Source organism: Engystomops pustulosus, chromosome 2, assembly GCF_040894005.1.
Source record: "Engystomops pustulosus chromosome 2, aEngPut4.maternal, whole genome shotgun sequence".
Lineage (NCBI taxonomy): Eukaryota > Metazoa > Chordata > Amphibia > Anura > Leptodactylidae > Engystomops > Engystomops pustulosus.
The window spans coordinates 70531076-70603164 of record NC_092412.1 but is presented as its reverse complement, the minus strand read 5'-3'; the positions used below and the strand labels follow the sequence as shown (position 1 = coordinate 70603164).

The following is a 72089-nucleotide window of genomic DNA, read 5'->3' as shown; positions in this document are numbered from 1 at the left end:
CAAGCAGAGCAAGAGGAAATGAGTCAGACAGGCAGCACCATGACTTTCCTATTTGGATCAGGAAAGTAATTTATTAATTACATTGTGGGGAGAAAGGACTAGTGATTACTGGACAGCACAAGGATAGTGGCTTGTCATGATTTGGAGACAGTTGTATCTGACTGCCTCCTGGTCCAATTCCTTTAAATTTGGACTGAATACTGATCTTAGCCACATGTAAACTCTCTTGCAAATTTTAGAATTCACATTGCTGCTTGTTTAAAAGAAATCTACCACCATGATCAATCCTTGTAAACCAAGCACACTGACATACTTGTGTATGCCCTGGTTTTTACTAAAAAAGGCTTCAATAATTATGCAAATGAGTCTGAGGGGCTCCAGGCTCCATAGGTGTTATTAGAGCTTGGAGCCCCCAAGGCTTATTTGCTTAATTTAAAAAGCCTTTTTTAAAAAAAAAAAAATAATGCATGAAAGGAGACCAGATCCTGCAGGAGGGGTCACACACCAGTATGTTATTGTGCTTGGTTTACAATTCATGATTCTGTTAGTAGATGTCCTTTAATCACTAAGTGCTCAGTACTAGTACAGCAAGGGATTCTGTGGTTAACGCTCATCAACGCACTAGTACAGCGCTAAGACAAAGCCGGTTCAGCTCTGTACCAGGAATTGCAGGGTGTCAGTCATAATATACCAATGACATCCCCGAGTTATGCCCACACCTGTGCTGACCATGGTATTTAAATAGATGCAGGGATATTCCCCCTTGATCCGCACCCCACCCCCCCCCCACAGCATTTTCGGCAGGGCTGTCTATAGTGCCTGTAAGGTCCTGTTACATACAGGACCATTCAGGCAGTGTATCAGACTATGCAACAGCATAGGCTGACAGTGCTAATAATATCCTGAATTACAACAGTTCGAAAATATGCTAATACGTTTCCAAGATGGTAAAAGAAAACCCAAACCTCTTTTGCTGGTAAAGTATCCTTGAAACCAAGCATGACTTTCAGGAAGCCTAATAATGCAGGATTAAAACCAAACCAGTATATCTATTCCAGAAGGAATAGATTCCCAAATGTAGGCAGTGCTGTTTCAATATACTGGTTTGGTTTTAATTATGTCATTTGGCTTCCTGAAAGTCATGCTTGGTGTTAAGGGGGCTTCTTTACAAGGTAGCAAAAGAGGTGTGGTTTTCTTTTTCCCTTCCTGGAAAATGTATGTGCGTATTTTCCCAGATTACCTAGTGGAGCGTCAATGGCTATAATTCTAAAAATTGCCTACACGGCGGCCTTAATTGGCAAAGTCACCATAAGGAGAACTCTTTCCAAACCAATTCACTAAACTGTACTGAAGAGATGCAACCACATCGAAATAGTGCAGTTACCAGGGCATAGCATGGCACAGTAGTTGAAGCTGCAGTATTGAGTCTATGATGTTAGTTGCCCAGACATTGTGACTAGGCAGTGCAGTGGTTGGAGGGGATTTTCTAACACTGGAGCATGTAGGACATGTAGCATGGCTGGAGCTGCAGTTAAGACTTGGATATAGCTGGTGGAAAAGTTCAGCAGCAGTAACATACTAGAGTGTGAGTTAGGGGCTTTCTGACTTGTACCAAATACAAAGTTAACGTTCTAAAAACATAACTATCATAAAACACATATACTACTGTAGACTTTTTGCTGCTTATACCTTATTACAGATTGTTCAGTTCTACCATGGGCGTCTAAGTGACATACTGTATATTTGCATCTAGGGGAATCTGTCACCCTTGGCAATGGGTTGCCAACTCTGAACTACCTTAACCAACCTTAACCTTAACCAATCTTCCAGGACAGGGTTCAGGCTTATCTTCTTTCACACGAACAAAAGACCTGCAGGCCAAATGGTATTATTTTTCTATGGGATCCACATTCTGTCACTGCCAAGCCATCATGCCTCTTTTTTGCTCTCATCTAACTGCTGATCTGGCAGTGGGTTGAAGTCCTGACTCATTTCAACATGTTGCTTTTCTGGAGACATGTTAACCCACAACCTCTTCAAAGCTTGGGATGGCAATGTGATGACAGCAGAGAAGCAGAACAGCAACTGGGCAGTTGTCGCGCCATTTCCCATTACAGCTGCCATCAGATTCGCCTAAAAAAATCAGAGAAGCACTTTAACTAATGTTTGGTATTCTACAATATGGCTTTTTGAATTCTATCCCCTGGCTACTTGTAACTAGACAGCAATAGTAATATGAACTGGATATGGTATCCAACATGTAATCATTGCTCATTGTTGAGCAGAATGACACGGTGATGAGTCTTTCACATGTGTTCAGTATTTAATATTTGACTTTTTTTTTGCTGGAATATAAATTCACATTCCATGTTAATCCACTCTTGACTTCTGAAGATATACTAAGATCTTGGGTTGGCTTTGGCCCAGCTAAACCAGTCAGTGTTATGCCTCTGAGATAAAATAGGATATACTGTTGCTACATAGTTTTACAATTACTTTCAGGCATGCTTATCAAATTACAAGCACAGTTGGCATGGTTACTCATTGCTAGATCCAAAGCAGATGCTAGTACATAATACTATATTTATTATACAAAGTACTTGGATTGTCTTCATACTGTTCACATTCTCTTCTTCCTGTGCTTGTTCTATCACAGCTTCCATTTTCTTAAGTGAAGTTTAATAACTGTATGTATAAAAAGATCTGCTTGAAATTTCAGGAAAGGAGACGGAAGAAGGCATCCACTCTTAAGAAGAAGAAAGTATAACATCTAATAATTCTATTAAAGGAAATATACCAGCAATATTAAGCATGATAAACCAGGGATCACTTACACATAGATCTGTGACTGTGGTAATTTTTATATTTGCTATCCATGGCCTCTTTCCTTTTAAAATCAACTTTTAAAAGTATGTTAATAAGCTTGAAGGGCTGCCATCCATGTTGTAGCTTACCAGGCTGATACAGTGTGCAGGAGCATTTCCCCCCTTCCATTATGAGCTGAAACTTCCTCATCTGTAGTGAGATTACATCCAGCAGAGGGAGGGGGACGTGCTGGTGGAGCAGAGGGGGAGGCAGTGTAACAGCAGGTGAATCTGCAGCATTAAGGGGCTCAAGTAACACCCCTAGGAGCCCATCATGCTCATTAGCATAATCCAAAATTGATTTTAGAAGGAAGGAGGCAATGGATAACAAAAATAAGATTACCACAGTCACACTGCCTGGATCTATGATTAAGTGTCCCTTGTTTATCATTATTTTCTTTAAGAGAACATAGTAAAAAAAAAAATGATGTAGTCAGACGATGAAGCAGCACTCCGTATAAGCAAAAATAGTGACTTTATTCCACCATGTAAAAAAAATATGCATATTAGAAAGTTATGTGTGAAAAAACTAATTGTTGGGCTCAATGATTTGGATAGAAATTACCACTTTGGTTATAACTGTCCAAAGATATTCCAAAACCCTTTTGGCTTGTTCAGATCCAACTTTGTAAACATAATCCATGCCTACGTGTTCTTTTTAAAATAGTCTTTCTCTGGGTAAATCCTTCTAAACAACCCAGCCTGTTTATCTTTTTCTAATTATATTGTCGTGAACCTGAACATTTACCATGCTATTTGTGAGCTATAAATATACAGCTACTCGTCAATATTCAGATTGTGAAAGAAAGTCTACCAGCAGTTTTGACCATAGCATGCTGCAGACAGTATTGGGGAGCAGCCATAGATAGCTGTCCAGTCATATCATTACATATGTTTTAGTAGCAACAGGACTAAGAGAAATGTATTTATGTTCCAGGATTGTAGCTTGACTTGGAGCACTGATTTGGTGTCCTTAAAATGCTGTGATATTTGCATTGAGCTGCGCCACAGCCCCTATCATCTGCTATTAGTGACTTATGTAGTATTAACCCACAAGTTCACTGCAGCAGTAACTCAAAGTAGAATAAAGGGCTGTGGGGCAGTTTGAAACACATAGCTGTTTGAGGACATTTGCCCAATGCTCCACGTCCAGCTTCAATCCTGGAATATAAATCCATCTCTAAAATTCCTGCTGATATTAACAAAATACATAAAGGTATAAATCACAAAACCCCAATAGCTGGTACATATTTAGGTTCATGAAAATATAATTAGAAAACAACCAAATAGGCATGGGTTTTCTATACCTGAGTGAAGTTGGCCCCCCCACCTTGTTCAAATCAAACAAAATTGGTGTCAAACGCTCGTGCTACTTTTGTGCTGGTTTGTGCAGCAGAAATTTTCATTTGTGCCGCTATCGTTTTTAAAATTTTAATGAAAGTTTCCAGAGGTCATCAGAGCCCCTCCCCCCCCCCCACACACATTGCCCAAATCAAACAAAACTGGGACCTAACAATTGTGCTACATTTGTGCTGGTTTGTGCTGCTCAAATTTTTGCTTGTGCTGCTTTTGTTTTGAATATATGAACTAAAAATTAAATGTCAAAAGTTCAAACAGCCCCCCCACACATTAACATTAACCGAATCAAACAAAACTGGTGTCAAACGTTAGTGCTACATTTGTGCTGGTTTGTGCAGCAAAAATTTTAGTTTGTGCCGCTATCATTTTTAATATACTCATACTTTTTTGCAGAGGTCATCAGAGTTTATTTCTCAAGCCAGGGAAGTGTCACTAGGTTTGTTTTTTACCAGTTCATCCTAAACACCTTAAACACTTGAACATACAGGCGGTCCCCTACTTAAGAACACTCGACTTACATACGACCCCTAGTTACAAACGGACCTCTGGATGTTGGTAATTTATTATACTTTAGTCCTAGGCTACAATAATCACCGATAACAGTTATCACAGGTGTCTGTAATGAAGCTTTATTATTAATCCTGGGTCTTATGACAATCCAACATTTTTAAAATCCAATTGTCACAGAGACCAAAAAAGTTCGGGCTGTGATTACAATGATAAAATATACAGTTCCGACTTACATACAAATTCAGCTTAAGAACAAACCTACAGACCCTATCTTGTATGTAACCCGGGGACTGCCTGTACCTTAAAAATGATAGCGGCACAAACTAAAATGTTTGCTGCACAAACCAGCACAAACGTAGCACTAACGTTTGACACCAGTTTTGTTTGATTCTGTTAATGTGGGGGGGCTGGTTGAACTTTTGAACTTTAATTTTTTGTTCATACATTCAAAACAAAAGCAGCACAAACAAAAATTTGAGCAGCACAAACCAGCACAAACGTAGCAGAATTGTTTGGTCCCAGTTTTGTTCGATTTGGGCAATGTGGGGGGGCTGGTTGACCTCTGATGACCTCTGGAAACTTTCATTAAAATCTTAAAAACGATAGCAGCACAAATGAAAATTTCCGCTGCACAAACCAGCACAAACGTAGCACAAATGTTTGACACCAATTTTGTTTGATTTGAACAAGGTGGGGGGGGGCAATTTCACTTAGGTGTTGTCCATAAGGGTCTCCAGGAGAAAGACTGTGAAAAATAGCATGTATGGATTACAAGATAAAAGAGTTCTGGAATACTCTTGGATGGACACAACCAAAGTGGAAATGTCATTCCAAAATAAACAGCTCTCCAGGGACAATACCTACTGTATAACCGCTGACTAAGTGGTTAGAAACTCTTAGGCTTTTTTCATACAACAGTGTGTTGTCCTTTGCTAATACTTTTAAATGGAACCATACACTGATCATTTGAATTTTTCTGGATCCTGTGTAGGGCTTGTCCTAGTCTGAACTGTTTTCATGGATCATTTATACACTATACATGCCCTCTAACTTGTGTTGCATGGAAGCCAGCACAGCTGCGCCAATAAACAATTGCGTGCGCCACAATCCCAGCGCACACACTAATTAAATACCTGTGCAAGCCGTTTTAGCCCCTAAAATGGTGCAAAAGTGTATGCCCCACTGTATAACCTCGTGTCCCAGGGCATTTCATTATTAGTGGGGGCTGCAGGGGGCATCTCATTACTTGGGGAGGCTGTGACCAATGTGTTTTCCACCCTAGTCTTATACTCGAGTCATTAAGTATAATGACTCGACAGTTATTTGTGGTAAAATTACGGGTCTTGGCTTATACTCAGGTTGACTTATACTCGAGTATATACAGTAATATATATTTCATGCTTGATTTTACTGTATATTCACTGACTAAATAACCTGTGATAATTAAAGGTGTGGCTTAATTTAAATTAATTTACAATGATTTAGGACATAATAATTACATTTCTATTGGCTGTAGAGTCTGTAAATTCAATCATTGGGGCAGATTTATCAAGCAGTCCGAATGTCAGAATATTTCCAGTTGCCCATGGCAACCAATCACAGCTCAGATTTCATTTGACCAGTGCTCATGAATATTTTAAAGGGGAGCTGTGATTGGTTGCCATGGGCAATTATATAAATATTCTGACATTCAGACTGCTTGATAAATCTGCCCCATTATGTAGCATAAGAGACTAATTATACAAAGAATATCTTCATAATTCAACTTCCCCATGTGACACAACTAAATATAACACACCAGTGTGATGCCTTGTGTCACATTATTCTAGGCTATTGATATCTGGGTGCATTTTAGCTTCTTATTTAAAGGGAACCTGTCACCAGGGACCTCATTTTCACTAAAGACAGGTTGCAGAAGCCCTTCACACCTGCAGTGCAAATCTGCCTTTCTGCATTTTCTAAGCATTTGCATTATAATATAATTGTGTGTTATAACTTACCTTGCACCCTGAAAAAATCCTTGGGTAGTCACAGGGGCTCGAATTTGGTTTGGATGCATTTCAAAAAACAGCATGTGGCTTGTCTGTGTTACTCACTCCTCAGAGCTTGGCCCCCACCTTTGTGCTCCTGTCTAGCTCCACCTCCTGCTTCTTCTCATAGGTCACAGCCTGGTGATTTGAAATCAGTGGGGGAGGGACAAGCTATAAAGGAGCACAAACATGGAGACAGCATCCAGCTCAAACAGGTCACATGTTGTTTTTTGAAATGCATCCAAACCAAAGTCCAGCCCATGTGACTACCCCAGGATTTTGTCAGGATGCAAGAGTAAGTTATAACACACAATTATATTGTAATGCAAATGCTTAGAACAGGCAGAACAGTATATTTGCACTGCAGGTGTCATGGGCTTTTACAATCTGTTTTAAGTGAAAAATTAGGTCCCTGGTGACAGGTTCCTTTAAGGGAACATGTCAGCAGGCTTTCACAAATAAGGTTAATAGCATGCTGCTGCAGGTCACATTATACAAAACACAACTTGTATTTGGCTAAGACATCTGCTGGCTCTTTTTTGAGAAATCACATTAAGAAAAGCCACCTATTTATATTCAAATGCTGCAGCTTGAAATGCCCACACAGCTCAACCTCCAGAATTTAAAAAGAGATAGATACAGATAGATACAGTTTTTAAATGTGATTTCTCAAAAATTGAACAGCAGATATCTAAGACAAATACATGTTTGTATTGTGTTGTGTTGTTGTGTAGGGACTACAACAGTATGACATTAACCTAATATGTGAAGTCCTACTAACACTGAAATTTGAGCAGATGGCTACAGACTGATTGCCTTCAAGGTGATAGTCAGCACATATTTCTGCTTAATAACTGCATCAAACAACTCAAGCTATTGCCGCAGGCCCTAATGCACAGATTACATGTAATTTTTTTTCTCTTTTTTTTTGCCATGTGAATATATCATAACCCTATATCAGTTATACAAATTCCATGTATTGACAAAGTAAGTTCCAAAGTGTTACATAGTTTATTAGCAGTATATTGGATGGGTTTATGGGACTCCATAATTGATTGGAAATGGAAGGCTTTGATTAATTAGAGTAACTCTAAAGTTTCAGGGAACTATCTTCCTAATGTCTTTTCCTTATATGACATACTTTAATGGATGGGACATGCTCTCTAATATGCTGATGAAAAATAGAAGACCCCTCTTAGGCCCTGATTCAATAAATACATCAACATGATCTGATACATTGTTGGAAGAAGAAGCCAAATTGCTTTTTTCATTTTATGGCTGCACTGGCAGTATCTGTCTTAGTCACACTGAGGTGAGTCACTGAAAAGCCATTATGAGTATGAACTGGAATTTTAATCTTCTCCCTGGTAATGGAAAACACATTTCAATAATGAATTTGACATCATTATGGTCAGTAAAAAAAATGTATATTTATTTGAGACCTTTGCGGAGACCTGTGACATTGAGATTATTGCTTTTTATATTACTAATAGTGGAGAATGAAATAAAAGTGTTATTATTGTACTGACGAACAAAGAATAACTATAAAGTACCTTATAAACATCTCAAGGGACATACATTATAAAACGCACTGTGCAAGAGCTGTAATTCATTACCATTGTTACATGTGGACACTATGTAAATCAAGCTGCATGGTGCATGTCATCATATAAATGTTACATATTACACTATGATCTCTTAAATGGGGAGGATGTTGTATAAGAGGGGTTGTGGGCAATGTTGCTTAGAAAACATATACTTACATAAAATACATACATATGCACACATACACACATTGGGGGAGATTTATAATATGCCAGCACTCCTACAACGCCCAGCACACGCCCCAGCTGCATACATCAAGAGGTTTAGGCTGTGATAAATGTCCCCCATTCACTGTAAGACATATACGCTCTTGCACCAGCAGATGGCAGACAGCATAATATTCAATCTGTACAAAAGCCTCATACACACAACTGTATAAAAATAGGCGTATTGTCCACCGTACTGTAAGAGAGCCGTATAAAAATATAGAGCATGTCCTATGAAGCCCATAGAAGTCAATGGGAACGTAAAAATAAGGGCTAAATAGGTAGTGCATATGGCTGTGCACCGTATGCTGCTGTATATACATGGAGTATCCAGAAGCAGTGGGAGGTGCAATCTGTCATCCAGCCAATACTCAGCCATCCATCATCTGCCAGCCCACTTTATTTTATAAGGATCTGGTACCGATATGGTGCAATACGTTGCCATACTATTGCAATACGCCCTGTATTTACGGCCAGCATACAGCCATATATACAGAAGATACAGAGCGTATGGTCATGTGCATGAGGCCTGAGACATAGAGAAGTGAGGACCTGAGGAAGATCTTTTAACTTTACAGACCGACAGTAAGTTGCTGTGCCCCCAGGTCGTTCCACGGGTGCGACAAGGCGCGCAGTGGCAGCCAAGGTAGGAAAGCAGGAGGCCAGACCTTGGGATGGCAGAACCTCGGGATGGCAGGACCACCATAGGAATACAGGACCGCCACAGGAATACAGGACTGACACAAGAACACAGGAAACACGGAGGCGCCTGGAAACACACAGGAGACACGGAGGTGTCTGGAAATGCACAGGAGGCTTTCACTTCAGTGGAATGACTTGAAGATCCGGCAGAGAGAGAAGGGAGGTGCCAGATTATAAGGGCGCGCCGGATTAGCTGGCGCCAATTAAAGTGACGCTGGTCCTTTAAATCACAGAGCTCTCTAGGGCGCGCGTGCGTGCCTAGTCCTGGATGGGAGTTGGAGCCAGGACGTGGAATACCGGGACCAGAGCCGCACTAGGGGCGAGGAGAGGTGAGTGCAGGTCCGGGGCGATGGAGCTGCGTGGCAGCAAAACCGTGGCAGCGGGTCACCCGTGGTCCTTAAAATATAAGCTAATATGTATATTTAGTTGTTATTTAAAATGCAGAATGCAGAAAAATGCTGATGACATACACTCACTGGCCACTTTATTAGGTACACCTGTCCAACTGCTCGTTAACACTTAATTTCTAATCGGCCAATCACATGGTGGCAACTCAGTGCATTTAGGCATGTAGACATGGTCAAGACAATCTCCTGCAGTTCAAACCGAGCATCAGTATGGGGAAGAAAGGTGATTTGAGTGCCTTTGAACGTGGCATGGTTGTTGGTGCCAGAAGGGCTGGTCTGAGTATTTCAGAAACTGCTGATCTACTGGGATTTTCACGCACAACCATCTCTAGGGTTTACAGAGAATGGTCCGAAAAAGAAAAAACATCCAGTGAGCGGCAGTTCTGTGGTTGGAAATGCCTTGTTGATGCCAGAGGTCAGAGGAGAATGGGCAGACTGGTTCGAGCTGATAGAAAGGCAGCAGTGACTCAAATCGCCACCCGTTACAACCAAGGTAGGCAGAAGAGCATCTCTGAACGCACAGTACGTCGAACTTTGAGGCAGATGGGCTACAGCAGCAGAAGACCACACCGGGTGCCACTCCTTTCAGCTAAGAACAGGAAACTGAGGCTACAATTTGCACAAGCTCATCGAAATTGGACAGTAGAAGATTGGAAAAACGTTGCCTGGTCTGATGAGTCTCGATTTCTGCTGCGACATTCGGATGGTAGGGTCAGAATTTGGTGTCAACAACATGAAAGCATGGATCCATCCTGCCTTGTATCAACGGTTCAGGCTGGTGGTAGTGGTGTCATGGTGTGGGGAATATTTTCTTGGCACTCTTTGGGCCCCTTGGTACCAATTGAGCATCGTTGCAACGCCACAGCCTACCTGAGTATTGTTGCTGACCATGTCCATCCCTTTATGACCACAATGTACCCAACATCTGATGGCTACTTTCAGCAGGATAATGCGCCATGTCATAAAGCTGGAATCATCTCAGACTGGTTTCTTGAACATGACAATGAGTTCACTGTACTCAAATGGCCTCCACAGTCACCAGATCTCAATCCAATAGAGCATCTTTGGGATGTGGTGGAACGGGAGATTCGCATCATGGATGTGCAGCCGACAAATCTGCGGCAACTGTGTGATGCCATCATGTCAATATGGACCAAAATCTCTGAGGAATGCTTCCAGCACCTTGTTGAATCTATGCCACGAAGAATTGAGGCAGTTCTGAAGGCAAAAGGGGGTCCAACCCGTTACTAGCATGGTGTACCTAATAAAGTGGCCGGTGAGTGTAGACTGTAATGAAGAATTAAAATGCTGCTGGCCCTTTAATCAGTCTGTTAATTTCCTCTGCGCAGTTTGTTGCGGAGCAGACACAGGACAAAAGATGGCCGCTGGTCACATGTCCACATCACATGTCCTGCACCTGCCTGGGCAGGTCATATGATCATCGCTATGTTTGGCTGCAGTCGGTTGGTTGCAGTGCATCCAGTATAACCAGTGTTTTGGTGATGGCAGTTACACATCATTACTATGGTAACAGAGTAAGAAAACCTGTTAGATCATCACTGGGAGCAGAGCAGAAGAGAGGGGAGGGGTTACTGAGGACTAAATTATCATGGGACTTGTAGTTTCCAGTGGCAGCCATCTTGGTGATAACTCCGCATACTTTAGAGAGGCCATAAAATTTTGTGTATCACAAAATCAAACTATTTAAGTTCCATTTTGTGACTAATGACATTGAGATTTGTTACATTCATTTATTTATAGCATTATGGGTTTTTTTTATCAGATGCTCATATTCCCGGGAATACCCCTTTGATGGTTGATTTCCTTTAAGTATCCAATTTCACAAAGTTATAAAAATTAATAATTTATTTATTTAATTTAAAATTAATTTCATTTTTTTCTTTCCTCTTATTCATACAGTATAGCATTTGCTCTCACTAAACAGTTTGAGTGATTTCCAAGCACAGCTCAAGAATCTATTCTTACTGCAAGAGGTAATGAGGTTCTTGAAACTTCACTTCATGTGTTGTGTGAGGAGTTCATGCAATGTACTTAATATACACTTATTACCGGAGGTCATATACCAATCTCAAATGCTATATGCATGTTGACCTGCTAAGCAAAAAAATGTCCTTTCAGAATGTGGTGGAGAATGATGGCTTAAATATTCTTCAGCACAAATCCTTAAAATTTGAACAGAGAAAAATGTTCCAAGCTACAGATAGTTTGCCAGATTAAGTTACCAAAAATATTTTTGTACGCCTCGGCATAGAAATGGTATTAAAATCAGTAACAGGTCAAAGTCTGTGGAGGTCATAGGGCAAACTGTTTAGGGCCAGTAGAAGCAAGTGTCATATTGTACCAATATAAAAGTGTAATAGTATAAAGCTCTAGATAGTACCATCCCATGACGTCCCATTTAATGACCAGTATAATGATTAAAGTTATTTAGCCCCAAGAGGCATATTTCTTAACAGTAGCCTAATGGGCTAGGAAGTCTGTGTTACTATTATGTATGGTTTATTAGTATAATATAATATTTACATTATAACAGTATCAAGGCAAAATAATTATGATGTATTTTGAAATATTCTGATCATTACATGTGACAGAGTGGTTTATATCTTTTCCTGAATGAAATATTAGATATATCCAGGATGTATATAAATATAGCTCTCCCTGCAGATTATGAATAGGGAACAGTTAAGAACATACATGCTTACAAGTATGATAGCTGTGACTTTTATTTTGTTATACATTTTTTTTATAACAATGTGAAATATAAAGATACTAGCAGCTTGTTATGAAAAAATTCCATTCGATTCAAGAACCATATTGACCTTAAAGTACATGCACCACAGGTTTACAGTCTAAAATATGGACTGTTTGTGGGTTAGAAAGAAGATTTTGGAAATACTGCCTGTGCTGAGTACCAATAGAAATGTGTCGCTCCTCTGCACAGCGATTTACTTTGTTTTAGCAAGGAATAAAAAATTTTTTGTTTTAAGTTAAACAAAGGAATGTAATGGCCAGTAGATGGCGTAAGTGAGCCATGACTAAGAAGCGTAATAAAATTATGCTTTGTAGATACTCATAGCCACAAACCATCACCTTTATATCACTACTAGCTGTAGCTCCTGGCGTAAGTAAATAACTGCTCTTAGCTATAGCAAAATAGCAGAATGGGTTAACAAAAAATAATTTAAATGTATCTCTCTCTCTCTCTCTCTGACAGTCTCTGTGTCTATGGGGAGATTTATCAGAAGTGTCTGAGAGCAGAACTGTATTAGTTGTCCATGGCAACCTATCAGAGGTCATGTTTCATTTTCCCACAGCCGTTTATAAAATTACAGCTGATCTCTGATTGGTTTCCATGGGCAAATGGGACAGTTTTACCTCAGACTGGGGTTCTACATTCAAAATAATGTTTTGCATAACAACAGTAACTGACTTGTGGACTTTATTTTGACTAAATACTGTATATACTCAAGTATATGATGAGTTTTTCAGCACAAAAAATTAGTCTATTAAAAAAAAAAAAATTATCTCTGTACTCCTCCAGCTCCACCTTCGGGTGCCTGCGCGCTGCTGGCATGAATATTATACAGTAGGCGACTGCGGAGCACACAGAATGATCTTGGCAAGTGGCTGACGTCATAGTTTGTGTCCTGGCAGTGCCCGGAGCCGGAGCAGTAGAAGAAAGAAGAGGACCTGCGGGGGCCGTCAGAAAGGTGAGTATAGAGTAAATTTTTTTTTTATATAGCCTGGGCATACTCAGGGCAGGGGCTGGCTGTATACTAGGGAGCATGTGCTGCAGGCTATATACTGGAGCCAGCTAAATACTGCTGGCCATATAGTGTGGGGGGGGGGGGGGTCTGGCTAGCTATATAAATGCATTTCTCACCCTCAGTTTATGCTCAAGTCAATAGGTTTCGCAGTTAAAATGAATACCCTGGCTTATACTCGGGTTGGTATTAGTGTAGAATGTAGGATGTAATAGAACTGACCCATATACATGTAGTAGAAGCAATATGCATAAAAACAAACATCTTCCTCTGTCTACAGCATCTATACATCACTAGTTCTCTGACCGTACAAATTGCGCTGACTGTTGAGTCATATGTTAACATGAGTCAGAAGAATAATCCATGTACAGAAGGAATGAAGAAGCTGGTGGAATAGTTTATTGGAATTAAACATGTTGATGTAGGTGACTGCGTAGCACTTGATGCTATGGAAACATGTATAATCAGGCTGCTTTTTAAAGGTATTTCACTATAAAGAAATATTTAAAGCGAACCCTGTAACCAAGAATGTCATTTTTGGGTGGTAACAGGTTCCCCTAGCCTATGCCAGTGATGGTGAACCTTTTAGAGACCGAGTGCCCAAACTACAACCAAACCCACTTATTTAAATGCAAAGTGCCGACATGGCAATTAAAGCAGTAACACATTGCTACCTGTTTTGTCACAGCTTCTAATTGTATCAGTGTCCTGAGTACACCAATACAGTTAAAAGCAAGAGAAGAAATTCAGATTATCATTGTAGCTTTCTTCCAGGGTCCCCTGCAGCCAAGGCCCAGAGCAGGAGCTCCAATAACAGCCTTGGCTGCACCTCCTTCCTCCTCCTGTAGTCCCATGCAGCTAACGATGTGCAGCTTTAAAACAGCACTAATCACAGCAAATCCTGGGTGGCCAGGACCCGCAGGAGGAGGTTTTGAGTCCTGTGTGGAAACTCTGTACTGGAGTGATGGCCTGGGTGCCCACACAGAGTGCTCTGAGTGCCACCTCTGACACCAGTGCCATAGGATTGCCACCACTGGCCTATTCTATGCCGATTTTAAATATGCCTTTGTCAGCATTCTGAAAAATTTCATTAAGTTATAAAAGTTTATTTTACATTACCTGGCTACCTGCCTGCAGCATGAGGTGAAATTTCGGGATAGGAGGAGGGGGGCTGGGAGATGCAGCTGCATCCTCCACACTATCCCCCTCCCTACCTGCTCAATGCACATGACATGAAGTGAGAAGGGGTGATAAAGCTTGCTGAGTTTGGAGGAGAGAAGTTTGATACAGGCTGCTACCGCCTGCCCCCCTTCTCTTGGGACACACCACTGGCAGGGAGCCAGGTAATGCAAGTTAAAGTTTTCCACTTTCAACAAATAAATGATATGGTTTATTTAAGGAAAGTTTACACAAAAAGCTTTCTATAGAAGGACAGCAAGCAGATATCTAGAAAACCATAATGAATTGATACAGAAAGTATATTGGAAAATTGTGTAACCTTTCCTTATCAATTTTTTTCTAAAAATGGACAACCCCTTTAAACTTATATAAACCACTGAAAAGATTCAGAATGCTAACATAGGCATTTTTAAAAACAGCACAGCATAGGCCAGTGATGGCAAACCTTTTCGAGACCAAGTGCTCAAATTACAACTAAATCCCATTTATTTATTGCAAAGTGCCAACACTGAAATTTAGGCAGTAACTTATTGCTCTCTGTTCTACCACAAATTCAATAGAAGAAGGACCTCTATCATTAAACCACCCCTGTCCGTACCTTCTTACTCTTTCTACAGTCCGAAGAAGCCAAGGATGTGTTGCTTTAAAATAATGCTGAGAGCACCATCTACATTGTCTGTGCCTGCAGGTGAATTCTTTGAGTCATGTCTGCTGAACTGACACTGGGTACCCACAGAGAGGGCTCCGAGTGCCACCTCTGGCACCCGTGCAATAGGTTCACCACCACTGGCATAGGGTATTCTCACCAGCGAATAATAACATTCCTGGTGACAGGTTCCCTTTAAGCATCATAACATCTGCATTTTTTCCCTATAAATATTCCATCTTCATCTATGGGTTGTGTTTGGCTCTGCTTCATTTAAGTGTTAAAAGTTCACAATTGGCAGGCCTTCGGAACCTGCTGACAACAAACAATGTGGGTAGGGGCCAGTACATGCCACAGACACAAAATTACAAACTTATAGATCTTATTTAGTCCTGTTGATAGTATTTTATTATTTACTGCAATTGTTATGAATGCTAACATTTTTGCAGCGATCCTAAACGACATTGTCACATCTGTCTTGTGCTGTTAAGGACTACAGGTAGAGTTTTGGAAGGGGTTTTTTGTGCCAAAACCTAGATGATCTTTTTCACCTTGTGCTAGTTAGTGCTAAGAGCTGAGAGGCAGGAGGGGAAATGGGAGTGTTAATAGGGATGCTAAATTGTGCCATGATGATGCTTGGAATCTCATACGATTGAAAGTGAGCGCTAAGTGGCAAAGTAGTCAAGAAACTGAAAGGGTGAGCTGGGAGGACAGAATACTACAACCACATGAAGAGAGAATGGGTGCCTCAAAAGACGGGAAAGTGAGAGAGTAGTATGCCTGCCACTCATGCCTGCTCTCAGGTCTGGAGCAGTGAGAAAAGTGAAAGCCGCCATAAGACAGAGCCAAGGGAGGGATGTCCCCTGGAGCCAGCAGAAGGAGAAATAAAAGAGACAAAAGATGCTTCAGATATTTATTTCTTCTTTAACAACAGAACACTGTGATAAGTTAGTATGGTTACATAAAGTAAAGAGTATGTGATAGGTGTACAAAGGGGAGTGAAGAAGATTTAGATAGTTGGTACTGGTGGAATAGACGAATAGTAGCAAGCATAGCAAATAGAGAAAACAGAAAAGATTTTGAGGCAAAAATAATTGTTAGTTTTTCTCTGCCATCTTACCTGTCTCCTATCTGGTCTAACTGCAATGTGTACCTGCAGCAGTATACTTGTCAGAAAATTAGACTGCAATGTATAATTGCAGCATAGTTGTCAGAATACCATACTGCAAACAAACAATCAACAAATGCAAGCATCCAAAAATACAAGCATCCTCTACTACCACTGAATTTATACCCAGAGAAAACAAGAGACCAGGCCCTCTTTAATTTGTAATTCAATTAATCTAGGAGACTTAACCCATGTGGATCAATTCTACACAGAGGAAAAAAACTCATTTGAAGCACATAGATGATCATTAAATCAGTTAGATCAGGAATGGGTCAAGTGTTAGAGAAACAGACGACACATGCACTATAATAGGTAACCAACAGTTCACTTGATGTTTCCATATGCTCACACTGTGCCACAGGATGGGGTTGTCTGACAGCACTATCCTGTACTGTGACAGAGGTGGCTGATATAATGAATGGTAAATAGGAATCATGCTGCTTGGGGAGGAGCTGCTGGACTTGGTTGAATAGGGCTTTCCCCCTCCAACTACTAGTTCTATCTACATGCCAGGTAAGATAATAAAGCTTATTTTATGGGGGATGTGAGCAAAACAAACATTAGCCAAAGGCTGGCATTTAGTTAATGGGGCTCTATGTGAATAGCTGTATTTGAGAAAAATGTGGTTACAGGTTTCGCACACCAGAGTGCACCGGCTGTAAATACAGGTCACACACATCAGCTCTTTCCAGAAATTTCTATCTAAGCAACTTAAACCACAATCCAGATACACTGAAAATAAATTAAAAGGAGACAATTGATAAGTGTTTAATAACCAAGGTTAACAGACAGTTATTATATTTTGCCTGTGAGCATTGGGATGCGAAAAATTATACAGCGTACAAAAAATGCTGCTACGATATTAGCTCCATTCTGGAGAAATGGTTTATATATGTAAACTGTACAAAACATTATTATACATCTCTTTGTAACCAGGAAACCATTGCAGTGTTCTACATCCACATGAGGGTCAATAGTTACCGTGATATATATGTGCCGCTGCGGTGAAGACTTATCTCGTCTGTTGATAACCCACAATCTTACCATTTACAGGCAACTACGGAATCAGCAGCATTAACAATTCTGATGAAATTAGTATAAAAATAGACATTTGTACAACATAAGTTTCAAAAAAGATAAGTCTCTTTATCTATTTGTTATTCCTCTTGGAAACTAATACATATAGTTAGCAAAATGTGCCCCTTCAGAGCACAAAACAGTCAGAAGAGACTGTCAGCAGCATACTGTAAAGAAATCATTTTGACAAGGGAAACTAACTTATACTGTTTGTCTCCATACAGAATGGTGCTGCCAGTCACTTCTGACATAATGTCAAGAAAACCAAGAAGACCATCAGACAAGAATAATTCCCTTTTCACAGGTAGGGATTTTGCCTTTAGGATGACCAGACATTGACAGGGAGCAAGAGTGTGCGTGCATTACCAATGCTTCAACAAACGGAAACAGTCACGTAATATCAGCCCCCCAAACTAAAATTACCTTCTTGTAGGTCATCTATTCTAAGCCAGGAATGCCTATTTCATCCATGTCCCTGCTCATTATGCTGCCAAAATATAGATTTAAAAAAAATTGCAATCTGAAGTGCTTTGAAAGGTGCAAACAGAGCCCCTCCATCATTCTAGATGGACCACACAGGTGCAGGATTTGAAAAGAAGAGCGACGTTGGCAGATTTTGGCCCGGAGGTGCCCTGGGCTCTGTTAATCCCTGTTTGCAAAACAGATTTGCAAACATTTAAGAAAAATTTTTTTGGGGGGAGCTATCGTGAACCCTGTCTCCTTAGATCGGTGATTCTTACCAAGGGTTCTATCAAACCCTAAGGGTTCGGTGAGTCGGTATCAGATATTTGATTTATCCCTAAAGAAGGGTTCGGTAAATGTGCATATGAAACTAGTGGGTTCATTACCTCAAACAAGGTTAAGAACCACTGCCCTAGATGTATATAAAGTCTTGTTCACAGTACAGTATGCTTACAAAACAATAAAAAAACAACACAATCAACTAAAAATTAAATAGTCTTTTCTTCACCCTTGAAAGATTTTAAATACCAAATGTTTCGACACAAGCAGCATTCGTCTCCCAAATCTCATCATCCACAGGTTCTAACTTCCTATGGAAGGAATGATCCATGGGCATCTTTTCCTCATCCGTATTACTTTTCATTTCAGATTGTGCTTCTCCATCTTCGGATTTTGCTGGTGAAGTCTCACTGGTGATGGGCTGATCGTGGCTCTGGGTGCTTTCAAAAAAGTTATTTTGAACGATGTATCTGACACACTGTAAAATGACATTCCTTTCATGTCTTATGTCACGGGCCAGCAACTAGGAAGAAAAGAAAGGTGGACTTGTGATATTCAAGTACTTTTCTTATAACTAGGTTACTGCTTCAGCATTAAACCCAGCTGCCCACAACCACATCTCACAGCAAAGAGGCATGTCCAGGCAGATACTAATCAAGACCAGGGAAGATTGGATGTCACAGAAGCAGCCAGAGCTCGCTGCCATTTAAAACCCGCTAAATATCCTACAATCTGCTCTCCCGAGGACGTAGAAATAATTATCCGATTACCATGTGGCACATAGGGAATTCCAGGCCAGACATCTAATTAACACACAACAGATTGTACAACATCTGAACATATGTGCGCGAGGGCCACAAACCTGAGTGCCCAGGCAACTGGTGGGGTTGGAGAACAGTGGCCTCACCACACCGTGGCCGTGCAACTAGTTCACAGCCACATATACAGCTGTGCAGCAAAAAAACCCCATGTACATGCATACAAGTTATTTTCATTGGTACTATTTTGGACAACCACCAATAACATTTGTAAAAGCCATGTACACCATTTTCTTTTTCATCTATAGCATTTATAAAGGACTTAAATCACGTTTCCTCTATTACCAATATCTGAAAAGGTTTCAGAAAGTCAACTCCCTCCATCTCCTCAAGAACACTGTCTCTGCTACTGTAGTAACAAGTTCTTCTGCTCATTGATGGAAGTCAGAAATTATATGTATAAACTCTAATAATTAAATTTGACTTCAACATAGCAGTGTGAAAAAAAAGAAAAGTTCTCCCAGTGGTCATACAAAGATTTCATTTTCTTACCATTTCTAGTAATGTAGTCCTATTCCTTGTGTTAACTTGTTTCCTTGTGTTGTTGCGGTCTTTATTATTGTTGACTTTATTATGGGTCACTTTTGGCTTGCTAGCTCTTGGAGTGCGGCTTTCCACTCTCAAAGTATTCTCAGTGTTAACATTTGGAGGCTGGGAGTCTGTGCTTTGCCCGAGTGTTTCCAAAATGTCTTTATTTTCTTCAATGGCCTCAGTTATCTTCTTAAATGGGAGCTCTGAAATAACAAGGGTGACCATTCCAATAACACAAATTATTAAATAGGAAGCAAATATACAAACATTACCAGGACTACAGATTAACTTTGCTTCTTCACATTGCATATGACTTGCATATTTGCAACTGCCCACTAGAGGGTGCAAATAGATTTACAAAAAACATTTCTAAACATGAGAGTCTGTAATGCACTATAATACATATAGGGCAGTGGTGGTGAACCTATGGCACTGGTGCCAGAGGCGGAACTCAGAGGCCTTTCTGTGGGCACCTGGGCCTTCGTCCCAGCGCACCAGACAGGACTCAAAGAATCTTCCTGCAGTTCCAAGAAACTTAAAAGATGCTGCTTTCATTCATACTTTGATACTTACTTCGCTACTTGGGACTGTAGCAAGAGGGAGAATGAATAAATAGGGCCAAATTATCTTTGGAGGACCTCTTTCTGGCCCCACGACTCTGTGTACAGAGGGACACTGGAAAGAAGCTAAAATTATGCAAATTTTAAATTTTTCTATTGTGTTGCTGTCCTCAGGAGGCCAATATGATTGAAAGTTGTTGAAGAACAAGGAGCAATAAGTTACTGCTTTAATTTTTAGTTGGCAACTCGCGATAAATAAGGGGGGTTTTGGGCACTCGGCCGCTAAAAGGTTCGCCATCACTGATATAGGGTGAAAATTACTGACTATTTTTTGGGATAAAACTTAATGCGTAACTGTAGCGAAAAATGCCTACTTTGTGCTGCTACCACTGTGTGAAGTGGGCGGAGACTAATATCTGTCAGTCTATCCCCACAAGCTGAGGCCAGTTAGCTTGCCCACAGATCCCATGATGCCTTGTCTTCTCTCTCAAAGTAATTTTAAAATTACATTTATTTAGTTTCCACACAAGTACCGTATATACTCGAGTATAAGCCGAGACCCCTAATTTTACCACCAAAAACTGGGAAAACCTATTGACTCGAGCATAAGCCGAGGGTGTAGTATACAGCTAGCCAGCCCCCACGCTGTATACAGCAAGTCCCCTGCCAAGCACATAAAACATTTTAAAAAAACCTTAATACTCACCCTCCGTTGTCCCGATTGTTGACGCAGGTCCCTATCTTCAGCGGGAGGCTCCCAATCTTCGGCGCGGGTCCCGGCGGCTCCTCTTCTCTCCTCTTTCTTCTGTAGCCGTCAGATCGCGGCCATGCGGCCTGCCGGCAGGCGCGCACTGTGATGATTCTGTGTCTCTGCCGATGAGGTCATCAGCGGCGACACTGCCACATCATAGTGCGCACCCGCCGGCACATCGCATGGATGCGATCTGACGGCTACAGAAGAAAGAAGAAAAAAAGAGAGAAGAGGAGCCGCCGAGACCCGTGCCGAAGATCAGGACCCACGCCAACGATCCGGACACTGGAGGGCGAGTATTAAGTTTTTTTTTTTTTACTTGACTCGTGTATAAGCCAAGGCGAGTTTTTTCATAAGTTTTTTTGTGCTGAAAAACTCGGCTTATACAGCAGTATAGACGGTAAATCGAATGAATACTGCACAGTGCACATACAGGATGTATATCGTGACCAGCCTGGTAGCTTCCATCACATATAGTAAACCAGTTACATGCAGTCTATAGCCTGTGCTGTGTGAACACTAAGGGTTAATAGCTTATCTAGACAGAGCTGATACTGCAGATGACAAGGTGGGGGAAGTGAGCAGCATGAACAGCAGAGAGAGCGAGAGACTTCTGTGGAATCAGACTGGGATGGAGGGACTGATAGGGAACGGGGAAGATCTTGTACCGCACTATTGTGTGCAGGAGACATCTGCATACACTTCCAGCTCTGCTACATTCACTGTTACATAGAGAGGAGGCAGCCATTGCAGCACTAAGGTAATCTAAGGGCTATAGCAGGGAAACTACTGCATATAGGTAATAACGATAATAGGCTAAGTTGTTTTACATCCCAAGAGCTACTGATTTGTGGAAAACCAAAAACCTTTACAGTTACTCTTTAAATCAGCCGAGAAAAGAGGGAACCAAAATTAACATTTCTACTCAGTCCACCAAATCTGGTTTAGTGTCCAACATTGGTCAAAATCTTTCTCAATGGGTCAGATAGGGCATCTATAGCTGTCTTCTGAGTATCTACTTACCCTCAGGTTCACTATCACTATCAGATGCACTCCCATAGCTGGAAATAAGTCTGCTAAGGCCAGATGTTACCTGCTTCGGAATGACTGTTAAGCAAGAAGATACTGGTTCTTCACCACTGTCAGAGTCTACAGAAACAAAAAGAGAATAATAGAAATATGCTCCATGTAAAACAATCCAGCATTGTTACAACATAGAAAAAAACACGTAAAAATAAAACATTATTTTGCATGTACTCTAAAATTAACAACCAAGCCAAGTAGAGCATCATACGTCTTCTGCGGAAGGGTGTCCTTAAATGCACCTAGCAAGTAAACCTACTCGTACATGCATCTCTTGCAATTGATCTAACATCAATAGTCTTCTCTGCACAGAGAATGTATGGAGTATCAAGCTTTAGCTAAAAACAATTGATCAGCTCAAACAGACTTCTTAATATATGATATATAACAATTAAATTAGGAGATAGAAGAAAGTGCTGCAAAATCAGACTACAAAAGAATTTTAGTCTGCAGTCTGTTACCAAATAAGATGTAAGCAAATAGAACATTTTTAATCAAGATAATTTGCACATTTGATTTATATAGCATTTAAATGTATAAAATGCTTTTGAAGGTAGACCTTTAATTTAAGTGCAGAATGTTGGGGGTTTTTTTACCATGATTTAGCTCAATAGTACAAATCATAAAAATAAAACAAAAAGCTGATACCTGGATCACCTCCAGCGAGCATGTCTAGTGGGTTAACAGTGTGATTGTTACCCTGACCGGTAAGCGTTTCCTTGGAAGGCTCTGTAGATTTTATTTCTGCTTTTACTGCGCCTTCTTGGTTTGTAGCCTCATCGGCGTTGAATTTTTTTCTCCTTCTCCTTGAATTTTGAGGATTTTTCCAGTTTGAATTATTCCTGCCACCACCTGCAGGATTCCTCATCCCCTTCATCTTACTGTAGGAGCAGACACAAGTATAAAATTTAAATATGAATCTGTCAAACAAGACAACCATTTTTGTGATTTTAGTGAGGCATGTGTGTCCCACAACAACAGAGATGAGAGATGCTGCTGGAGATCATAACACCTGAGATATGCTCACATTCTAACAAGAAGTGCTCCATTTTTGTATTACATGAGTCAGTCTCTAACCGGTTATTTTCCTTACTACAGTATATCTATCGCTATTACATAATAGTGGTTGTTGCTTAGCAGCTCTGTGAAAGTAAATCTGCTCAATGAAGATCCATGTCCAATCCAACACACGGATCACATGTCCCTGTAACTTAGACTGTACCACACAAGGAGAGCAGACAGCTCCTTGCAACACAGTTACATAGGAGATGACTGACAGTTCAGTGTCAATTAGATATTTAGATAATTAGATATGTAAACTTGGAGAGCATCACTGGCTGCTAATATCATATGTTCTGAAGCATCATGGGATTCCTGACAGAGCAAGAAAAATCAAGGGAAATCTAACAATCAAGATGGTCATTTTTAACCAGAGGAGTGGCTGCTCTCCAAAAAGTACAGTATGTACAGTATTTTTCGGACTATAAGGCGCACCTGATTATAAGGCGCACCTGATTATAAGGATGAATGACCAGCAGGTGGCAGACCTGTGCACAGCTCAAGGCAGCTGTTGTCTGTAAGTACGGATCATATATAAGGCACACTGGGCTATAAGGCGCACCCTTGATTTCTGAGAAAATCAAAGGATTTTTTGTGCACCTTATAGTCCGAAAAATACGGTATATAAAAGTGTAGATTATGACCGACGTCCAGGTGGGGAAAGCAGAGATGGAGAGCAAGCTTCACAATAGAAGACTTCGCTGATACGTACCCAAACTGTGCAGTTTTCAGCACTTCTCCTCGCTCTTCCTTTTCTTTTTGGATCTTCCCCTTTTTTGCAATGTTTTGTGCCGTTGGATAGTTTCTACAAACAAAAGGAGTCAGGCAATTAACTGTAAACCTAAAGATTGTCTACACAAGTCTTGATGAAATTGGTGTACACAGGTACATTGTGAAGACCAAACAGCAGGGGCAACATGGAAAGCTAGGACTGAGTCAGTTGTGTGTTTTTTCTAAGATCCAAAAGATTTTAAAATGGCTTTCTTGCAGTCCACTGTTGGACCATGGGACATGCACTATGACTGTTTATTCCATTCAATATAGAATGGAAATCGCTTTCTTAAAAATTAATGTAAGTGAAACACTTCCCCAAACAATTTTCCCCAAAGCATTTCTTGTGCCACAAGTGATCAGACCTCCTAGGGTTCCTAGGGGCATTGAAATAATAGTAATACATTTTTAAACCAAATTACAATATTAAAATAATTTGCCAATGTCGTGAACACCATAATAGAAAAACATCCAAATTTAAACTTTGCAGTTTTACAGGTTGCAGTTTTCAAAATAGTGTCAATAAAAACGTCATCTAGCCCCACCAAACAAAAAAAAAACCAAATGCCTTCATCTCACACTGTAATCACAGAAAAATAATGCATCCCAAGTAAAGTTCTATTTTCGAGTGCCTGCCTAAGGAGGCAGTATCGCGTCTCCTATAACAGTAGGCATCTTTAAATAGAAACCGGAATGACAGAGTGAGGTTTGCTGTATTCATTCTGTAGCTCCATGCAATCTGCCAAATAACAGGAGACATGGAATTAATGCGACCTTTGTAGACAGAAGAAGCAGCATTAACCAAAAAACACAAATGCGTGTTCATTGCTTGGAGTAGGCACTCATCCCAGAGAGTGGGTCATTGTAAGGTCGGACGTTTAGCTTGCACTAGAGATTTCTATGACAACCATCGTTTTTTGGAACACAGAAAGAAAATGATCAATTTTGCAACAGCAGCGAGCAAAGTAATGACAATGAAGAGCCAGCGATGCTGACAATTGTATTTATGTTAATTACTAGAATTTGTTATCACCATTATTACCTCTAATTAGACGTGAATCATTTATAAGGAGTTTTATCCAAACTGACTTGCTTAAAATTTCACTTGGATTACTTTGCCCTAATTATTGGAGTTTACAATTTGGTGGTCTACATGTTCTAGACTCCGATCATCTATCAGTGTATATGTAACAGTTAGTCACTACGATTTTGCAGGTAAGAAGGGGCTCCTTGTATTTTATATATCACTAATATGTGTAGAGCCCTATCCTCTGTGGCCAGTCCATGTAATCTAAGAGGTGCACATGTGTCACGGTTTGTCTGCTGCCAGGTTATAAGGTACATACATATACAGGTATTTTCACATAAAAACATTTTTTTTTTTTTACTTCTCAATATCACTGCAACTTGCAGGTTGAACGTGCTGACAGCTCAGCAGTACAGTCCGATGCACACAGCTGTAATCTGGCCCATGTATACAGTCCCTGCTGCTTACATCTGCTCAGGTTTTGTACAACTTGCGCATTTCATTGTGTTACTATCGGACGCTGACAGCCAGTCATTATGTTTTGATATCTCATGTAACTCTTATGTCTTGAAGGAGAAATCTGTATGACAACATCTACAATACCTTTGAAAAGGCCAAATAAAGTTATAATCATTATGTTCTCACTTGTCAATTATAAAGTTATTGTGAAGAAATTGCTATCTAAGAAATCCCAAGAGAGCCCATGTTCTCAGGATGGTGCGTGGGCAATTCCTTAGCCAACTACACAAGAACAGCTTATTGCCTATGACCACAGCTGGATACCATCTATAATATCAGGATAATCATAGACCACAAAGTTTTATTTCCAGGTTTAAAAATAAGACATTTTGGAGGCTGTTGGACAAATATTTAAAAGAGACAACTTTCTGAATGAAAGCCACAACTAGCGCTTTGTGCAAAGCTGCTGCTTTTCGGAGTCAGATGTACGAGAATGAAAAATAAAAAAAAAATTTTGTACCGTGTTAGCCTGTTGTAGAAATTCCTGTCACTTTTGATAGGTCAAAAAAAAAAAATTACCTTCTTGAGACTGTCATACCTTTTAATGATTATCTAAAATAGAGGTTACAAGCAAGCTTTCAGTACTGCCAAGGTCCCTTCCTCAGGCATGGGGGGATATTTATCAGGACCTCTGCGCACCGCTAGTGGCGCAGAGGCCCTGAAATAATCGCAAATGCTAGCTCATTGCTAGCTTTTGCGATTATTTGCCTCGATCCGCCACCTTCACGCCAGTGGGGCGTAAAGGGGCATGAAGGGAAGGGGGCGTGGCTGGCCGCGCGCCTGCGCACTCGCTGCTGCTGGCGACTTTTCATACGTGAAAAGTCGCCGGCTGCGTTTTTTTCTACGCCAGGCCCTGCGTAGGATAAACAATCAGCCCCGATACATCAAGAGGCAGAAGCCTCCTGATGTATCGGGCTGCGAATTTGCAGCGGCGGGGCTATCGTGCGACAGCGTATGATAAATATCCCCCATGGTGTCTGATGAAGGCTGTCCTGAAAGCTTGCTTGTAACCTCTTCTATTTCAATTAACCACTAAAAGCTAATCACAATCTCAAGAAGGTTATTTTATTTGTCCTATCAAAAGGAACAGAAATGTGGGCAAATGAGACATGGAGATTCAGTTAACGACTAATAGAAAAGATGTCTATTGAGAAACAAACGTTCTAACAATATATTTATATTAGGTTCAGACTCAGTTACAGACATTAAATCTTAATATTGGTTCCTTATGGATGTTGGAGTATATAATTCCAGCCGGCTGTTTGTAGAGTCTCACATCACTAGTATGTGTCAGTATGTTGCTTAGAGGATCTTTCACCATCCCAAATATCCTAAAGTGAATATACCATCATGTACACGCACTTGTATCTTGATTCAGGGGTACTTTTAGTTTTCCTCCTAGCCCCCTCTGTTCCTGAGATATGAGCCCTGGCATCTGACTATTCACTCTGCTGCATCGTCAGAGAGGAGGAGCTGCGATTATGCCAATATCCTCAGACACCATCCAATCGGCGGCAGAAAGTGTCAGAGAAGAGATTCCTTTCTTGCTGTGTACGAGCATAGCTGCACCAGCTGCGCGCTCCCGGCATCATGTCTCTCGCGAGATCACGCTGTGTTCCATGTGCTGCACAGAGCCATGCAGCCGCATGCACCTGGCAGTGCACACGATGCTGGGAGCGTGCAGCAGACGCAGCTATGCTCGTACATGGCAAGAAAGGAATCTCTTCTCTGACACCTTCTGCTCCCGATTGGATGGTGTTAGAGGATATTAGCATAATCACAATGCTGCAACTCCTCCTCTTTGACAGAGACTGCTGGAAAGACTGTTATTCATGTTATGCTGGAAATGTAAAAAAAAAAAAAAAATCCTTCCAAAATTGTGTACTTTTATTCAAGTGAGGTCTGGAGTCTCTCAAAATGTGAAGTATATATACATAGTCAAGTGAGGCATTACCGCCATGCCACTGGTCCAAACTGGTGGCTTACACAAGTATTTACTAAGAGGAGAGAGCCTCTTAATCGATATGGGCACCGAGGCGCCAGCAGGAGAATTTTAAGACTGGCATTTAATACAGCAGTCTTAATGGTCTCCCCCACTATGTTTAAGGTCTTTGGATTATTACTGTGTGCTGCATCTTTGGTTTGAATGCACTTGGACAAGTGCCCCCTACTCAGAACTTGGTACTTAAGCAGTAGTACGCAGAAGTAATAAAAACACATACTTTCGTCTGTCTTCTCTCCATTTCTTTACGTCTTCAGGTGTGTCCAGTTTTATTCTCTTTGCACCTGGTCCATGCATCTGGAATAGATGCGTACAGTGTTTAATATGCAAAATGTAGTCAAAACAGATTCCATCCCATATGGTTGGATGTGTGTGGTATGGGTTAACAAAATAAATCAAAGGTAAGTCTGAGACATGGTGCTCAGGAAGGATTATGAAAATCTGTGATCAGAGAAAAACATCAATCTTTGGTCACATTCAATAAAGCAAAAAATATAAATAAAAGAACACCCCCCCACCCCGCCCGTATTGTACATTTTGTTGCTTTTTATAGACAAGGACTGTTCCCATGCAGATAAGACTACTTTGTGACAACTTACATTCCTCCAGTGAAATTGTACCAGCTTCTCATGAGCTCTGAAATTGCAGTCTGCTTCTTGGCACTGTGAATTAAAAAGAAATACAGGTTACGCACAGAATAGGTTCTGTAGATTTGCTCTCAAGTCAAAACTGGTACATTTTGTAAAGTGTAACTTCAGACAAAGTATTTTTCTGGATCTTCATAATTTTGATAAGCATTGATAAGAAAAGCTTTCATGTTGACAGTTGTGGCCAGGGGCCAAAGTTCAGTAAATTACTGGCAACCAGAGAGCTTTAGAGTGGGGTTATAGTGGGCAGAGGGTTTCATTTGCAACTAGAGGTTGAAGGCAAGTCGGACGTTTTTAAGTCTGGGACTGTCTGTAAATAAAAACTAGACTTTCTACACACTATGGAATGGTATGCAGGATTTACACTAAAGAAAATCTGCAGAAACTAAAACAAGTGGAAATCGGCAATTTTTTTTGTTGAGCTTTTAAGCAGCAATTTCACTGTGACAGGGGGACAATTATTAATTCTAAACAACCACAGTAAAGTAGAAGGCAAAAGTAAAAGTCTACAAAGCTTTACTATATGTGTATATAGTCTAGAAACACTTCACTCAGTCAAAGATTAAATTAAATAAGTAGAGGACACTTATTTTATTTAAATTAATTTAACTCTGCTTTTGGAGTCATTTTTTCACTTGTGAAAGTTTCTGATAGATTTGGCACAGATCCAAGCCAGTACCAAATGTTGTACGCCTTGTTATGCAATAACAGAATATCACTATATACCAGTGATGGCGAACCTTTTAGGGACTGAGTGCCGAAACTACAAGCAAAAGCCACAAGGGGCCAAATGCCAATTTAAAGTAACAGGTTTCAAACGTATTGGCGCCCTGAGATACAATACAGGAGAAAGAAGGAGAAGTTCATATTATTATTGTAGTTTCCCTGTAAAGGATGAATCACAGGGAATCACATGTCTGGAGAAGGGGCTACAATGAATCACAGGTCTGGAGAAGGGGCTACAATGAATCACAGGTCTGGAGAAGGGGCTACAATGATAATCAAGCTCTGTCCACACCTCCTTGAATCAGGTCTTGAGTCCTGAATGGAGACCTTTGTGCTGGGTGATAGCCTGGGTGCCCAAAGAGAGGGCTCCGAGTGCCACCCGTGCCATAGGTTCGCCAACACTGCTATATACTGTCATATGAGCATGGCGCTACTACCATCCATAAAGCATCACAATTTCGACAGAAAGTTGTGTAGACACAAAACTCACAGACCAGGGAAATCTCTGGTGTACATTTATCATTCATAAAAAAAATAGATAAAGTAACAGTGGGTGAACTGTCAGCACCTTTGAGTAGGTTCCCAATTCCTATTCTGAGGGTGTTATTATTCTATGTGCTATTATATTTGTAAATGATCTGTAAAGCATTTATTTTTCATAGGTGGAAAGATGAAATTTCTCAAATGACTTAAGAAATTCTATTCACCAGTTTATGTGGAGTAATGTTATAGCATATTCAGTCTTCTTATGTACGTTTTGGCCATGAGATCAGTTTCTGCATAGCAATGCTTTACATAGTTTCCCTTTACTGTGACTAGACGGTATGTAACGTCAGACATCAGCCGCACGAAGGATATATGAATGCTTACAACTTTCTCCAGCAATAACTTAAAGTCAGATTCACAGTGAACATACCTTGACGTGTTGTAAAACATGTTCATCGTACTTTTCCTGGTTCTTAAACCCACGATCACAGGTGTCACAGTAATGTGAGTAAACAGGTTCTTTTCTCTTTTTCTAATGCCATAGAAAATATACATAAATACATGTCAGCCAGAGAAACAAAGCATTTACTGGAGCAGCACAGCATCCACCCTTGGGTGAATACATCTTCACAATTCTTCAGTAGTGCCGCTTTCCTGCATTTTTTTTGCAGATTTCATAAATTCATCTTAATGCAACTTTTCTCAGGAGCCACTGTGTAAGACAAAAAACTAAATTTATAGAATATTTTGATTAAAAATGATCTCATCGTTCAGATCATAACGTTGTGGTAAACCGTATAGAACTAGATCTCTATCGGCAGCTAGCATTTCCAACTATTTCTTTAATTGATGATATACCCAGTTCTGTAGCTCACAGAACCAAAGGCCTGGTATAATCTGAAAGATGAGATTCTTCTCTTTAACACCAGTGCTTTTTGGTAGCACTGAGCCAAGAATATGGGGTGTTCAGCCTCTGAGTGACTCATCTCCAGCAAATATAAATCTTCTCATGAGGATATTTATCTTTTGTATAGGTAAACGGATAAGAGTTCACATGAGAGGGAATTCTAGAACTGACATTTCATACCCTACCTGAGAGAGCTAGTCATTTAACTGGGTAACATCTGCTGACAGGTTACCTTTAAACAAATGCGAGAGTGCTGCTGTTACATTCTAAGCCACTACATAGTGCGAGGTACTGTTCTGTGACAATGGCTCCTGTAACCTCAGCAATTAACTAATGTGGATAGTGCGAGGAGTGAACATTTGGCGTTACTAAACAAAGGACATCGTAGCAAGAACAAGAAGAAGTGTCATAACGACCATGAATTGTTAACAATCTTTATTAGAATACACACACAGAACAAGAGACCAAAAAAATAGATAAAAACACTTAAAAAGTGTACTGGTATACACTGCAAAGACTCAGTGAGGTGAAAACAATACAATAACAAGCCCCTCGGGCTGTAACAAATTCAAGCGGTGTTTATGTAAACAATTTTTGTAAACAATGTAAACAGATGAGATACATCACAAGTCAATAGGATAGATAGGTATATACTAAAAACCCTCTCTATACAACCGGTCAACCTGTCACCTCGTGTGACGTAACGCGTGGGGCGAATTCTCACACCTGCTGGCTGAGTTAGGTGTTCATTACCCCTCGCGCATTGCTTGGTCTATTTATTGAGTGACACCTTGCGAACCTTTTCATCTGACAGGTTGTATAGAGAGGATTTTTAGTATATACCTATCTATCCTATTGACTTGTGATGTATCTTATCTGTTTACAAAAATTGTTTACATAAACACTGCTTGAATTTGTTACAGCCAGAGGGGTTTGTGATGGTGATTGTATTGTTTTCACCTCACTGAGTCTTTGCAGTGTATACCAGTACATTTTTAAGTGTTATCTATTTTTTTTGGTCTTTTGTTCTGTGTATGTACAGGCAGTCCCCGGGTTACATACAAGATAGGGTCCGGAGGTTTGTTCTTAAGTTGAATTTGTATGTAAGTCGAAACTGTATATTTTATAATTGTGGATCCCGACCAAAAAAATTTTGGCCCCAGTGACAATTGGAGTTTAAACATTTTTAGCTGTAATGGGACCAAGGATTATCAATAAAGCTTCATTACAGACACTTTACAGCTCATCATTGCAGTCTGGGACTATAGTAAAGCATCCAAAGAGCTCCACCAGAGGTCAGAGGGGGTCTGTCTGTAACTATGGGTTGTCTGTAAGTCGGGTGTCCTTAAGTAGGGGACCGCCTGTATTCTAATAAAGATTGTTAACAATTCATGGTCGTTATGACACTTCTTCTTGTTCTTGCTACATTATTTATTCATGTGTCGATGGACCAATAGATGTATTTATTGTTGTGCAGGACTCTGTTGTTTGTTTAAACAAAGGACATCAATATACAACTCCTGAAAAACGCCTAAATACAGCAGGTAAAAAACACCCATCTGTAAAGTCTGGGACCTTGTAACATAACTGTACATTGATATTTTCACATTTTAATAAAAAGCCCCATCAATTCAAAGTAATCTCCTATTATTGTGCAGAATTTAATATTCCAACAGAATAATACTGTATAGATGTAATTCAATGATACATAAACCTGCTAATATCCAGGATTATTAGAACATACCTTGCGTTCTTTGTTCCCATGACAACCATTGTCTTCCTGCGCATGTTGACCATAATGTCTAGGCCCCCCTGTAAGCGCACAAAACAGAAATGGTGTTACAAAATATTAGACGTCTGATGGCAACAATACATTCTTCAGAGGCTCCTGATACTTCAATTCTTGGTTCCCATAGTAACCAAAATCTTTTCTCATTACAGAAGGAATGGAAGTGTTAGGAGACATCACATTCCTTATTAGACTTGTGGATAATTCAATCCACTAACGTCTCAGATATTACAGTTATGTCATCAGAAGATTAGCAAACTAATAAATGCCATGAATCAAATTTAGGAATATAACATCCCAATTGGGTTGCCACTTTTGAGCTCAGTACTCAAAAACCAAGATCACAAATGGGCATGATAGACCAGGCAGTGCGACTGTGGTCATCTTCTTATATTTGTTATTTATGGCCTCATTCCTTCTAAAATAAAAACTTTTATGCAAATGAGTCTGAGGGACTACACTAGTACCTCTGTGATCTGGCTTTACAGGTGGTTACACTGTCTCACCTTCCCTCTGCTTCTTCAGCACATCCTGCTGTTGATTTTAGAAGGAAGGAGGCCATGGATAAGAAATAAGAAGATTACCACAGTCACAGTGTCTGGATCTATAAGCGAGTGTCCCTGGTTTATCGTGATGGATTTTCATGGCAGATTTCCTTTAACCCATTCCCGCTTATGTCCTTTTTCTTTAGGTTTATCCACTTTCTGCTCCCCTTCATAAGAAAACCTAACTTTTATTTTTCCCGAGTATGGAGTTTATAAGAACTTGATTTTTTGTGTAACAAATTGTTCTTTCTAGTGGCTGTATTTAATTTTCCATGTCATGTACTGGAAAGCGGTGAAAAATTGTCAAAATGCAGTGAACCTGATGTCACTTTTGTGACATGTTCTCGCAGGCTCTGTTTTTACGCTTTTCCCTGTGCGCTACAAATGAAACTTCCTTTTTTCGGTCGGTGCGATTATGTGGATACCAAATTTATACAGGGTTTATTGTTTTAATGTGTTTTAATAAATTAAAACTTTTTGTACAAAAATAATTTCTTCTTTTTTGCAAAATTCTGGCGCCAATAACTTTTTCATACTAGTGTACAGAGTTGCGTAAGGTGTCATTTTTTAAGGGAGATACCCAACAGGTTTATGATTTTTTTATGGTTTATTTTATACCAATTTTAGGGCAAAGGGGGAGGGGTGATAAAAAAAAACCTGCAATGGCAAAAGTCTGTCACTCCCTGTCACAGAAAATGGCAATCATGCACTGCCAATTTTTACATGCCGTTGGTGGCTTGTAAAGGGTTAACACCCATGATCCGTACCAGCACAATCGTGGGTGTTAGCTGTAATATACAGCAAACAACTGGTCTGTATGGAGAGGGCTCAGGCCTTGAGCCATCCCCATAAACCTTTTGCCATTGTACTATTACGTCGGTTTGTCAACAATCTACTTATTAAGGAAATACTTTATTTAGGGATTTCTATGTAGACACCTTAATGCAACTCAAACTCCATAAGCCTACAAAAGTTGCAGGTTCCACTAATAAATATGGCAGAACATTGTGGCTACAGACATTAAAGGAACAATTAAATATTTTTGGGTAGTTCTCCTTTGGCCACCAGTTCTTAGCTGCCCTGTTCTGCTGGGATGAGATGAAGGCTATTTTTTTCCAAACAACAAGCAGCCTGCAGTAAACCGCAGTCTACTGGATCTCAAAGATCATCAAACAGCAATGTAACAAGAAGGCTCTGGACCCCATAGCCAACTTCTGCATTAGTCCCCCTTCCCCTTAAAAAAATATAAACATATTTGCACACACAATTTTATACAATCACACACATTTATACACCTGACTGAAGTTGCCCCCCCCCACCTTATTCAAATCAAACAAAATTGGTGCAACGTTTGTGCCGCTATCGTTTTTAAGATTTTAATGAAAGTTTCCAGAGGTCAACCAGCCCCCCCCCCCCCACATTGCCCAAATCAAACAAAGCTGGTGCCAATCAATTCTGCTACATTTGTGCCCCCACATACTGAAGGGAATGTGCTGTGGCTACCTACATACTGGGAGCATGTGCTGTGGCAACCTATTTACTTGAGGGCATGTGCTGTACCTACCTATCTACTGAGGGTACCTATATACTGGGAGGCATGTGGTGGGTGTCAGGATTTGGAGTACTGAACCCCCTGTAGCACCGCGGACAATGATAGATTCCAGACCCAGGTGTCTGCTTACAAGTGGCACCCGGTCTTCACAAGAGCCCGCCGCAAAGCAGGATGGTCTTGCTGCAGCGTGGTACCACCAGGTTGTTCCACAGACGCCACTTGTCCACAGTGACAGCCAGGGTCAAGGTACAGGATCACTAGGCAGTCTCGTGGTCAGGAACAGGCAGACGGTGAAGGCAGGCGGCAATGATGCGAGGTTGGGGACGGAGCAAGAGATCAGGGCTGGCAGTGAAGGAGCAGAATCTGGGACAGGTCCGGGATCACAATAGGAGGTCAACATTTGGGAAGGAATCACTGTGGAAAGCTTCCTCATAGGCATGAAACACTAAGATCCAGTGGGGAATATTGGAAGCTGCCGGCCTTTATAGGAAGTATGTAGCACCAATCAGCGGCACTCTGGCCCTTTAAATCTGCGAGTGTCGGTGCGCGCGCACTGGCCAGCTGGGATGGGAGCAAGAACGTGGAGAGGCGAGTGAGCTCGGAAAGGGGCACTGCCACGGAGAAGGGATCGCAGATCGGTTCTCTCAGCTAAAAAGGTTCCTGACCCCTGCTCTAGATACATCTTTCTTTTTGTACCCTACAGCCGAACCCTAATGTACCAGCTTCTGCCTACTTCCACTATTTGCAGATTTGACATTCGGCCTCCTCTCTTTATATTGGTACCAATTTCTCCACTTCTGTGGCATTTTTGTGTACATTTATATGTTCTTTATGTATTGTAGTTTAGACACTACTGTAAACAGTTTCCATTTTATTGGAAGTTACTACTCACCTGCTCAATGTCCCCCCCATGTCAACTATGCAAACCGCATACCAGGCAATTTCTCCACATATTACCTGTAGTTTTGCTTCACACCAAAAGTATACAGAGTTCCTTTATCTTACTTGTCAGTAACCATTAGACAAGATTGGAACATCTATTTCCTAAATAAACAACCAGGGGAAATAGTCTCAGTTCTACACTGACCGTAAAGAGATAAATTGTCTCATGACTTAACTCTTTATACTGGATGGTCTACTCTCAGACTACTGATCCATCAAGGGAGATGTTTTAGGTATAGTAAGAATTGATCATTAGACTTATATCCCAGAGTAGGAAGAACCCTCACTGCTTTAAGATCCACTGCTCACTGCAGGAGAAAGAAGAAACAAAGCACAAAGCTTCTTTGTGCTTTGTTTCTTCTTTCTCCTGCAGTGAGCAGTGGATTTTAGAGCAGATCTTAAAGTGGATCTTAATGCTTTACATAATGAAGTATATTAAACAGTTTGTTGACAGCGTCTGCTCTATTTATTTATGCAATGTAAAAGAAATGCACTACAGCTGACTGTAAAAGGGTTACAATATTCACCCATACTTGTATTATCTGTGCCTTCCCAATCCCAAAACTCACATGCAACAAAGTCACATCTGTACACGGATCGTGGGGTTTATGTGGCGCCCAGATTGTGCCGGAGATATAACTCTGTGAATAGTTATGACTATATTTGCTGTATTACTCGCATCATAACAGTATTTTACATGAACCGAACAATTATTTTTAACGAAAGATCATCTGTTACTGACACAAGAGGGTGGTAAGTGGCACCCGATCATAGGCATCTACTACATGCTGCTGGCCATCACTCACCATAGTGCTGTTGCTGGTGGTATCCGGGCTGAGGTCCCCACTGGTTCCACCCTCCATACCAGGGAGCAGCCGGGGACCAGATCCCGGGAGGCCCGCTGCTGGGGGCCGGAGAGGCAGGAAACACCGGTGCCCGGAGGACAGGAGGAGGATAGGCAGCATGCTGCTCCATGATAACAACGTGCATGTGCCGCTCACTTCCGGGTGACATATAACGTCATGACACGGGAAAGAATTCCCTCACACGTCAGCGGGAGCGAATCGCATCGTCCTGTACATGATATCCGTCCATTCACACACCACGTATGCACGGCTATTCATACATAAAGAAATATAATGTATAATGTGTATGTGTCGATAAGAAACGGGAAGCCAGAATCAAATATGGCGACGTAAAAGCATAGGTGTGTGTCACGTGGTCACACGTATGGAATGCTTACGTCATTTTTAGAGCGACTAATATGCGTCTGCATGGTGTGTCTGGCAGTACGTGTAGCTGATACGGAATGTGAAGAGCAGAGTCCCGAGGTGGTCTGTATCCTGGAGGGATAGTCGTCACCATCATTATATATGTCATTGCTTCAACTCCGACATAACTAAGGGCGGAAGTAACGGCGAATAGGAGTGACGTCATTCTGATGAGACGATTTCTCTGTTGAAGATGTCCCGGGATTTGATCGGTCCAGCTCTTCCTCCAGGATACTGTGGGGATAACGACCAGGACGATGAGGGAGAAGGTAAATTGGGGAGTTCATACTGCTGTACGTGTGTCACTGGGGCAGAAGACAATGGCATCACACATTTCCCCACTGTGGGACTAATAATAAAGGATTATCTTATCTTATATACGTGAAGGATGGGGAGCTGGCATTACACATCTATCATTATGGAGGGAATCTGTAGATGTCCATCTGTCTGCTGTAATCTCACAGTGTAATAGCCTTAGAAGCAACAGCATGGAGGGACTCGGGTATGGCCTCAAAGCCTTTCTGATTTGTTAACGTAATTAAAAAGTTGAATTTAGAAGAAGGAAGCGATAGGTAACAAATATAAGAAGATTACCACAGTTACAGTGCCTGGATCTATGAGTAAGTGTCCCTGGTTTATTGTGCTTGGTTTTGATGCTAGATTTCCTTTAAATGTTCAGAAGTCTGTAAGATATACCAGCCACACTGGGCACTGCAGGAATATGTGCTGCTGCTGTGATTAAACTTATCACCCTTAAAGGGGTATTCTCGTCTGGGCATTCACATTCAGTTTTATTAATCTGCCATATATACACATTTCTTCAATTAGATGTTATCAAAAATTTTTTACTTGTGTGAAAATAATTTCTCATGACTGTAGTCATATGGTCCCTTAGAAACAAGACTGTGTCCTTGGATACGGCCACCTCTGCTGGAGTGATGGCACAAAGAAGCAAAAGGTTTTTGTATATGAAATGTCAGGGAGTTACTGAATGTCCTACATCCATCTTGTGGTAATAATTTCTGAATCAGGCAGGACTCAATAGCGCATGTCTTGCCACTGCTGCCAAAATGAGAGGTGGTCGTATCCGAGGAAGCTCTCTTGTTTCCAAGGGACACCATGACTACATTTTATGAGAAATTATCTTCACCCAGGAACATTTTTTTTAATAACATCCAATTGAAGAAATGTTTACATATGGCAAATGAATTGAAATATGAAATGAGAATGCCGAGATGGGAATACCATTTTTAAATAATGTACATAGGAGGATAGAATAGAGAACCTCATTTCTAAGGCCAGAGCACTGCAATACTAGGTGTGTGTTCATATTGTGCTTTCTTAAAATAAGACCTTATTGTAAAGTATTTGTGGTACTTCGGCCAGATTATATCCTCACCCAGACCTCTGGCCTAATGATGCAAACTAGCAGGAGCAGGATCCCCATCATGCTGGCAGTTTCTCTTCTAGCACAAAGGTTGGGATTTGTGGCCCTAATTTTGCTTTGAATTCTGGCCATCTGAAAGAAGCTATGTGGTCTGCTCTTGGGCCGCAAACAATGTGGTCTGTTTGCAGCTTGAGTATAATTGGGACCGATTTGGCAAGCTGTGTGCAGCACTGCATAATCTGTGTGCGCTATATAAATAAAGAAATTATTGTAGTAGCTTGAAAAAGGCTCAACACGAGACGAAAAGTCGCGCTACTGCCCATGGAATAAAAGGACCACTTTTTACTTGACCTGGACATCTGGAGTGCTGCTTATTTTCTATTTGTTTGTGCATGGAGGAGTTATTGACCCGACTCAACAAAGCTTGCACCCACAATTGATTGTTTGCAACGTGTGCTGCCTGGACTTTATTAAGGAATTATTAATTATTATTTATTGCTTGTGCTACAATAACAGCAGAAATGACTGACTGAGCTTGTATACATGAGCAGAAATAGGAGAGTCATAGGTATGAGGGCTTAGAGTGGGGAGGGGGCACAGTGAGGAGCATCCACTTCCAGTCCCTGTAACTTTTGACTTAGGCTGAATTTACACGAACTTAAGCCCCCTCCCCTCTCCATAGAGAAGCCATCTTGGGTTTTTGTGTAACGTCTGTGGAGCTGAGTTTCTGTCGCTCCCTGCACTGTAGCCCCGCTCCACTGGAGTCAAGGATGGAGCTCACTCACTGATGAACACTGATGAGATGTAGGAGAGCCATTGTGTGTACAATGCATCTAATGGTTCTGATCAGATCATCTCTGATCTGTCTCATCACTTTTTGTATGTGTGAGATACTAGTATAATGTACAGAAGGTAAATGAAAGTGTATATAAACCTTGTACCCTGATAATCTAACCACGCTGTCAGCTCACAGAACTGGATGGATCATAATGGGATGTTTTTTAGACAGACAGATTTAAGGGATAGATAGATAGATGGAAGAAGTAGCTATAGATCGATGTCTTGAAAGTGAAAGTAAGTGTTTGTACTGTTAATGGACACTGTCATCCTTTATGTTCAGTTGTATTACCGTTATCTTTTTGAAACCATGGTAAATAAACGGAAATCCTGACAGTAGTGTGAACTTGGCCTTATCTATATGCATGCCTTTTTGCAGAAGTCAGAGATTTCTGTTTGTTTGCTTAATTGTTTTTTTTTTTTTTTTGTCAATGAACGTGTTTTCAATTTAAATCTGATATTTTTCATCAGTTGGAAATATAATTTTGTTGCACATAAACCCTACATCTCCCCACATCTGGAGTCACACCCTTGGTGTTGTTTGCATGCATAAGCCCCTATATAAGGACATTTTCTGTACAGTCTCTGTGTGTTATTCCTTTCATGTGTATTATGGATGCTGGTTGTGGGGCATCCTCTGACAATTACACCAGATGTTGCTGGGCACTGTGCCAGGGACATCACATATGAAGAATAGGAAGAATTAGCTTTGCCAGAATATGAGGTGTCCCTGTGGTATTCACAATCTGCCACAGAGAAGAAACCCTGAGAAGGCAGTGTTACCTAAAGCTATCTTTTTTTAATTGCATATGTATCCTTTGGCATCACACAGACTGGCAGCTAATGAAGATCCATTGAGCGCCAGCTGTTTGACCTAGGGTAGATATTGTAGAAAAACCAGCAAGCATCTGTGTTAACATTTTGTAATCTTTACGTCTGTGTATGTGGCACAGACGTTAGGCACAGTCTCATCAGGATTTTCTGACTTGGACTCTTGCGTAGATTAAAGGAGATTTCCAACTCCCACACATTGCTGCCCAAATGCTAAACCGTGTTTACGTGAATTATAAAAAACCATGTGCTGTGGAAGGTGGGAGTGAATGGAGGACATGGGGAGTGGGGACGCAATAGTTACAATATAGTTACCAAATTTATAGTGTCCATAAAAATATATGATCAAGCTATTGCTGTCTGCTCTTGACATGGATTGCTCTCTATAGTTGCAGGTCCCATGTTACCTCCTGGATACAAAAGGAACCAGAGTTCAGATTCATCTGAGGAAAGCGAGGAGGAGACATCACACCGCTGGCACTGTAAGGGGAGAAAAGAGGAATCACCACGGTGAGATTAACTTGGTTTTATTACTCAAATGTATGGAAATACATTATGGGGGAGATTTATCAGAGCTTCTACGCCAGAAAACAGGGTGTCGCTGACATATTTACTGTACGAATCGCAAATTCTTGCACAATGTGGAGGGGGCATAGAGGGACACGGTGGCCGGAGGAGGATGTAATTTTGAAAAACCTGCAAATGTTCGTTCGTGGGTTTTTACACAAATCAACGAACGGTCAGACCTGCAGTAGATTTGCTGCCCACCAGATATATCAATCCTCTTGATCAGAGGAGTGCTGGTGTATGATACTGTAGATCTCCCCCTATGAGTTTTCTGGTCATTATATACACTTGCAATCACAGCCAATTTTGCTGTTGTCTCCCTGCAATTCTGCCATAATAGAAGTATTTCTTTTTTTTATGTTTTATCAATCATGTTGTTTAATCCTGTTTCTATCTTTGGAGTGGGTAGTAATTCTACTGTAAGACTCTGTGGTCAGATGCGTCTTTATGCTGCTTAGATGCCATGATCTGTATGGGAAGGGTACAGCAGTAATTTTATGCATTATTTTAGTGGGTTCCTAATATAGCGTTTACTGCCATTAGTAAAGCCCAACTCATTTTATAAATGGCTCCGTCTGGCACTGTGGGAGGAACAATGCCATTTGTGGTTAACCAGCATTTGGTAATCATATGCTTGCAAGCACTTAGTAGTAGTCTGCTGGGGATGTCAAACTACAGGTGGGCTGCTTGCACCAGCCAGATAGATGCGTCTATCATACATTAAGTATATTAGGCCTTACATGTAATAAAGACTAATTTGAGAACGCAATGGAGGGACTTACTTTGGTATCCTGGATTGCTTCAACGGACCAAAATTATCAGGTATCTGAGTAGCGGCTGTGGATAGTATCTTCTTAGAAAAGTTTTCATGAACAAGACTGTGTTTTTCTACATTTATTGAAAAACAGGGATTATCTTTGGCTAAAAAGGACTGAATTTTTATGTTTTTAGAAAACTAGAAACTCCACAGGATGATGACTTTTTTGGGCCTGCACTTCCACCAGGTTTTAAAAGACCATCAGACTCTCCAGAAAGGTATAACTTGTGATTCTTCATTTCATTACTTTCAGTTTTATTTGTTCTTCTCACTGTTTCCTTAGCTTTTACCAATAACCCTCTGTATTACATGTACTTGTTTTTTTTTAAAAAACTATAAATACGGTTATACAGCCATCTCATATTTTCCTGTATGGTTGTGTTGTACACGATTGGCCTGTATGTCTAGGTTATAGTCTAAATATATGGGTCCATCTGTAACTAGGGGTCGTCTCTAAGTCGGCTGTCCTTAAAGGACACCTGTCATCAGGTCTGTGTTACTTGTTCTGTCACCACTACCTGTTGGAGCAGCTCACAAGGATCCATCCCAGCCTTTATGTAGTCATTTCATACATTAATCATTATAAAATCATAATTTCTTTATTATGTAAACGAGGCGGGTCACATGGTCAGAGGCAGTGATGTCACCCCTGTTCCCCCTCCCCCTGCTCATGTCTGTGTGTAATGTATAGTAAAGCATTGCTAGTGTGTGTGCGCTGCATCTGCTGACATGTTGCGTCCTCCTTATACACATGTGTGAGACACGGACACCAGCTACACAAGTACCTGACATGTTCTGCTATAACATGGCTGCATCCTCTAGCTGTTGTATCTTTCCTATACACACACAAAGGCTGCAGGAGGCGCCAGCACCAGGAAGCACATGGAGCAGCCTTTACAGCATTATACAGGCTGTCAGTCAAGCACTGGGGGTGTGGCTGTGCCTCCCACTCATGAATAAGCCGGACAGCTTGAATATGCTAATGACGCATTGGACATCTCACAGGTCATTTGCATACAGCTTTAGGACCTCATTGCTGAGGTTTACAGGCATGTAGAGGGACAATGAAGGGATAGAGGTAATGCTTTCTAATGGCAGTTTATGAAAATATATTTAGTTTAGGGGGGTTATTTTGCCTGACGGGTTCTCTTTAAGTCGTGGACCGCCTGTAGATGTATTCATACTAAAGTTCCACTCTAAAATACTGAATAGTGAGTTTCAACTTATTTTTGGACACTATTGAAAATTATGTTTATGTTTGGTATTGTGCACATCGTAATGATTATCATAATCTAGAGACTTTTAGGAGTCAGTCTAAATTACATCAGCAGACTGCCACAATGTTTTCATATCAGCCTTTGGGTTTTACCAAAAAGAGTATTAATTTATTCTTTATTTCTGATGCCAGTGTTCTAATTGTACATCTGTGTACAGTGTATTGTTGCCAGAGCTGAGCTTTGTCTGCTGCATAGTATTTCAATGGTGTCCAGTGCCTACTACAAAAAGATGTTGAGCCCTTAAAAGTGGAGGTGTATGAAGAGGGATCTTCTCAGAGATTATTATTATTGAGATTTTTTTTTTTTTTAATTGAGATGATTATTATTATGGAGATTATAATATTTAGGCATATAATACAGTTAAATTAAATGACAAAAAGACAAATAAAGGGACATTCAGACAGGCGTATCAGCTGCTTGTCTTCAAAAAATGCGGACGTGATGTCTGTGCTCAGACCATATTGTATCCGTTTTTTTTCACGTCCTTACGCCATCCCATTTTTTCACGTATGCAAATAAAGCTGATGGGTTTCTAATCTACTTCTTGGCCTGCCCAGTTAGTTGCCCAGTAACATTTTGAAGAAAAGAAACGCTGCATACAGATTTTTTTTTTTTTAGATCCATTGCCTTCTATGGATGTACGGCGTCTGCATGCGAGGCGAAATAACGCATGCTGCATTTATTAGTGGTTGTTGCCAGAAAAAATTGATTTTCTGCCTCCTCTGAATCTACTCCAAAAAGTGGCGTAGTTTTTGTGTTCTGCAAACGCAACACGATTAATATGTGTCTTTTTAATTTTTTTGTTGCTGGAAAGTGGCAGAAGATTAGACCAAGAGAAAATTGGTCTACAGAATAGAAAACTTCACTTGTAAGTCAGCTCTCCCTCCACCTGTGGAAGTTTGGGTGCTGATCATCCAGTAGCCTTCGTCCTCTGGCTATTATTGCAGCGGCCATTGCTGCGGCTCCTTGGCAGCCAGCTCAGCAAACCCTCCTACTGCTTACGTCTGTGGTGCTCAGGCCAGAAAATGGTCCCAGGGACATAAATATTATCTGCTACATAATTGAATACAGCTAGTCTTAATAAACACCTTATATAAATGTTTCCTAATGCTTGTAGAGACTACTTATTGAGATGTGGATTTGTTGTTGATGCTTTTGGCTTTTCCTTTTGTTGGATGTTTCCAACTGTAAGTGACATTTAGAGGTTTGTCCTTGACATTTGGGCCTCAAATGTACCAGACAGCAGTTTTCTTAAATAACAGACTGTGACACAGCATTGAAATGTGTACTTCAAGTCATAAATTGCATTCAGACAGCAAAAGAATGGGAACAAATGTGTTCAGCCTCTGGTTGATTGCCCTATTCCTTTATTGTACAGCCGTCACCACAATCCCCATCACAACTGTTTTCTACGTCGGAGAATCTATGGGAAAATATATTGCAGACACTTTCAAATATGGAATATATTTGTCATCTGAGCAATTGTATTGAGATCCTTTTTATTCATTTATTATTTTTCTAGACCAGTTATAGGTCCTGCTTTACCACCCGGTTTCAAAAGACAAAATTCGGATAGCGAAGATAGCTCTGATTCTGAGGGATCTACGGAGAAGTACAAGGTAATCGGTCATTTTTTTAAATTATTTTTACAGCAATGGGCACAATAGATTTTTTTTTAACCTATTAATCGTCTCGCTTTTATTACATAATGTTACAAAATTACCACAAAGATTTGTCACATAGGTCATTTCAAAATGCGGTAAGTTTATTTTTTTTTGGGGGGGGGGTTTCTACAAAATTTGGTCCTCAAGATGAGAGTAAAGATATACATACTTAAAGGTACTTGTCTCAATTGTTTTCTTTACATGGGTATTCCCAACATGGACATTAATGACATAGTCGGAGGATGTTTTACTTCCCTGTAGAGAATTGACCAATTAGGCCTGCTCTGCTGTTACAATAGAGCAATGAATAGAGAATGCCAGAATCCTAACCTTTTCTTTTCTTACTGTGTCTCCTCCCCCAAAATGCACTCATAGGAAAATCTACCAACAAAATAAAACATGATAAACCAGGGGTACTTACTTACTCATAGATCCAGATACTGTGGGTGTGACTTCTTCTATTTATCCATGCTCTCCTTTCCTCTGCACTGTAGCTTCATGAGCTGTTACACTGTGCTGTTACACTTCCACTGTGTGAGCTAATCGAAGGCAGAGGGAGGGGATAAGTGGGACAGCTCGTGAGACTTGCTCCTGCACAGTTTAACAGCCTGTGAAGCTACTGCACTTTGGGCCTCTGGTTATGCCCTCCAGAACCCTACAGGCTCATTAGAATAATTAAAAAAAATATATATATGTAATATGACCTTGGTTAAACATGCTTGAATTCGATGGTATATTTGGTGTAACAAAACTTTTAACAAAGTTGCATAAATTGGTGGTGTATATGATAATAGTAAACTAATATACCTTATTAAAGATATAAGTTGTGTCCTTCTTTTTCCTTTGTTTTTCTTCCTTCTTTAATCAGTTTGTGTAAAACTTCTTTCTGTACTCTTCTCCACTGACAGCTGAGAGATGAAGGAACTTGACAAAGTGTCTAATGGCGTAACTCTTTTTACAGTCAATATCTGGATAGTCTAAATTCCTTACAGAGCTTAATCCTGCAAAAATTTTCTAGGTAGAGAGAGAGTTAATCACAATCCCCTTTTCCTTATCTCTATACTGTTTAAAGGGAACCTGTCACCTGTCACCAGCCGCATGGCTGTTAAACCCCCAAACAAACCTTAAAGGTGTATTGATTGTTGTCCAGGCATAGGCAATCCTTATAATGATTCTGAAATATCAACTTGTATTCACGAGCCGGTAGCAGTCTGGGGGTTGGGATTCGGGGTAGAGCAGTCAAGCGCTTGCCTACCCTTCATTCCGCTGCAGGATACAGAGCAGAAACAAAACACAGAGGAGCTGCTTCACTTAATGAAGTATATTACAAAGTTTACCATTGTCTCCTGCTATATTCATTTCAGCAATTTAAAAAAAATGGTTTAATTACACTTTTTATAATTCACGCACCAGCAATTTGCCATTACGGTTAAAGCTTGGAATGCTGCTTAATGGCCTCGTCAGACAAGTTGTTGTCACATCCATATGCTATGCTTTAGCCACGTTTGGGGAAACTTGATCTGCATTGGTGAAGGATTGATACATATACCCTTATTAACTTAACCAGAAACACATTGATCTCTAGAATAAAATGAGTCCATAGCTGTAAAACTAGGAAAGCGCTTGTGTTTGTTATTCTGTAATAAGTTACTGTTGCAGTACTGTAACGCTGAGCACTGCCAACAACAAAATTAGAACCTATGTCTCCAGCAGCTCTTTTATAGCTGGAGACCAGGTTTCTCATTATGTCTTGAAAGACAAATTAGACCGTTTATCCATTAATGTGAGAGAGATGAGGTACATGCTGTTATAATCACTTTAAGAAATCTCAACAGACTCGGTAATATTGAGATGTGGCGCCCAGCATGTGTAGGCGAGAACAGAGGCTTCTGCCGGGGGTGCTAGTTCTTGGTCCTTATCCAGATCTTTAATGTACAACTAGTTATTATTGACACTACAAGCCTACAGTGCTGTAAAAGTGTTTAGTGTCCCGTAGTACTGTCTGTCTGCCACTCAGGGCCCTGCCTTACATAGTTTAGTCATTTTCATAAATTGGGCTTGAAGGACTGGCATCTGACATGATTTAGTGACGGGACCCATGATTATATATACAGTTACTGTAAGAAATAGCTCACTGATAGGCTCTAAATAAATTTGTCATCACCGTCTGTATTACTGCTTGTGGCTTAAATTGTAATTAAGCGGTTGTCCCATTTCAGGAAATGTAATGTTATTATTTGTATAATGAAGGGTTATATCATTTTTCAATATATTTTCTGTATCAATACCTTTTTTCTAGATCAATAGTTTTCTAGATCTCTGTGTGCTGTAATTCTATAAGAAACTTCTGTCTGTGGTCATGTGATGTCACACAGGTGCAAGGCTCGTTATATCACAGTGTAAGCAGAGCTTACTATAAAGTGACAGCAAGCAAAGATCTTGAAAACCACAAGGAATTGACACAGTTTATTGGAAAATTGCATAACTTTTCAGCATACATACATAAAAATAGCCCTTTTTAACATCAGCCTTGTAATATTTACACTGTATTTTAGAGACTTCCCCATTGTTCAGGCCTTTTGTTGTGGAGATACTCCAACGTGACCAGACCTATATATAGCAACTTTAAAAAAAAAAATTAACACAATTTTAATTCCCAGTGGGAGAAGAGAGGGAATTGTTAATGCACCTGTCACTGGATTTTTGGAGGACTGTTCTGCTTCATTTCCCATCTGACTGTTTGAAAGGCAATAGGGATCTAAGACACTGCATGTACCTGACCCAAAAAAGTATACAGTAATAAAGTAAAATATACAGAAATATGCTGTTCTTTGCCATTTCCCGAAAAAATGATATTTCTTCAATACTGCGTTTATATATAGTCATAATCTGAGTGTGTGTGTGTGTGTATACAATTCTGACTGTATAAAACGTTACACTAATACCACACATCATCTTTTGTTTTGCCACATTAACAAAACAACACATTTATTTTATTCATTGTCCAGTAACACTTTGCTGCTGTTTACCTTCTCAAGTAATTAGACCTCGGAGTCTCATAATTCAGAACAAAGCGATTTTAATGGCCGTATTAGTAAAGACTCATTGCTACACTCCTAAGTATTAAGAATCTCTAGGATACTTTACCAAGGAAAATATGAAATGGGGGGGGGGGGAATATTTTTGCTTCTGAGGATGAGCTATTTATAACTGAAGCCAGTCGGCCAATGACCTTAAGTGCCCCTGCCTCTGGACCAGATGGTATAGAAAACTACATTGCGTCATTTGGTGCCATTGTAATGACCTTTAGAAACTCGCAACCTAAAATGAAGCCAGCACTATTCGTGAATTCTGGGTATCTTCATATGCTGTCACCTCTCTAGAGGCTACATCTGTCTCCCTGCATGTGACCTTTCATGTCATTTTAATTATGTAGATGACATCTGAGGTGCAACATGTCAAATCTGCTTTGTACAGAATACTGTACAAGGCCATAGATGCATAGTGCCATTCCCTAAACTAATCTGTTAGTAGTAAGATATATGCCTATTTCATAGGTCTAAAAAATTATACACATTTAAAAGATTTAAATATTAGAAATTTACATAAATGTATAAAATGTTAAAATTATCTATAAATGTCAGAGGGATTTTACTCCATTGTGACAAAGGGGCTTCTCCTATGGGTAAAGGCCAACTATTAGAAGCTTCCATCCTTTATGGTTCATGTCGCATATATTAAGTATGTTGAAAGATATCACTTTCTGCAATTACCTTTGACAAGATGATTCAAAAAAAAAAATCAGACCCAAATGTGTCATATCCACTTCTTCAGGCTGGGAGTGCCCATCATTAGTTTACTGAAAACCTATGTGCTGAACGATACAGTGACACAGCATTGCTGTCAGCAATAAGATGTAACATATGGTAGTTATCAGTATTGCTACTGCTATATTTTAGCTAGAGCCGTCAGTCCTGTTCTGATTCCTTCTGTGCTCTACACATCTATTTTAGGATAAAACGTAACAATATTGTTTTTTTTAGGCAGCAAACAATGATGATGAAGACGAAGAAGACAACATGGTTGGTCCATTACCTGCCAAGGGACCCGTGCAGTCCAGTGTTGCTGAGGATTTTGAACGCCGTGCCTGGAAAATGAAACAGAAGCTAATGTCAAATGATGTAAGGTTTATTAGTTTCATCCACAGTTACCAATTGATTGTTCTATGATTCTGCTGTTATTCTAGATGTCTCTAACTTCTTGGGGATTCTGGGCAGTCATTGTTATTCATTTAATAACTCAATTAATTTTCCCTAGGTAGGGAAAGTAATGTTTTCTTTATTGTTTTTCCGGCTGCTTCCGTCTCTTGTGTATGTGTTTGTTTTTTTTGTTTTTTTCTTTTTGGTCACTACTGTATGTACCAGAAGTGTATATGTTTGTGCGAACCAATTTTTAATACAAAAAAAATGTTTGCATTGTTTTCCAACTAATAAAAATGATGATCTTATTGTGTTAGATGTTTATTTCATTTGCCTACAACATACTAAATTTTATGCCTTAATCTTTTGATTTAAGGGTGAGCCCAAGAATCCAGCCAGAGAGTCTTGGATGACTGAGCTTCCTCCAGAGTTGACTAACTTTGGGCTCGGACCAAGAACTTTTAAACGAAGAACTAATGAACGTTCCGGGGACAGGTCGGATTGGACTGATACTCCTGCTGACAAAGAGAGGAAAGCAAGAGTAAGTGTGTGTGCACGTATATCTCCATCTCCATATTTTATTTATTTTGAAGTAGAAATGCTTCAAAATCGCCCAGAAATCCCGGTCATGTAGCCGATTTTTAGAATGTTCTGCTGTTAGCGTCTCTTTCTCTTTTATTGGGAACCTTTCGCCCAGAATCTTATTTTCACTAAAGACAGGTTACAGAAGCCCATCACACCTGCAGTGCAAATATGTCTTTCTGCTTTCTCTAAGCATTTGTATAACAATAAAATTGTGTGTTACCTGGATTCCTGGCCAAAACCTCTGTTTAGTCCCAGGGGGTCCACAGGAACGGAGCTCCCAGCCTGGTGAGCTGACATCAGTGGCGGAGGGAGGAGTTGTACAGGAGCACAAAGGTGGGGCTGAGAGCTGAGGAGTGAGCATCACAGACAAGTCATGTGTTGTTTTTTGAAATGCATCCAAACCAAAGCCCATCCCCTGGGACTAAACAGACGATTTTTTTCAAGGTATAAGGTAAGTTAATAACACACAATTATATTGTAATGCAAATGATTAGAAAAAGCAGACTGGCATATTTGCACTGCAGGTGTGATGGGCTTCTGCAATCTGTCTTTAGTGGAAACGAGGTCCCTGGTGTTGGTTTCACTCTAATGTGTATGGAGGCATGCAATTATATATTCTAACCACTAGAGGAAAGTAGTTCAAGTAGGGTTATGGTTGTATACTGTATATGACTAGTCTATCATTTTTTGCTTTTCTTTTTTAGTGAAAACTTCAATAACCTGGTTACTTCTACTTACTCCAAAATGTGCTGATTTGATCTAAACATCTTTATGGGCGCAATCATTTATTAGATCCAAGGGTTTTTCCATTGGATTGATTTTCAATATTCAATGTTTTGGGACCAGAGCATAGGATATCACAGATCAGCTGATTATGGCTCCAGTATTGATCACCTATGTTGCCGAAAAAGTGGAAAACCTTTTAAAGCTTTTTTTTTTTTTTTTTTTTTAATATGCAGTAATGTCCCTTTAAAAGCTTTTTTGTAATGTAAAGAGTGTACCACTTTTTCTAGGCTTCTGAAGATCTAAAATTACATCAGTACTCTGCCCCTCTTTTCATCACTCTACACTCAAGCAGGCCAAATTAGATTGTGAGATTTTTGATCTAGATGTAATTGAATGTAGGAAGAAAAAATAATTGAGGTTCTCTATCAAAATGAAAGTGGTGAAGCAGCAAATCAATGAGCTTTCATAAATAAGGCACCTGCACTAGGGTCTATCATCTTGCATCACTTACTATGAAAAGTTTTTTAACAAGCTGTCTAATCCATTGATGTATAATAAATTGGCTGCAGCAACCTCAGTTATTGGGTTATACTTCTTTTCATTAGATCTTCTATTGAGATTGCTACATAAATAGGTTGTTTGTATTGTCTTTAAAGCATTTGCCATAATGTGTGAAAAATTGCATCTTTTTTCATGTCCGGTATGCCGGAAGACTAACAGGACATTAAATCTCAGCCCAACTTTGTGGTGTCCCTAACAAGGGCAGTTGCAGATAATATACCTTCCAGTTTGGCTGTCACATAAATGGTACATTAGACCAATAACAGGAATTTTATTGTAACATAAATATATAAATATAATTATTATTTTTTTAAAACGCTTGCCATACCCCCAAGGATCTATATACTTCACACAAATCTTTTGTCGACAAGCAGATAAAGTGCCCAGATAAAGAGATTTGCAATAATTTAGATCAATGTGGTCTTTATAGTGTCACCATTTTTATCATACTTTTACACTTATGTTTTTTAAGGAGAAACGTGAAGGCAAGGCTTCCAGCACAAAAGGTGATGAAATCCCACAAGTTTCAGAAAGAGATAAAAGATTATCGGAGCAGGTGTCCATGTATAACGTGAGTCTCATGTCATTCATTATTATTATTATTAGTAGTATTATGACAATCTATGTTCTGTGGTGTATTGGGTGCAGATGTCCTTGACCACATCTATACAGATGTGCATATATCTGTGTGGTCTGTCTGGTTGAAGACATTGATGTGTGGCCAGCTATGGGCTGCGTTAGGCCCCTTCTCCACTGGCGTTTTTCACGCGCGAGTTCTGCGCGTGCATTTGACGCTCAGAACTCGCATTGCACTCTGTCCCATTGTATTCAATGGGTCTTTCTCCATTTGCGTGGTTTTCAACGCGCGTGCTTGCGTTCGTTTGCACGCGCGTCAAAATCGCAGCATGCTCTATTTTTGCGATTCACGCGCATTTTTCACGCCCCATTCAAGTCTATGGGGACGTATCAAAAACGCATTGCACTCGCAAACATTGCAAGTGCAATGCGAGTGCAATGCGTTTTAAACGTAAGGGTTGCTAGGTGACCAGTATAACAGTATTTCCCCTGCTCGCGAACGATCATTTAATTAAAAAAACACAATGAAGAACAGTGAAGAATAGAATAAAAACAGTGAACACAGGATCATTTAAGAGAAAAACACAGTGCAGAACACAGTGCAGAATAGATTACAGATGTTCGGCACATCTGCTTACTTGTCGGGAGATACGCGCGGAGCGGTGCGAACAAAATAGCATGTGAAGAACAATATATATGTGTGTAAAGAACACATTGCAGATGTTTCCATACATCTGCAATGTCTTCTTCACACATATATATTGTTCTTCACATGCTATTTTGTTCGCACCGCTCCGCGCGTATCTCCCGATAAGTAAGCAGATGTGCCGAACATCTGTAATCTATTCTGCACTGTGTTCTGCACTGTGTTTTTATCTTAAATGATCCTGTGTTCACTGTTTTTATTCTATTCTTCACTGTTCTTCACATCTGCTAACTTGTCGGGAGATAATATACGCGCGCGGAACAGTGAAAAATAGATCGCAGATGTTTGCAACTTATCAGAAGACATTATTTTTCAATTAAATAAAACATTTTATTCCCGAACCTTGGTCCCTTTGAAAAAGTCCCATTGACTTAAAAAAACGCGCGTGAAAAACGCACCGAAAACGCAAAAAAACGCGAACAAAAATGAAACAAAAACGCAGCAAAAACGTCAGTTTTTCACGCATTGCACCCTGACGTGAAACGCAACGCTAGTGTGCAAGAGGCCTAACGGACCCCACACCACTAGCATACTTGTTTAGACTCCCAGTAGTGTTGATTTGGTTTTACAGGGTTAAGTGGGTTATACAGGGTCTGGGGCAAACAGTCACTGCTAAGACAGAGGTGTAAATGTGTAAGTTTAGCTAGACCTTGCAGTAGATTAAAATTTGTAATCATCCTGCATCTTGGTGGTTTTAAACAGAATATCACAATATACTGGCAAAGGCTTCTGGGCGCCGTGGGTCATTGGCCTCAGCAATGACCTGTGCAAGGAAAGATGTACAAGATACAGTACAGGCAGTCCCCGGGTTACATACAAGATAGGGTCTGGAGGTTTGTTCTTAAGTTGAATTTGTTTGCAAGTCGAAACTGTATATTTTACAATTGAAGTTGTAGACAATTTTTTTTCTTTTGCCCCAGTGACAATAGGAGTTTCACAATTTTTGCTGCAATTGGACCAATAATTATTAATTAAGCTTCATTACAGACACTTTACAGCTGATCATTGCAGTCTGTGACCTCTGGTGAAGCTCTCTGGATGCTTTACTATAGTCCCAGTGGGCAGAGGGGTCCGTCTGTAACTATGGGTTGTCTGTAAGTCGGGTGTCCTTAAGTAGGGGACCGCCTGTACAGAGGTCATGGCTTGGAATATTTTTCTCTTTCATCCCTGGTCAGACAACTACTCTTAAGGTCATGTTGGGCATTTTTGTTAATCAGACATACATACATACATACATACATACATACATACATACATACATACATACATGCGTTCCCCTACTTAAGGACACCCGACTTACAGACAACCCATAGTTACAGACAGACCCCTCTGACCTCTGGTGAAGCTTTCTGAATGCTTTACAATAGTCCCAGACTGCAATAATCAGCTGTAAGGTGTCTGTAACGAAGCTTTATTGATAATCCTTGGTCCCATTACAGCAAAAAATGTTCAAACTCCAATTGTCCACTGGGGCCAATTTTTTTTTGGTCTGGATCTACAATTATAAAATATACAGTTTCGACTTACATACAAATTCAACTTAAGAACAAACCTTCGGACCCTATCTTGTACGTAACCTGGGGACTGCCTGTGCATACATACTTTATGTAGATGGTTAAAAAAAAACAATACCTTGTTCTTCAGGGAGTGGTCTACAATTTAAAAAATAATATTGGATACAGTGGGGGGGGGGATTTGTCAAGGCATCTACTAGCATTTTACACTCCAGTCTTAAATTCCCCCCCTGTGTGTGTTTCGTCCAAACTACCTCAGATTGTGCCCGATTTACTAAGCGGAGGTCTGAACTGGCATTCACACCCCTGTCTACCCTCTCCTCAATGGGGTGCCTAATTAATCCCCCCACATTTTGCTTGCCCTTGATACATTCCAAATTTTCTAAATTAAGAATATCCAAATCTATATGGCATATTTAAAATGGTAAGAGTAGATGTTGCCACAACATCTGTGGAAGGTTAAAGCAGACATTTTATTTTTCCTTTTTTCTTTAGGATTCAAAAAGATCTCAATCGCTCATAGATCTTCACCGCAAAAAGCTTAAAAGGAAAGCAGACGAAGATAAAGATAAACCTAAGGAACGAAGAGCATTTGATCGGGAGCAAGATTTACAGGTTAATCGTTTTGATGATGCTCAGAAAAAAGCTTTGCTGCGGAAATCCAAAGAATTGAATACTAAATTTTCCCATGGAAACAGCAGTATGTTCCTGTAAAGCCATGCAAACATCTCATAGGTCTACTGTGCCCATCCGCACCTCCACCCAAAGACTGCACATCGGATGTCATGCAGAATCTTATACACCCTGTTCTACAACAAATACCAATAAGAACTGTTTGTTTATGCTGTATATGTTGGCTTTTAATTCCTCTTCTAGCTTGAATCGTCCTTGTTTTGTCATCACTCACCTTTATGAAATATCAAAATGCTCCATGTTTCCTCATTGTTATCGTTAACACAGTCAAACTAGGGTCAAATAAAACAACAACATTTCCAGCAACTTACAATGACTGAAAATTCAGGTTTACCTAATGTTGCTACTTTACAGTATGGTACGTGGATGAGAAGAACATCCATGTCCTGTCCAGCAACCTACTTCCCTGCTCCACATCACCATATTGAGCCATGTATAAAAGATGCTGAATGCCAGGGCTATCCTACCAGTCTTCAATAAGATCATTTCTATCCGGAGGTAATATATAACTTATCAGGAATTCAAGACAGTCTGTTCTAGGTAACTGGTTTCTTGTATAATTTATGTAGAAACTTCTATCTGCAAGTGGTTAACATGTCATTGGCTGGTACATGTGTATCTGCTTTGATTTCAGTTGGCACCATGAAGATATAGCAATGGTGTGCTTTTATTTTGTGCGTGTTGTTTTGGGGTTTTTTTGCCTGCATTACTGCATTTTTGATTGTGTGGGGGTTTTTTTTTTGTTTTTTATTAATATTTTTATCTTGGTTTTATTATTTTATGTTGCACAAAAATAAGTTCTAAATACAAACACTGGTTACATGATTTTTATGTATATGGTTTAGTTAGAATAAAAATAATAAAGCTAATTTTGTTTGCTATTCATATGTTATAGGCAAAAGTAGAGAAATGGTACAGGTTTGGATATGTAATGTACCAAATTCAACCCTGATTCATCATGTTGGATGCAAGAAGCCATTAAGTTTCTGTTCTGTCAGGATAGTGACGTGTCAGTATGGACTTGTATGCAAGTACGTTTTTCAGGATGGAGAAAGGAAAACCGGCCTCTATGCTAGCTTGTAAGGCAGCTCCGTTACACACAAATGTTCTTTGGGGGATGGGTGCTGGCCATTGTATTTCTATCTGTTGAAATGTGAGCTATGGGCTCTGGGCTCATACACGGCTGTGGACTCTGCTTATACCGCAATACTCAGAGCTGGTCCTGTTCCTGCCAGTGTTTGCATGTCGGGCGGGCATTTCTGCTGTCAGCAAATGGTCCTCACAAAAATAACAAATGGGCCGCAAACAAGCGATTTGTATCCCCATTTTACTGCTTTCAGTAACTGGAAATAATGCCCATGTTCAACTAAGCAATAGCCACATGTTGGCTGCTCACTGTAATGAAACAGATGGGCCGTACTGTAATATGAAGTGGCCTTCTAACCGCTAAATGATAATTGGCAGCATATCATTTGCATTTGAGATTTCCTTTGACACATTTCACATATGAAGATTGCTGTATGCCTTTGATGAAGGACCTGTATCAGACTCTAAAGGTGACATCCTTGATGTTTGAGATGAATTATAATTCTAAAATTAATTTATTCCTGCATACAATTACTGCCAACTCCTGTGAAAATTTGTTAACCCTACCTACAATGCTTCTGCATTTTAAAACCAGCACCAGAAATCCTAGAAATTTTCCCCCACCTCCCTCCTTCCTTTTGGCAGGACAGGAAAAAATAAAATTATTATTCAAGTATACAAAAACTTTTCCTTTTCAACCAGATGAATTGGTAAGTGTAATAGTGTAACTTAAGGTATCCATAAGTAATTAGTGGCATGCCAGAGAAGACAGTTGTCCAATTAGCTTATTCTGTTCCACCCAAAATCTATTTGACTTTGGAAGGGAGGACTTGTAGTTGTCTTATGTCTATATCTTTACTTCATTCTGCTATATTTTTGGAAATCTATGAAAATTTTTACTTTGAGAGCTGCAACACCCTGTAATGTAGAACACACACACACACACACACACACACACACACACACACACACACACACACACACACACACACACACACACACACACACACACACACACACACACACACACACACACACACACACACACACACACACACACACACACACACACACACACACACACACACTTTGTTTCGAGCCATAGAACATGGACTAGGTAAGGTTTTTTTCCTTTGTAGACTGTGTGTTGAAGACGGCTACTCTAGAGCAGAGGTCCCCAACCCTTTTGTATCCTGGGACCAGCTGCACCCACATTTTTTTTTTCCAGGGACTGTGTTTGGTAACTCCCTTACCATGGTCCCTGGGGGGGGGGGGGGGATTATTGCCCTGGAAATACTTTGAATCTAACCCCAGCTCATATAATGTGCCATTTCCAGCAGCCCCCAGTCTGAAATCGCCCCCTTTATCTCTTTTCATCCTATATTAGAAAGGGGATTACAGAAAAGGGGACATTTTATAAAACCCCTTTGCCCTTTAAAGGGATCATTCCATAAGAAAATGCTCTAACAAACCAGTAACAGTAGTTTCTCAAGCAGTTTAACACTTTCTAGATCATGTTTCTTTCATGGCCCAGCATCCAAAAAAATCCACTTTGCAGAGAAAACTAAATTGGTTGTATACAGTGTGGGGTTTGGGGGGTAACTTGGCATCAAAGGTAGAAGCTTCTGGACCTTACAGGCTACTTTTTTGGTGCTGAGAGCCAAAACAATAATGTAGGCGCTTGTAGCAACCCAAAAGAAACAGCTTTATTCAGCTTTAAAACTATTACAAGAACAAAAATAACAAACAGCCTGTACATGGGGCACTACCTCACTTCTTGAACCCTAACTCCCTTCTAGGTTCAAGGAACACTGCTGGGGTTCCTCTGGCTCTTACTGGATTCCTGTCCTCTTGGGACAGACCACCTGTCTGTCTCCAACTTGTCCCAAGTCCTCCTGCTGACTGCAGGACACACAGCACTGGCTTGCCGTGAGTAATCCCTCTGGAGTTGGCCAGGGGTGGGTCAAGGCCCTTTTCAATCCTGGTTGTGGGTTGCTCTCCAGCGCCCTCTAGGTTCACACTCGTACAACAGTCAAGGACCCAGAAATTTGAACACTGAGGACAAGCTCTCCCTGCCTCAGAAAGCCCCTTCACTGAAATTGATGGTCCTGCATCGAGAGACATCAGTAAGTCTGATGCATGATGTCAATCACAGTGGTGAAGGAATTTAGAGACGGGGAGAGCTTGACTTCAGTGATAAACTCTCCACCTCCTTGACTTTATACAGCCATTTTACATTTTACTTCTAACATGATTTCCTGAATGATGCTACCACACTGGGTCATGAAAGAGACATAATCTAGAAGGTTTTCAGCTGCTTCACAACATACTGGTAACAATTTATTAGGACAATTTCTAATGACAGGATCCCTTTAAAGGGTCACCAGGAGACCCATTTTTAGCACTCCCCCCAGTCCCCACAGAGCATAGTACATACGCAGCCAAAGTGTTTTTGTATTAAAAAAAATAGGTTTTTACAGAAAAAAAGATATGTTATATTTTACCTTTCGTTAGCATCTGCTGTGTGACTAGGCAGTTGCCAAATGGGAGGGGCTGGAAAGAAGCAGTCCCCCCCCACCCTTGGGGAACAGCTACTCCATGTGACCTTTTCAAATATATGAAAACACCCATCACTTGGCTTAGCGACGCCCCCTGCTCCTCTACAGCCCAGTGTGGGGAGTTATTCATACATTTGAAAAGGTCACATGTTCCCCAAGGGTGGGGGGGAATTGCTCCTTTCCAGCCCCCCCTATTGGGCAACTGCCTAGTCACACAGCAGATGCTAATGACAGGTACAATATAACATATCTTTTTTTTCTGTAAAACTAATTTTTTTTTAATACAAAAACTTAGGCAGTGTATGTACTATGCTCTGTGGGGACTGGGGTAGTGCTAAAAATGGGTCTCCTGGTGACAGGTTCCCTTTAACCCCTTCCCGACGCGCGCCGTACTAGTACGGCGCACGCCGGGTCCGGGTGCATGGAGAGGGCTCGCGGGCCGAGCCCTCTCCATAGCCGGTAAGTCTTTGCTGCGATCGCTGCCGGCAATGCTGCCGGAGGCTTCAGAAAGGTGGCACCGCATGGGCGCCGCCATCTTGCCGCGGATCATCACTCCCCGATGATGTCACGGGGAGCGGTGATCCGTTGCCATGACAGCTTCGGGTCTCACGGAGGCCCGAAGATGTCTTGTTTTAACACATTCATTACAATGTGCTATCAGCACATTGTAATGAATGAGGAGTAAAATCCCCATATACTGCCATATTGCAGTATGGCAGTATATGGTAGGATCGATCAGACAACCTAGGGTTAAAGTACCCTAGGGAGTCTGAAAAATAGTAAAAGTAAAAAAAAGTTAAAAAAAACAATTATAATAAAAAAACCTAAAAATTCAAATCACCCCCCTTTCCCTAGAACTGATATTAATATTAATAAACAGTAAAAATCATAAACACATTAGTTATCGCCGCGTCCGAAAATGTCCGATCTATCAAAATATAATAACGGTTTTTCACTGCGTTTAACCCCGTAACGGAAAATAGCGTCCAAAGTCAAAAATGACATTTTTTTGCCATTTTGGAAAATATAAAAAAATTAATAAAAAGTGATCAAAAGGTCGCACAGTCCTAAAAGTGATAGCAATGAAAACGCAATCAAAAGTCACAAAAAAATGACACCACCCACAGCTCCATACACCAAAGAATGAAAAAGTTATTACCGCCAGAAGATGACAAAATAAAAAAAAAAGATTTTGTACAGGAGGTTTTAATTTTTTTTAAATGTATGAAAACATTATAAAACCTATACAAATTTGGTATCCACGTAATCGTAGCAACCCAAAGAATAAAGTAGACATGTCATTTGGGGCGCACAGTGAAAGCTGTAAAATCCAAGCCCACAAGAAAACGTCGCAAATGTGTTTTTTCACCATTTTCACTGCTTTTGGAATTTTTTTCCCGCTTCCCAGTACGCACCATGGAATGTTAAATACCATCACTACGAAGTGCAATTTGTTACGCAGAAAATAAGCCATAACAGAGCTCTTTATGTGGAAAAATAAAAAAGTTATAGATTTTTGAAGGTGGGGAGTGAAAAATGGAAGTGAAAAAACTAAAAAAAAGGCCAAGTCGTTAAGGGGTTAAAGGGAAAAAAAAAACCTTAGGTCAAATTGTTAAAGTGTAACAAACATTTTAAAGCATTTTTTCAGAAGGGAAGAAGTGCAAATGAAAATATAGAAATTTGTATAATTCACCTTACCAATACAAACAGATGCATTGTTGGTGTATATACAGTAAAGCAAAATGAAAGATCTCCATAGAACAACAAGATAGAGAACTAAGTGCAGCTGCAGATAATGCATCAATTTATTCAAGAAAGTAGGATGAAGAGCAGCTCAAATTGTTGATTTCCAACTAGGTTTCAGTAATTGATTTAATGACAGCGAACTTCTGCAGAAAAGTGAGAAAAATTCCAATGCTAATTTTCTTGTCCTTTTTTTTTTTACACAAAAATAATGTTGACGTGTATTTGTGATTTTAATAATCGCAATCCTGAAAACACTACTGTATCTCCATTAATGCCCCAATCCTCCCTTCTACCTCTCAGTTTCTGTCACAAACCAACTTCATTCTCTAACACACAAGGAGACAAACATCCTTGGCTTGGTCTCTGCCTAACTCTTTTCAGTAACTTAGGCCTCCTTCATCACTGATGAAACTGATATTTTTCATCAGAGTTTAATCCGTTTTCAGAGTTTGTTCAGTGTCTCAGTTTGTCACGCGCATTTTTAATGCATTTTTCACGCGCAGATAACGCACGTGAAAAGGACTCAGGACTGAGCTCTATCTTTTCTATGGCAGTTGATGCATGAAAAACGCATTGTACTTGCTGGACTTGCAAGTGTCTCAGAGTGCAATGCGTTTTTGATGCATCTCCATAGACTTGTATGGTGCGTTTTTCACGCGTTTGACTTGCAAAAGTAGAGCATGCTGGGATATTAAACGCACGTGTGTGCATGGAAAAAAAAATGCAAGTCCGAAAAAGCCTGTTGATTACAATGGGTCAGAGTGCAATGGAAGTTCTGCGTGTCAAAAGCACGCGCAGAAAACAGACATGAAAAACGCCCGTGTCAAAGGGGTCTAATTTTAGTTATTCTTTACCACTTTGAGCCAAGTGTCTCTGTATCGGCCCTTTTGACCAATGCATCATCAGAGGCATATTCAGACTTAGGCATATATAGTGCAGCAGGACAGACACCGTGACCACTGCTGGTTACACTGATCTGGTAGTCACAGCTGCCACTGCCATTATATTGTGTGTGCCGGCCAGCACACGCTCTGATGTAAGCAACGGTTGACGTCACAGCTTGTGTGCTGGAGCATCAGAGGGACCTGTAGCACCGAAGAGGAGAAGACGTGGGGGCATCGGAAAGGTGAGTAATGACTTTTTTTTTACTCGAGTATAAGTCATTTTGTGTGCTGAAAAACTCTACTTATACTCAAATATATACGTAAGTGAACATGTAGTTATGGCAATCCAAAGTGTCCTTATGCTTAGAGTAGTCATAGCTACATCTCAGAGAGAAAGGAGGAGCTGGGAGTACAAGTCAATGATACTATTTGACACTCAGAATGTATAACTTGGATTTATAACTCGGAATCTGCTCCTCAGACCTGGTTTGGTCATCAATGCCATTGACCAGATCTCAACCATTGAACAATAATAACATCTCACTCTACTGCTAATAGTGTTTATTCTACTCTCCTTAAATTGATGGTTCTGTTTCTTATTGCTTGTCTCATCAACATAGCATTAGTGTATCCATTTGTGTATAAATGTGTACTCTATTTCAATGTTGTCTTATACCTGATGAAGACACCTAAGCAGTCTCCAAAGCTTGCAATTGTCATCTGGTTTTAGTTAGACAATAAAAGGTATCAACAACTGAGGACTGTCAACTTTCATCTCATAGCCACTATGCATTTTAATAGAGGAGCACTGATTCTGCACTAATTCATGTCATGTTTTTTTCAGAAGTCCATAAACTGAATGTAACATTGTAAATGGATGCAGAAGCTTGTACCTTGTGTATTTACACTCATCTAAGATGCACACACAAAGTGAAATCTGGCAAAATATATGGGTGTTAATGCATTACACTGTGAAAGATTTATTAGGATAGGGGGTTGAGATATTTTACTTTTTCTTGCATGAGCAGATTTTGTTTTAGGCTGCGATGATGAAATAGAGCATTTTCAATGGTAAATAAATAAATCATACAGCTGTAAGACTGAAGTTCATTAGCCATTGGAGAAGAAAATAGTCAGAGGGTCATCTTCCCAGAAGTTATATTAACCCCTTAGCGCTCCGCGCCGTAGCTGTACTGCGCAGCTTCCGACGATTAGCGCTCAGCGCAGTACAGCTACGGCGCGAGCGCATAGGATTTTAGAATTGTCACCACGTCTCGCGACGTGGTGACATCGGGACGAGATTTGGGTGACAGAGGCAGGAGGAGTTCCTGTCTCCGTCATCCGACCAATCAAATCGGTCCCGCCCTCCGATCGCCGTGATTGGCCAGTCAAACCTGACTGGCCAATTACAGCGATTTTGGGCTAAAAAACGTGGTTTTAGCCCCTTCCTCTTCCTCCAGCGGCACCATTTTGGTTTGGTATCACTGGAGAGAGGAGAGAGCGTTACTGTGTGCACCAAAATACACTTTTACACTATAAATAGTGTTCTGATCCTTATCTGATCCCTATTGTTCCCTACAAATTCCCATCCCTATCTGTTTTTTCCTGTGTCCTGTGTGTTCCCTGTGTGATCGCCTTGTGTGATCCCACGTGTCTTCCGTTTTTCCCTGTCTGTCCCTTCTGAACCCAAACCACTTTTCAGTGCGCTGTGTTAGCGTTGTTCTGCACTGGACGCACTTTTCAGTGCGCCGCGTGAATAGCGCTGCACAGAATCTTTAGCAGTCTTAGCGGTAGTTAGTTTGTCTTAGGGCAAGCTAGGTGCATTTGTAGCGCCTTTTTGCGCGGTGCACATAGGTTTTTTTTCGGTGCCTGGTAATATTTTTTTCCAGAGCGCCGTAGGTGTACCCGTACGTAGCTACTTTTTGTGTGTGCCATCTGTGCGGCTGGTCCGTGTGGTTTGGTGTGCATTATCTTTCTTTTTGTGTGCTATCTGTGCGGCTTGTCCGTGTAGTTTAGTGCGCATTATTTTTTTTGTGTGCTATCTGTGCGGCTTGTCCGTGTAGTTTAGTGCACATTATTTTTTGTGTGCCATCTGTGCGGCTTGTCCGTGTAGTTTAGTGCACATTATTTTTTGTGTGCCATCTGTGCGGCTGGTCCGTGTGGTTTGGTGTGCATTATCTTTTTTTTTTTTGTGTGCTATCTGTGCGGCTTGTCCGTGTAGTTTAGTGCGCATTATTTTTTTTGTGTGCTATCTGTGCGGCTTGTCCGTGTAGTTTAGTGCGCATTATTTTTGGTGTGTGCCATCTGTGCGGCTTGTCCGTGTAGTTTGGTGCGCATTATCTTTTTTTTTTTTTGTGTGCTATCTGTGCGGCTTGTCCGTGTAGTTTAGTGCACATTATTTTTTGTGTGTGCCATCTGTGCGGCTTGTCCGTGTAGTTTGGTGTGCATTATATTTTTTTTTTGTGTGCCTGCTAGACGGTTTATCCGTGTAGTTTGGTGCACATTATCTAATTTTTCTAGTTCTCTATTTTTTTTGTGTGCAATGTCTCAGAAGACATACACCGTGTTGGAGGCATATAACATGCTTGCCTCTGACACCGAGTCAGCTAGTGGGGATGATGGTCCCTTTTACCTATCATCATCCTCCTGCTCATCTTCCAGTGACCTGGAAGGACCCCCAAGAAGGCGCCGTAGGGTTCCAGGGACTTCTGCAGGAGAAGTGCCTGGGACTTCTGCAGGAGAAGTGCCTGGGACTTCTGCAGGAGAAGTTTCTGGGACTTCTGCAGGAGAAGTTTCTGGGACTTCTGCAGGAGAAGCGTCTGGGGCTTCCACTGACCCCACATGGGTAGCCCCAGATAATTATACCCCTCAGGTCCCTGACTTTTTGGGCCATCCTGGAATTAACTTTGACACGACAGGGCTCAGAGCTGTGGACTTTTTAAAGTTTTTTTTTGATGAGGCGCTGCTGAATATTATTATATTTCAGACAAATCTCTACGCTGCACAACATATTGCCCAAAACCCCACGTCCTTTTATGCACAACCCTACAGGTGGACCCCTGTCACTGCAGCAGAGATCCACAAGTATTGGGGCATAATACTCCTTATGGGGATAGTAAAGAAGCCTTCAATCAGGGACTACTGGAGCACAGACATTCTGTACCACACCCCCATGTTCCGCATGGCAATGAGCAGGATGCGCTTTGAAGCCATCCATAAGTTTTTGCACTACACTGACAACACACAGTGCCCACCCAGAGGTGACCCCAGTTATGATCGGTTATTTAAGGTCAGGCCCATATTAGATCATTTTAGTGCCAAGTTTGCCCAGGCATATACTCCCGCCAAACATGTGAGCATAAACGAGTCCCTAGTACAATTCAAAGGGAGACTTCACTTCTGCCAGTACCTGCCCAATAAGAGGGCAAGGTATGGTGTGAAGATGTATAAGCTGTGCGAAAGTTCATCAGGGTACACATACAAGTTCAGGATATATGAAGGGAAGGACTCCACTATAGTGCCCCCAGAATGCCCCCCCTTCCTGGGTGTTACAGGGAAGATAGTGTGGTATTTAGTGCACCCACTGCTGGACCAGGGCTACCACCTCTACCTGGACAATTTCTACACCAGCACCACCCTGTTCAAGTGCCTCACTTCCAGAAATACTGCGGCATGCGGCACTGTACGCAGAAATCAGAGAGGTCTCCCTAAGTCGCTGCTTGGGCAAAAACTTAAAAGGCACGAAAGCAGGGCACTATGCAGCGACTCTGTATTGTGTGTTAAGTACAAGGACAAGAGAGAAGTCCTTGTATTAACCACAATACATGAGCACACCACCACCCCTGTCCCAGTACGAGGTGCCAGTACAGAAACCCCCAAGCCAGACTGTATTTTAGATTATAACAAATACATGGGAGGGGTGGACTTGTCTGACCAGGTGCTTCAGCCGTACAATGCCATGCGGAAGTCGAGGGTGTGGTACAAGAAGCTGGCCGTGCACATGATGCAGATGGCATTGTATAATGCTTATGTGCTGCATCGATATGCCGGCCAGAGGGGAACTTTCCTGGAATTTCAAGAGGTGGTAATAAAGTACTTTCTTTTTGGAGACCAGGAAGGGGGGAGTGCTAGCACATCTGGAAGTGAGGCCCCATCACGTATTGAACCAGGGCAGCACTTTCCAGGAGTAGTTCCCCAAACAGCCAGCAAGGGAAGGACACAGAAGAGGTGCAGGGTGTGCTCCAAAAATGGCATTCGGAAGGACACCATTCATCACTGTGAGACATGCCCAGAAAAACCAGGGTTATGTATGAAAGATTGCTTCCGGATTTATCATACATCCCTGGATTTTTAGAGTACTCTGTTGTTACCCTGACGCACAGCTTATACATCATGCCACATGCCGCACCTTCCCTTCTAAGCCCTGCCATGTGCCCAGCCTGTAGATTACTGTCCCGTATGCTTTACCCGGGAAAACATGCATCATGATTTTTAGGGTGTTTGTCTCCCATGGCAGCAGCTGGGCAAAATGACATAATGGATATTTTTTATTATGCACTATCCATTATGCACTTTTTCAGGGGTCCACCTGTGGGGTTAAAATGCTAACTATACCCCTAGATTAATTCATGGAGGGGTGCCCTTTCCAAAATGGGTTCACTACTTGGGGGTTTCTATTGTACTGGTACCTCGGGGGTACCCCCCATTACCAATCTAGTGAAAACGAAGCTTGAAAACCTAAATTGTGCTTCTTTCTTCCTGACCCCTGCCGTGTGCCCAGTCTGTAAATTATTGGCATATGTGTGGTATTGCTGTATTTGGGACAACCCGCAGAATGATTTTTGGGGTGTTTGTCTAAAGTGGCATGGGTTGGGCACAGTACACGAGGCACTAAAATGACATTTTTGAGATAAAAACACAATTTTTACTCTGCACCCTTCACTTTGCATTCAATTTTGGCCAGCATGTTGGGGGTTAAAATGCTCTTACAAGCCTACATACATTCTTTGAGGGGTGCCCTTTCCAAAATGGGTTCACTACTTGGGGGTTTCTATTGTACTGGTACCTCGGGGGTACCCCCCCATTACCAATTTAGTGCAAACGAAGCTTGAAAACCTAAATTGTGCTTCTTTCTTCCTGACCCCTGCCGTGTGCCCAGCCTGTAAATTATTGGCACATGTGTGATATTGCTGTATTTGGGACAACCCGCAGAATGATTTTTGGGGTGTTTGTCTAAAGTGGCATGGGTTGGGCACAGTACACGAGGCACTAAAATGACATTTTTGAGATAAAAACACAATTTTTACTCTGCACCCTTTACTTTGCATTCAATTTTGGCCAGCGTGTTGGGGGTTAAAATGCTCATACAAGCCTACATACATTCTTTGAGGGGTGCCCTTTCCAAAATGGGTTCACTACTTGGGGGTTTCTATTGTACTGGTACCTCGGGAGCACCCCCCCCCCCATTACCAATCTAGTGAAAACGGAGCTTGAAAACCTAAATTGTGCTTCTTTCTTCCTGACCCCTGCCGTGTGCCCAGCCTGTAAATTATTGGCACATGTGTGGTATTTCCGTACTCGGGACAACCCGCAGAATGATTTTTGGGGTGTTTGTCTAAAGTGGCATGGGTTGGGCACAGTATATGAGGCACTAAAATGACATTTTTGAGATAAAAACTCAATTTTTACTCTGCACCATTTACTCTGCATTCAATTTTGACCAGCGTGTCGGGGGTTAAAATGCTCACCACAACCACCGATAAATTCTTTGAGGGGTCTAGTTTCCGTAATGGTATCATTTATTGGGGGTTTCTATTGCACTGGCACCTCACAGGCCCTGCCAACATGACATGGCACTCCAAATCCAAACGTGTGAAAACGGAGCTGGAAAATCAAAATTTCACTCCTTCCGTTCTCATCCCTACTGTGTGCCCAGTCTGTAAATTATTGGCACATGTGTGGTATTGCTGTACTCGGGACAACCCGCAGAATGATTTTTGGGGTGTTTGTCTAAAGTGGCATGGGTTGGGCACAGTATATGAGGCACTAAAATGACATTTTTGAGATAAAAACGCAATTTTTACTCTGCACCATTTACTTTGCATTCAATTTTGACCAGCGTGTTGGGGGTTAAAATGCTCTCCACAACCACCAATAAATTCTTTGAAGGGTCTAGTTTCCGTAATGGTATCATTTATTGGGGGTTTCTATTGCACTGGCACCTCACGGGCCCTGCCAACATGACATGGCACTCCAAATCCAAACGTGTGAAAACGGAGCTGGAAAATCAAAATTTCACTCCTTCCGTTCTCATCCCTTCTGTGTGCCCAGTCTGTAAATTATTGGCACATGTGTGGTATTGCTGTACTCGGGTCAACCCGCAGAATGATTTTTGGGGTGTTTGTCTAAAGTGGCATGGGTTGGGCACAGTATATGAGGCACTAAAATGAAATTTTTGAGATAAAAACGCAATTTTTACTCTGCACCATTTACTCTGCATTCAATTTTGACCAGCGTGTCAGGGGTTAAAATGCTCACCACAACCACCGATAAATTCTTTGAAGGGTCTAGTTTCCGTAATGGTATCATTTATTGGGGGTTTCTATTGCACTGGCACCTCACGGGCCCTGCCAACATGACATGGCACTCCAAATCCAAACGTGTGAAAACGGAGCTGGAAAATCAAAATTTCACTCCTTCCGTTCTCATCCCTACTGTGTGCCCAGTCTGTAAATTATTGGCACATGTGTGGTATTGCTGTACTCGGGACAACCCGCAGAATGATTTTTGGGGTGTTTGTCTAAAGTGGCATGGGTTGGGCACAGTATATGAGGCACTAAAATGACATTTTTGAGATAAAAACGCAATTTTTACTCTGCACCATTTACTTTGCATTCAATTTTGACCAGCGTGTCGGGGGTTAAAATGCTCACCACAACCACCGATAAATTCTTTGAGGGGTCTAGTTTCCGTAATGGTGTCATTTATTGGGGGTTTCTATTGCACTGGCACCTCACGGGCCCTGCCAACATGACATGACACTCCAAATCCAAACGTGTGAAAACGGAGCTGGAAAATCAAAATTTCACTCCTTCCGTTCTCATCCCTTCTGTGTGCCCAGTCTGTAAATTATTGGCACATGTGTGGTATTGCTGTACTCGGGACAACCCGCAGAATGATTTTTGGGGTGTTTGTCTAAAGTGGCATAGGTTGGGCACAGTATATGAGGCACTAAAATGACATTTTTGAGATAAAAACGCAATTTTTACTCTGCACCATTTACTTTGCATTCAATTTTGACCAGCGTGTCGGGGGTTAAAATGCTCACCACAACCACCAATAAATTCTTTGAGGGGTCTAGTTTCCGTAATGGTGTCATTTATTGGGGGTTTCTATTGCACTGGCACCTCACGGGCCCTGCCAACATGACATGGCACTCCAAATCCAAACGTGTGAAAACGGAGATGGAAAATCAAAATTTCACTCCTTCCGTTCTCATCCCTTCTGTGTGCCCAGTCTGTAAATTATTGGCACATGTGTGGTATTGCTGTACTCGGGACAACCCGCAGAATGATTTTTGGGGTGTTTGTCTAAAGTGGCATAGGTTGGGCACAGTATATGAGGCACTAAAATGACATTTTTGAGATAAAAACGCAATTTTTACTCTGCACCATTTACTTTGCATTCAATTTTGACCAGCGTGTTGGGGGTTAAAATGCTCTCCACAACCACCAATAAATTCTGTGAAGGGTCTAGTTTCCGTAATGGTATCATTTATTGGGGGTTTCTATTGCACTGGCACCTCACGGGCCCTGCCAACATGACATGGCACTCCAAATCCAAACGTGTGAAAACGGAGCTGGAAAATCAAAATTTCACTCCTTCCGTTCTCATCCCTTCTGTGTGCCCAGTCTGTAAATTATTGGCACATGTGTGGTATTGCTGTACTCGGGTCAACCCGCAGAATGATTTTTGGGGTGTTTGTCTAAAGTGGCATGGGTTGGGCACAGTATATGAGGCACTAAAATGAAATTTTTGAGATAAAAACGCAATTTTTACTCTGCACTATTTACTTTGCATTCAATTTTGACCAGCGTGTCAGGGGTTAAAATGCTCACCACAACCACCGATAAATTCTTTGAAGGGTCTAGTTTCCGTAATGGTATCATTTATTGGGGGTTTCTATTGCACTGGCACCTCACGGGCCCTGCCAACATGACATGGCACTCCAAATCCAAACGTGTGAAAACGGAGCTGGAAAATCAAAATTTCACTCCTTCCGTTCTCATCCCTACTGTGTGCCCAGTCTGTAAATTATTGGCACATGTGTGGTATTGCTGTACTCGGGACAACCCGCAGAATGATTTTTGGGGTGTTTGTCTAAAGTGGCATGGGTTGGGCACAGTATATGAGGCACTAAAATGACATTTTTGAGATAAAAACGCAATTTTTACTCTGCACCATTTACTTTGCATTCAATTTTGACCAGCGTGTCGGGGGTTAAAATGCTCACCACAACCACCGATAAATTCTTTGAGGGGTCTAGTTTCCGTAATGGTATCATTTATTGGGGGTTTCTATTGCACTGGCACCTCACGGGCCCTGCCAACATGACATGACACTCCAAATCCAAACGTGTGAAAACGGAGCTGGAAAATCAAAATTTCACTCCTTCCGTTCTCATCCCTTCTGTGTGCCCAGTCTGTAAATTATTGGCACATGTGTGGTATTGCTGTACTCGGGACAACCCGCAGAATGATTTTTGGGGTGTTTGTCTAAAGTGGCATGGGTTGGGCACAGTATATGAGGCACTAAAATGACATTTTTGAGATAAAAACGCAATTTTTACTCTGCACCATTTACTTTGCATTCAATTTTGACCAGCGTGTCGGGGGTTAAAATGCTCACCACAACCACCGATAAATTCTTTGAGGGGTCTAGTTTCCGTAATGGTGTCATTTATTGGGGGTTTCTATTGCACTGGCACCTCACGGGCCCTGCCAACATGACATGACACTCCAAATCCAAACGTGTGAAAACGGAGCTGGAAAATCAAAATTTCACTCCTTCCGTTCTCATCCCTTCTGTGGGCCCAGTCTGTAAATTATTGGCACATGTGTGGTATTGCTGTACTCGGGACAACCCGCAGAATGATTTTTGGGGTGTTTGTCTAAAGTGGCATGGGTTGGGCACAGTATATGAGGCACTAAAATGACATTTTTGAGATAAAAACGCAATTTTTACTCTGCACCATTTACTTTGCATTCAATTTTGACCAGCGTGTCGGGGGTTAAAATGCTCACCACAACCACCGATAAATTCTTTGAGGGGTCTAGTTTCCGTAATGGTGTCATTTATTGGGGGTTTCTATTGCACTGGCACCTCACGGGCCCTGCCAACATGACATGGCACTCCAAATCCAAACGTGTGAAAACGGAGATGGAAAATCAAAATTTCACTCCTTCCGTTCTCATCCCTTCTGTGTGCCCAGTCTGTAAATTATTGGCACATGTGTGGTATTGCTGTACTCGGGACAACCCGCAGAATGATTTTTGGGGTGTTTGTCTAAAGTGGCATAGGTTGGGCACAGTATATGAGGCACTAAAATGACATTTTTGAGATAAAAACGCAATTTTTACTCTGCACCATTTACTTTGCATTCAATTTTGACCAGCGTGTTGGGAGTTAAAATGCTCACCACAACCACCGATAAATTCTTTGAGGGGTCTAGTTTCCGAAATGGTGACATTTTGGGGGGTTTTCTATTGTACTTTTACTTCAGGGGCTCTTCAATTACACTGTGGCACCACAAAATATTTGCAGCCAAATTGGCCTTCCAAATTCCCAGTATCGCTAACTCTGTTCTGGACATCGCTGTGCGGGGAAACAGCAGCTGACATCCACATGTCTGGTATTGCTGTACTCGGAAGAAGCAGGGCAAGAAATTAGGAATATATATTTACCTCAAATTCCTTCTGAATGTATCCATTTTAGGGCTAAATTGGAAAGATTGAAATCAAAAATTGAAATTTCAAAATTTCCACTCCATTTTTATATGCTTCCGGAAAAATAATTAAAGGGTTAACAGACTTCTTAAATGCTGATTTGAATAGGTTGAGATGTTAGGTTCATAAAATGGTGTTACTTGTGGGGGTATATAGTACATAAGCCTTTATAGGGCACTTCCAAACTGAATTGATCACCAAAAAGTTCGCATTTTTCAAATTTCAAGAAAATCTGAGAAGTTGCTACTAAAACTTCAAACCTTCTCACATCCATAAAAAAATGGAAACGTAAAACAAATTATGGATATAAAAAGAAGACCAATGGCAAAAGGTTTCTATCAAAAAAAATTTGTGGTATCACTTTTTGTCTAAAAAGTATAACATTTGAAACTTTGAAAATAGTCATTTTTTTCAAATTTTTCCAAAATTTTTGAGTTTTTACCCCCCAAAAAAGGAACGGATCACCGAAATGACACTACTAACATAAACTACAGTGTCTCACGAGAAAACAATCTCAAAATCACAGAGATATCTTAAAGCGTTGAAAAGTTATTACCACAGGAAGACACTGGTCAAATTTCAAAAAAAAGTTGCGAGCCTTAACCTACAAACAGGCTGCGTCCTTAAGGGGTTAATAAGCTTTGTAATACGCTCCACAAAATTGCGGAAAATTCTACTCTTGAAGAAAGCAATACAAACCTATTTGTCAATCTATATTGGGTTTTCAAATCCCATGAAGACTGCAGGTCCATTAATTCTGAATCCATAGCAGTAGCAGAAGACATGTTGTGCTTATCCAGAAATTTACCTAAATAATTGCACACCTTTAAAATTTAAGGAAAATCAGGTTAATGGTAAATGAAGAAGCATTTGATGTGTTCTAACAACAGATTTAGGTAAGTTAAGGATTGTGTTGATAGATTGCATAGATAAACCAAAGAAGATCAGATGATTTATGAGAAGGTATATACACTCCCCGGCCACTTTATTAGGTACACCATGCTATTAACGGGTTGGACCCCCTTTTGCCTTCAGAACTGCATCAATTCTTCGTGGCATAGATTCAACAAGGTGCTGGAAGCATTCCTCAGAGATTTTGGTCCATATTGACATGATGGCATCACACAGTTGCCGCAGATTTGTCGGCTGCACATCCATGATGTGAATCTCCCGTTCCACCACATCCCAAAGATGCTCTATTGGATTGAGACCTGGTGACTGTGGAGGCCATTTGAGTACAGTGAACTCATTGTCATGTTCAAGAAACCAGTCTGAGATGATTCCAGCTTTATGACATGGCGCATTATCCTGCTGAAAGTAGCCATCAGATGTTGGGTACATTGTGGTCATAAAGGGATGGACATGGTCAGCAACAATACTGTGGCGTTGCAACGATGCTCAATTGGTACCAAGGGGCCCAAAGAGTGCCAAGAAAATATTCCCCACACCATGACACCACCACCACCAGCCTGAAACGTTGATACAAGGCAGGATGGATCCATGCTTTCATGTTGTTGACGCCGAATTCTGACCCTACCATCTGAATGTCGCAGCAGAAATCGAGACCCATCAGACCAGGCAACGTTTTTCCAATCTTCTACTGTCCAATTTCAATGAGCTTGTGCAAATTGTAGCCTCAGTTTCCTGTTCTTAGCTGAAAGGAGTGGCACCCGGTGTGGTCTTCTGCTGCTGTAGCCCATCTGCCTCAAAGTTCGACGTACTGTGCGTTCAGAGATGCTTTTCTGCCTACCTTGGTTGTAACGGGTGGCGATTTGAGTCACTGTTGCCTTTCTATCAGCTCGAACCAGTCTGCCCATTCTCCTCTGACCTCTGGCATCAACAAGGTATTTCCGCCCACAGAACTGCCGCTCACTGGATGTTTTTTCTTTTTCGGACCATTCTCTGTAAACCCTAGAGATGGTTGTGCGTGAAAATCCCAGTAGATCAGCAGTTTCTGAAATACTCAGACCAGCCCTTCTGGCACCAACAACCATGCCACGTTCAAAGGCACTCAAATCACCTTTCTTCCCCATAGTGATGCTCGGTTTGAACTGCAGGAGATTGTCTTGAACATGTCTACATGCCTAAATGCACTGAGTTGCCGCCATGTGATTGGCTGATTAGAAATTAAGTGTTAACGAGCAGTTGGACAGGTGTACCTAATAAAGTGGCCGGTGAGTGTATGATGCTCTGTTGGTATTGCAGCTTGGTGTGCTTAAAGGGGTTGTACAAGTGTTCAAAAAAATTAGGAGCCACTATTTATTAACGTCCTCCACTTTCATTGTCCACCTGAGAGATAAATTTATTTTTCTGATTTTCCTAATTAAAAAAAAAAACAAAAAACGTAGAGTTGCCTGAAAGGGCTTGTTCATTGTGGTGTTTATAGCCATTTACACTATTGTTTCTCATCATTTAACCCAGCGCAGACACACCATGCTTATTAGAAAATGTGTAAAATTTAGGAGTGGAATAGAAGGAGGAAAAAGTCCACATTCCTATTCAGACCCCGTTCTGGGGAGAAAAAAAAACTGAGTAGAACATTATACAGTATTGTAACATATAAGAACATTATATTATATTGTCTGAGTTGTATCACATCTTATGTA

The 72089-nt window shown here is 40.9% G+C and overlaps 2 protein-coding genes and 1 long non-coding RNA gene across 3 annotated transcripts; 1 reads left to right on the top strand and 2 right to left on the bottom strand.

The window, feature by feature from the left end:
- Positions 1 to 17213: 17213 nt before the first annotated feature.
- On the bottom strand, positions 17214 to 36250 carry NUFIP1 (nuclear FMR1 interacting protein 1). The gene is made up of 10 exons (XM_072135253.1): positions 35801 to 36250; positions 31911 to 31978; positions 29690 to 29791; positions 28000 to 28062; positions 27621 to 27697; positions 23794 to 23886; positions 22671 to 22903; positions 21963 to 22088; positions 19590 to 19831; positions 17214 to 18802 (listed from the first exon to the last, which is right to left on the bottom strand). Exons 1-10 carry the CDS (start codon positions 36006 to 36008, stop codon positions 18521 to 18523), a joined length of 1494 nt encoding a protein of 497 aa, XP_071991354.1. The 5' UTR covers positions 36009 to 36250; the 3' UTR covers positions 17214 to 18520.
- Positions 36202 to 53361, top strand: GPALPP1 (GPALPP motifs containing 1). Its single transcript, XM_072135254.1, has 8 exons — positions 36202 to 36534; positions 39710 to 39830; positions 40839 to 40922; positions 43504 to 43600; positions 47689 to 47826; positions 48221 to 48385; positions 50189 to 50287; positions 53008 to 53361. The coding sequence occupies exons 1-8, from the start codon at positions 36459 to 36461 to the stop codon at positions 53224 to 53226; spliced, it is 999 nt and encodes a 332-aa protein (XP_071991355.1). The 5' UTR covers positions 36202 to 36458; the 3' UTR covers positions 53227 to 53361.
- On the bottom strand, positions 43974 to 44909 carry LOC140117974 (uncharacterized). Its single transcript, XR_011853110.1, has 3 exons — positions 44769 to 44909; positions 44453 to 44553; positions 43974 to 44184 (listed from the first exon to the last, which is right to left on the bottom strand). It is a non-coding gene; the product is annotated as an uncharacterized lncRNA (long non-coding RNA).
- Positions 53362 to 72089: the final 18728 nt, after the last annotated feature.

What these genes read in the sequence shown, in the direction of transcription:
- NUFIP1 (XM_072135253.1), bottom strand. Translation starts at nt 36,008, where the DNA reads ATGTCACCCGGAAGTGAGCGGCACATGCACGTTGTTATCATGGAGCAG. An exon ending in CCACCAGCAACAGCACTATG is followed by an intron (nt 31,979 to 35,800) that starts GTGAGTGATGGC and finishes GTGCGCTTACAG; the next exon opens with GGGGGCCTAGACATTATGGT. An exon ending in ATGTTTTACAACACGTCAAG is followed by an intron (nt 28,063 to 29,689) that starts GTATGTTCACTG and finishes TTTAATTCACAG; the next exon opens with TGCCAAGAAGCAGACTGCAA.
- GPALPP1 (XM_072135254.1), top strand. Translation starts at nt 36,459, where the DNA reads ATGTCCCGGGATTTGATCGGTCCAGCTCTTCCTCCAGGATACTGTGGG. An exon ending in CCAGGACGATGAGGGAGAAG is followed by an intron (nt 36,535 to 39,709) that starts GTAAATTGGGGA and finishes TGCTCTCTATAG; the next exon opens with TTGCAGGTCCCATGTTACCT. An exon ending in AGAAGCTAATGTCAAATGAT is followed by an intron (nt 47,827 to 48,220) that starts GTAAGGTTTATT and finishes TTTTGATTTAAG; the next exon opens with GGTGAGCCCAAGAATCCAGC.